Source organism: Cetorhinus maximus, chromosome 13 (assembly GCF_964194155.1).
Source record: "Cetorhinus maximus chromosome 13, sCetMax3.hap1.1, whole genome shotgun sequence".
Taxonomy (NCBI): domain Eukaryota; kingdom Metazoa; phylum Chordata; class Chondrichthyes; order Lamniformes; family Cetorhinidae; genus Cetorhinus; species Cetorhinus maximus.
In genome coordinates this window covers 113,016,533-113,088,621 of record NC_135891.1, presented here as the reverse complement: position 1 = coordinate 113,088,621, position 72,089 = coordinate 113,016,533, and the positions used below count along the sequence as shown (strand labels likewise).

General features: G+C 44.5%; 2 protein-coding genes across 4 annotated transcripts; one reads left to right on the top strand and one right to left on the bottom strand.

The window, feature by feature from the left end:
• Positions 1 to 29,232: 29,232 nt before the first annotated feature.
• On the bottom strand, positions 29,233 to 50,158 carry hsd11b1la (hydroxysteroid (11-beta) dehydrogenase 1-like a). Its single transcript, XM_078554753.1, is given in 9 exon segments — positions 29,233 to 29,437; positions 30,753 to 30,918; positions 34,221 to 34,283; positions 37,055 to 37,074; positions 37,173 to 37,275; positions 38,239 to 38,295; positions 42,983 to 43,132; positions 45,805 to 45,922; positions 50,024 to 50,158. Coding segments are annotated over 9 exon segments (1,017 nt in total).
• A 955-nt stretch (positions 50,159 to 51,113) lies between these two features.
• LOC144688963 (MICOS complex subunit MIC13-like) lies at positions 51,114 to 59,051 on the top strand. 3 transcript variants are annotated; one of them, XM_078556036.1, is made up of 5 exons: positions 51,114 to 51,380; positions 55,896 to 56,052; positions 56,955 to 57,006; positions 57,191 to 57,271; positions 58,846 to 59,051. In XM_078556036.1, exons 1-4 carry the CDS (start codon positions 51,355 to 51,357, stop codon positions 57,241 to 57,243), a joined length of 288 nt encoding a protein of 95 aa, XP_078412162.1. In that variant the 5' UTR covers positions 51,114 to 51,354; the 3' UTR covers positions 57,244 to 57,271; positions 58,846 to 59,051. The 3 variants fall into 3 exon arrangements, with proteins under 3 accessions (XP_078412162.1, XP_078412160.1, XP_078412161.1); XM_078556034.1 differs by lacking the exon at positions 57,191 to 57,271; XM_078556035.1 differs by having other exon boundaries at positions 57,191 to 59,051.
• Positions 59,052 to 72,089: the final 13,038 nt, after the last annotated feature.

The window sequence follows — 72,089 nt, the reverse complement described above, 5'->3', positions numbered from 1 at the left end:
TCTGGAATAGCCCTGGCAGATTGAAGGGTGGAAAATGTAATCCCACTATTTAAAAAAGGAGGGAGGGAGAAAACAGGGAATTACAGACTGCTTAGTCTAATATCAGCAGTAGGGAAAATGCTGGAGTCCATTATAAAGGATGTGATAACAGGACATTTAGAAAATATCAACAGGATTAGACAAAGTAAACATGGATTTATGAAAGGGAAATCATGTTTGACAAACCTACTGGAGTTTTTTAAGGATGTAACTAGCAGAATAAATAAGGGAGAACCAGTGGATGTGGTTTAATTGGATTTTCAGACAGCTTTTGATAAAGCCCCTTTAAAGTCACTAACAGGTGAGTGAGTAAAATTAAAGTACGTGGGATTGGGGGTAATATATTGGCATGGATTGAGAATTGGTTAGCAGATAAGAAATAGAATAGGAATAAATAGGTCTTTTTCGGAATGGCAGGCAGTGACTAGTGGGGTACTGCAGGGATCAATTCTTGGGCCCCAGCTATTCACAATATACATCAATGATTTGGATAAGGGAACCAAATGTAATATTTCCAAGTTTGCTGATGATACGAAACTTTGTGGGAATGTAAGAGATGAGGAGGCTTCAAGGTGATTTAGACAGGTTGAGTAAGTGGGAAAATGCATGGCAAATGTGTATAATGTGGATAAGTGTGAAGTTATCCATCTTGGTAGGAAAAAAACAGAGTAGAATGACAGAGTATTGTTTAAATGGTGATAGATTGGGAAATGTTGGTGTACAGAGGGACCTGGGTGTCCTTGTACACCAATCACTTAAAGCAAGCATGCAGGTGCAGCAAGCAGTTAAGAAGGCAAATGGTATGTTGGCCTTCATTGCTAGAGGACTTGAGTACAGGAGCAAAGGTGTCTTACTGCAGCTGTACAGGGCCTTGGTAAGACCACAGCTGGAGTATTGTGTGCAGTTTTGGTCTCCTTACCTAAGAAATAATATACTTGCCATAGTGAAAGTTCACCAGACTGATTCCTGGAATGGCAGGATTGTCGTATGAAGAGAGATTGGGCTGACTAGGCCTGGATTCACTGGAGTTTCGAAGAATGAGAGGGGATCTCACTGAAACGTATAAAACTCTGTGACAAGGCTGGGCAGACTGGATGCAGGGATTATGTTCCCTCTGGCTGGAGGGTCTAGAACAAGGGGTCATAGTCTCAGGATACAGGATTGGCCATTGAGGACTAAGATGAGGAGAAACTTCTTCACTCAGAGGGTGGTGAACCTATGGAATTCTCTACACAGAGGGCTGTGGAGGCCAAGTCATTGAATATATTTAAGAAGGAAATAGATAAATTCTAGACTCTAAAGGCGTCAAGGAGTATGGGGAGAGTGCGGGAGCATGGCGTTGAGATAGAGGTTCAGCCATGATCATATTGAATGACGGAGCAGGCTTGAAGGGCTGAATGACCTACTCTTGCTCCTATTTTCTATGTTTCTATGTTAACTTGCATCAAATCCCGTTTACAAATGAACACTGATCTGTCACTTATCTACATTGACTCCTGGTCTGTCAATGCTTCGATATTAAAATACTCACCCTTGTTTTCAAATCCTTCCCCTCCCTCCAGTCTCTGTAACCCCCTCAAGTCCTGCAACTCTACAAGACCCCTGATGTCCCCCAATTCTGGCCGCTTGAGCATTCCCGATTTTCATCGCTCCACCATTGGGGGCCTTCTTCTAGGCCCTAAGCTCTGGAATTTCCTCCACCTAGCTTTTGATCATCTGTTTAATATCTCCTTAAGTGGCGGAGTGTCAACATTCATTTTATAATGTTCCTGTGAAGTGCCTTGGGACATTTCAAAGGTGCTACATCAATGCAATTTGTTCTTGGTGTTGATGGTACCTTTGGAACATCACCCAGTACGAGTTCAGCAACTTCAAGAGAGGGGTGCAAGAAAGGGAATTGATGGTTGAAAAATAAACAAAATGACACAATTACTCTTTCCAAGGCTGTTTTGAGACTCTTTCGCAGAATCTCCCTCCTGTTGCCAGGTTCAGTGAAGCGTTGGTATTTGACAAGGGGTTACTCCAGACTTATAGCCAACTGTTGAATGTCGAGTTTGAGTGATAATATTGACAACCAGGTTATCTGAGAACCCTAAACGTGTGACGATCAGTTGAGAGGGAGGAGGGAGCGGGATGGGAGGAGTACGTCCTTAGCTGTCTGAGCATCGTGTTATGCATTTCTGCTGGGGTTGAGCGAGGACCACATGTAGTAGCCAATGCCTCGTGTATTTGACCCTGGTAAAGTCGTCAGTCTGCTTTAGTTGCTAGAGCTGAGATATGCTCTTGGGACAGGTCTATAGTTTCACAAGCTTACCTGTTAAATGTAACACTGAAGGTTCAAAATCAGCTCCAGTGTACTGATAGCATCTCTTGATTCAATAACGTACATTAACTGGCAAAACCTTCCTCAATAAATGAGAAAACAACTGTTTGGATTAATTCTAAAAGTTTAAATAAGGGCCAACAAAAAAAACATGAACTCATAAATTATGTCCTTTAGCCTCAAAAACGACACAAACTACAAGACCAGGAAATGATGACGATAACAGAGACAAGACCTACACGTACTTGGACTGCAGTATTCATCTACTACTTTAGTAAAGTAGTAGGAGAAAAGTAACCAAAAGAAAAGTTTGCATTTCACAACTACTTGATGTCCCACATTGCTTTACATTCAATGAACTCCAGCCACTCCTGCCTGGTCTCCCATATGCAACCCTCCAGGGGGGAGGACAGAATTTGGAGGGGGGAAGGAGCAAGGGTGGAGGAAGGAGTAAGAGGGGAGGACTAGGTAAGTCAGAGGAGAAAGGAGTGGGAGGGGGGGGTTGGATGTCCAGGTGAACATACAAGGTAGGGGCCTGTGGAGTCGATGAGTGCCTCCTGGGGAGTGAAATGAGTGTGGGAGTGGTAGGAGGGAATGGTGAGAGTGACGGAGGGCAGAGTGAGTCGGTATGGTGGGACGGTGAAGGTGCGATGGTTGCAGTAAAAGGGGCGGCGATGGTGGTTGGTGGGGAAGAGTCATACGGACTCGAAACGTTAACTCTGTTTCTCTCTCCACGGATGCTGCCAGATCTGCTGAATTTTTCCTGTTTTTATTTCAGATTTCCAGCGGCCCGCAGTATTTTGTTTTTAGCCTGCGTTTGCTGATCTACATTGGCTCAAGCAACGTCTTGATCTGACCTCATCCTTGCTCTCAAATCCCTCCATGGCTTTGCCCCTCCCTATCTCTGTAATCTCCTCCAGCCTCTTAACCCTCCAAGATATCTGCTCTCCTTCTGGCCTCTTGGCCAGCCCCCACTTTAATCACTCAGTCATTGGAGACTAAGCCTCCAGCTCCCTTGACCCCGAGCTATGGAATTCTACTCCCTAAACCTCTCCATCTCTTTGCCTCTCTTTCCTCCTTTGTATTGCTCCTTACTTTAGAGACCAAGCTTACTTTATTTTATAATGCTCCTGTGAAGCACCTTGGGACATTTTATTACATTAAAGGTGCTATATAAATATAGGTCGTTGTTTTTGCAGTGAAGTACTTTTTGAAGTGCAGTCACTGTGTAATGTAAGAAATGCGGCAGCCAGTTTGCGCACAGCGAGCTCCCACAAACAGCAATGTGATAATGACCAGATGATCTGTTTTAGTGACGTACGCTGAGGGATAACTGTTGGGCAGGTCATGGGGGAGAATTCTAATGCTCTCCTTCCAAACAGTGACATGGATATTCTACCATGAGAGGGAAGACAGTTTAACCTCACATATGAGAGATGGCACCTCCGACATTGCAGCACTCCCTCAGTACCGCACTGGAGTGTTAGCCTAGATTTTGTCCCTACAGTAGGGCTCAAAACCACAACCTTCTGACTCCAAAGTGAGAGTGCTACTCACTGTTAACCCATTCAAAGTAGCGCCACAGTTAAAATAACAGGAAGAAGAATGTGGTGTGGGCACATTGAGCGCTATTTATCATTAGTCACCATTTCTGACATGCTGGCATGAGGTGGGGAGGTGGGGATGATATGGGGTTTAGGTTTCATGCTGCTGCATGGAGACAAATGTTTGCCAACACAGGGGAAGATGGACTAGAATGTTCCGCACATTCCTATTTCCAAATTTTAAAATCTGGTTAAACACACATTCAATTTATGTGTGGCCCCAGGTTATTTTTTTCAAAACGTGGTGGGAATGGTGAATGGGAATAAAATGGTGCTGATGCAACATGCACAAACCATTCATCTGGATGCTGAGACCAAGTCACACGGCCAGGTGTCAGAATAAACATGTCTGACAGCCCTGGTAGTTTACACAAGAATTACATACAATGTATAGCGCAAAAACAGGCTATTCGGCCCAACTGGTCCATGTTGGTGCTTATGACCTATGCAAGCCTCTTCCCACTCCTCTTCACCTATCTAACCCGATCAGCATGACCTTCCCTTTTTCCCTCCTGTACTTATCGAGCTTCACCTTAAATGCAACTATGCTATTCACCTCAATCGCCCCTTGTGACAGCAAGCTCCACATTTGGACTAAATGTCCTCCTCCTCTGCGATGATGAATCTGTGACTCCTTAACGTAGTGTCTCCAGAATTCCTTCTTGGATTTATGAGTGACTATCTTATACTTAAGCACTCGTACGAAATAAGAACAGGAGTAGGCTATGCGGCCCCTCGAGTCTGTTCCACTATCCAGTAGCATCACGGCTGCTCTGTTACCTCAACTCCACTTTCCCGGTCTAGTCCCATAACCACTGGTTTTGGATTTGCCCACAAGTGGAAGCATCATGGATAACATCACTACTCTGTGGGGCAGAGGGGCACAGGGTTCATGGAAATTGTCAGCTGGGTTTGACCCTCTCCGCTGGGTTAGCTGATCTCCATCGGGTCAGTGACTCAGGGCACCATGACTAGTCACTGCAGGCCTGGCCTGTGGAGTCGATAATCCCCTGATTCCCATTCCCTGATCACAATCCGGCCAAACCTGGGTATCAGCAGGACAGGATCAGACACCATAACATTGACAACAACTTGTATTTATATAGCGCCTTCACTATAGAAAAATAGATTAAGGTGCTCTACCAGAGTGTAATCAAACACCAACATCGACACTGAGCCACATCAGGAGATGTTGGGACAAAAATCTTGGTCAAAGAGGTAGTTTGTGTGGAGCAGTTTAACGGAGGAGGAGAGAGGGGAATTTCAGAGCCAAGGGGGCTTAGGAATCCAAAAGCACAGCCGAGAATGTTGGGACGAAGAAAAGCAAGAAAGCACAAGAGGTCAGAATTGAAGGAGTGTAGAGATATCAGAGGGCTGGAAGAGGTTACAGCGAGGGCTGAGAGAAATGGAGGCCACTGCGATATCCTTAGTGGTTTAGTAGTCTGTTGAGATTCGCTGTGGGTAATTGAGCTCCCCTGACTTCTGCACCCACTTTCCAATAGCAATTGGGAACCATAACAGGAATCAAGCACATTACTTGACATTAGTGCAACGCTGCAGAACTATTGCATCGTTAGAATTCATCACCTGGCTGGCAGATGAGATATTATTGACAGTGGACATCTTGTCTGCCTACCTAGGTAAATATGAAAGATTTCACACCAGTTGAGGAGGGGGGTTTTCTCAGCGTCTCGGTCAACAGTTCTCTCTTCGACCAACAGGACCAAAACAGGTTCCCTCATCATTTACCTTGTGCACTGTTTCTGGGATCTTGCTGTGCACAAATTGGCTGCTTTGATTGTCTACGAAACAGCCACTGCCATAACTCATTGGCCGTGAAGTGCTTTGGGACGCCCTGAGGGCGGGTTAAGGTGCTACACAAATGAAAGTTCTTTCGCAGCTACACTGGAGTGAAAGCCATTGAAAAGCCCACTGAACTGAGAACTCTTCACTCCGCTGGTCTCCCCAGATATTCTATAAAATGTGTCCATTGTTCCAATGTCAACTGTTACCCAATGAGAGGGGGAGGTGGATCAAGGCGTTACATTAAATTGGCCATTTATGAATAGCTTGTCACGGAGTTGGGTGCTGTTAACTGTGTGGAATCGCTGCTTATTCAGAAGGATCTGTGCTCACTGATCAAGACTGGCGACCAGTTTGACACCATTTAAAAATTCTTATCCTTGTTTTCAAAGCCCTCCATGGCCCACCACCCACTGCAACCCCACCCCACCCCACCGCCCCCACACCATCTCTGTAACCTCCCCCCCTCCCAGTCCCACAGCTCCAAGATTTCTGAACTACTCCAACTCTGGCCTCGTGCACATTCCTGATTTTTATTGCCCCACCACTGGTGGCTGTGCCTTCAGCTGCCTGGGCCCTAAGCTCTGGAATTCCCTTGGTAAACTGCACTGTCTTCCTACTTCTCTCTCCTCCTCGAACACTCCTCAAAACCTAACTCCTTGACCAAGCTTGGGACCGTCTGTCCCAATTTCTCTTTATCTGACTCAGTGACAATTTTATTTTTTTTTGCTTAATCGTTCCTGTCAAGCAACTTTGGGTGTTTTATTATGCTAAAGGTGCTACATAAATGCAAGTTGTTATTGTTGTTGGGCATGCCCAAGGACATGTTCCCACGAAATTCTCAATACTAGCCATATTTGCTTTCAATGATGGTGGTAAACAGGGTCTAAAGGATATCAGTCATAGTGGAACCTTGTTAAGGCTAAGTAATGGAGGCCGACTGGGAATTCACAGCCAGCCAGTTTCCTGATGTCACAGGAGGGCAGTTGAACTGCGAGGGTGCGAGTGCCTAGCGGCAGGCCGGAGGGCCGGTCCTCTTGGCGGGTCTTGAGGCCCGCTCAGCCTGAATGGGCGGGAGTGCAGCCAAACAATTCCCTGCAGTGGGATTTCCCCCCCCACCCCCAGCACCCTCTCAGTTACTTACCTCTCAATGTAGTCAGGTGTTCCTCTGAAGCTAGAAGGCCTCTGATTGGCCCTCCAGTTTCACGAGTCCGCCCGCCGCCCTTAATGGGACGGGGAACCTGTCTCGATGCCAATTAAGGGGGTGCCCTGGGCAGGTGGGGGGTGGGGTGGGGTGGTGGTTTGAGGTTGAGGACCCCGAAACGCACCTGGCTCCTTGTTTCCCTGAACCTGAAATGAAAATTCCACCCCTGGGGCCTGCTCCCAAAACAGAAATGCCAGAACAATAACAACAACCTTTGTCTACGTAGCACCTTTAAATGTGATTAAAAAAAAACACCCCAGAGCACGTTCCGGGAGCATCGCTACATAAAATCCGTGAGACACGTGAAGCAATATTAGGGCCGGTGACGGAAAGCTTGGTCAAAGGGTTAGGCTTGAAGGAGCGTAAGAGAGGCAGAGAGGTTTAGGATGGGAATTCTATGGAGCTTAGGGCCCAATAAGCTTGCTGAAGGCAATGGTAAGGAGGAGAAAAAAACCCAAGAAAAAAACTGTTGACAAAACTTAATTTCTTGTCAAAGTGTCAAACTGGTTGCGAGAGAGTTTGTGCAGCATGAGGTGGGGTGGTTGAGGTGGGGGGTGGGTGTGGGGTGGGGTGATGGTGGCTGGGGGCAGGGCTAACACTTTTACATTTTAAAAGCAAAAGAAAAACCTGGGAAAATAAGGGAAAGACGGACAATTTAAGTGTGTATGAAGGGCGGCTTTTCATATGGGTTCTGTCGTGAAGCTTTCCCCTTGTGCGTGGTACACTGCACCCCTCGGCAACCTTTGTCCGCCACATTATCAAAGCACTAAAGCACGCTGGCCCCCTTGTTCCACAGTCCCTGCAGCTTTTTTTCTTTTACATTTCAATGTCAGGCACCAAACCTCCTCAGAAAAGAGCGGATAGGGGAAAACAAAAGGCAAAGAGGGCCACCAGTTCACGGGAGGATGAAGAGTCACTGAAGGGAGGGGAAGGGGAGGGGTGGGGGGGGTGGGGGGGTAGAGGCGAGGATTGTGGAGAGGCCCCTTTATCAGACCCACATTAGCACCACTAATCTATTGCAGGTGTTTAAACCCAGATTCACAGGAAAGAAAGCCTCTTTTCTTTTTTTTTGATGTACAGGGGAGGGGAGGCGTGAAGTGAAAAAGAAGGGGGGGGTCTTCAGCTGCACACATCACAGGCCCACGATATGAAAACAAAGGCTTACGACCAGCAAAGGTCACTCCCCCCACCCACCAATCGCCGTGCCGACAAAGGCGCAGGGTTCCCAGCAGAGTCTTACACCAACCCCAGCCCTCTCCGAGCGTACTGATCCCCGCAGTTTACACAGTTTGGTGTGAATCCAGCACCGGATGATTCACGCCCAAGCTGTTAACTCTAGCCTTATTAAAGAGATTGCGCGTCGCAGTAAAAAGAGCCCAGGCCTATCACTTTTCTTGTAGATGCTTGTCATTAGGACTCCATTATCTGTGGGGCCCACCTTTGTGGGCTTTATTTGTTTCCCCTGCTGATTCTTCTTCCCTCACCCTTTGCCTCTTCACTCGTGAGGCTCTGCTTCCATGAGGGCCCACGCCTGCACCCAGGTACCCCATCCAAGTGGCCGCTCTTCAAGCCTACACTGTGGGCTATTTGACTGCACGGGGCATCACTCGACATCCAAAAGAATCCCACTTCCTGGCAGGGGTCCCCTGGTTAGCAATCAGGAGCAGGAATCCTGCTGTCTCTCTTTTTCAACTGTCCATCCACACATCCCACCCACCCTACTCTCTGATCCCTATCCTGAGGAAACAGGTCAATTGTGGAAAAGAGAGGTGGCAAGCCCTCCAACTCAATATTTCTGATGGGTCCAAGCAGGAAGAGAGAGACCTGAGTGTTCACACATGCACAAATCTTTGAATGTGGTAGAATTTACAATATAGCTGGTGGGGTATAGTGAGGGAGATACCTTAATATTAACAGTGCCCAGTCCACATTAGAAAGACCATCTACACGTCAAGTGAACATTTACTATTAGAACCTAAAATGTTAAGGATCTCAGTTCTACTTGTGCCTAAATTTCTTCCTTGCTGCAGTTTATCTTTTTGCAATTCATTGACCTGGAATTTAAAAATGGCTTCTTCCTGCAACAAGACACAAAGACCTGTGTCTGTTAGCTCCTGCAGTGGGAGACATACAGTAAGAAAGAACTCGCATTTCACATAGTCCCAAAATGTCTTACAGACTTCAACAGTGAAGAGACTGATGTCCAGTAGGGAACACAGCAGCACATTCTCCCACAGCAAACTCCAACAAGCAGTAACCTGGTAACGATCAGGTTATTTTTTTCGTGTGAGGTTTATTGAGGGATAAGTTTTGACTCGGACACCAGGGAGAACTCCCCTGCTCTTTGAAATAGTGCCATTGGATTTTTTATATCCCCTTGGGAGGGCAGATAGGGCCTCAGTTTAATACCACATCCAAATGATGGCAACTCCAGCAGTGCTGCACCCCCTCAGTACTGCAGTGAGTGGGTCAACCTGAGTTAATGTAACAAGCCTCTGGAGTGGGATTTGAACCAACAGACTTCTGATTCAGAGGTGACAGTGCTACCTGTTGCATTCTTCTATTTAGCAAACATACCTATCATACAATAAGGATTGGCCGAACAATAATAAACATAAGAACTAGGAGCAGGAGTAGGCAATTCAGCCCCTCGAGCCTGCCCCACCATTCATTATGATCATGGCTGATCTCATTTCAGCCTTAACTCCGATTTCCCGCCCTCTCCCCATAACCTTTCAACCCATTACTAATTAAAAATCTGTCTATCTCCTCCTTAAATTTATTCAGCGTCCCGGCATCCACTGCACTCTGAGGTAGTGAATTCCACAGATTCATGATCCTTTGAGAAAAATAATTCCTCCTTATCTCTGATTTAAATCTACCACCCCTTAGCCTAAAACTATGGCCTCTCGTTCTAGAATGGCCCACAAGGGGAAACATCCGCTCCACGTCTACTTTGTCCATCCCCTTTAGCATCTTATGTACCTCAATTAGATCTCCTCTCATCCTTCTAAACTTTAGCGAGTATAGGCCTAAACTGCTCAATCTCTCCTCATAAGACAAGCCCCACATCTCTGGAATCAATCTAGTGAATCTCCTCTAAACTGCCTCCAATGCAGCTACATCCTTCCTCAAGTAAGGGGACCAAAACTGTGCACAGTAAAAACAGAAAGAAACAGAGAGAAACAAAGTTAACATCTCGAGTCCAGTCTGACCTTTCTTCAGGTATTCAGATGTTAACTCTGTTTCTATCTCCACAGATGCTGTCAGACCCGCTGACCTTTTCCAGCACTTGCTGTATTTCTTTCAGATCTCCAGCATCCACAATATTTTGTCTTTATATTGGTAGAACAGTAATGTGGGTTCTTTATTTATAGATAAGATTATATACGTGCAGTAGTAACTGGGGGGCTGTGTAGAACATGTCTGATCTGTAGGACTGCTACCCTGTTCTGTCTACAGAGTACATGGGATAATACATCACATCTTGTCTTGTGGTGGATACCACTTAAAGAAATGCCCCTTAAAGGTACATCACAACACTGGTAATTTGGATTGAACCTGTATGGCACTGACCTTTCTTTCTGCCCTGGCTAGTCAGGTGGGACACAGCTGACGTCCACAGTGGGCACAAGTGCTCTACTCCATTCCATCTGAAAACATAGGACTTAGGAGCAGGAGTTCCTAAGTCTCAGTTCCATTCAGCCCTCCTCTGCCATTCAATAAGATCGTGGCTGATCTGGTTGTGCTCTCAACTGCACTTCCCTGTCTGCCCCCTATTATCCTTGACTCCCTTGTCTATCAAAAATCTGTCTAACTCAGCCTTGAATAAATTCAGTGACCCACCCTCCACTGCTCTCTGGAGAAGAGAATTCCACAGACTAACGACCCTCTGGGAGAAAAAATTTCTCCTTACCTCAGTCTTAAAAGGGAGACTTCTTATTCATAAACGGTGTGCCCTAGTCCGAGTCCTAGTCCCCTCGGTATCCACACTGTCAAGTCTCCTCGGGATCTTATATGTTTCAATAAGATCATCTTTCATTCTTCTAAACTCCAGTGAGTATAGGCCCAACCTGTTCAACCTTTCTTCATAAAAAGCGCACTTCATCCCAGGGATAAGTTGAGTGGAAAACCTCAGGAAGCAGGAAGGAGAGAGGTGGCAAAAGTTTGTGTTCAGTGGGTATCTTTCTCACCAACATGTGTGAAAATCGTCAGTTCAAGCCCCCACTCCAAAGACTTGAGTATAAAATCCAGTTTGGCAAGTCCAGTGCAGTATTGAGGGAATGCTGCATGGTCAGAGGTGCTGTCTTTCAGATGAGACATTAAACTGAGGTCCCAACTGCCCTCTCAGGTGGACAGAAAAGAAGCTATTTGGAGAAAAGCAGGGGTGTTTCTCCCAACGCCCAGTATTTATGCTCAAGCAACATCACAAAAACAGATAATCTGGCCATTATCATGTTGCTGTTTGTGGGAGCTTGCTGTGCACGAACTGGCTGCCGCATTTCCCACATTACAGCAGTGACTACACTTTAAAAATACTTCATTGGCCGTAAAGGGGGAAGTCCTGAATTTGTGAAAGGTACTATATAAATGCAATCTTTTCTTTCTTTCTTGAGAATGTTGGTTTCCCATTAAAGCCAGCCCTTCTCGTTGGTAAAGTCCTGTGGGATAAAAGAAGATTGTCTTTATATAATACTGACAGTATGCAGGCTGCATAATTTTAAGATGTTCTTTGCACTTTTAAATTTGCCCCATAGATAGGCAGGGGCTCTTAATCCAGATTCTCACTGACAATGTGTTTTCTCTGCTTGAAGCGGCAATGTCTTCTTACAGGTACCTGTGCGGTTACACTGACAAATGTGTCATTAATCAGCAAAGTTGGACTTCAAAGTCTGGTGTAAGGTTTCAAAGCAGCTGGCGAGCATCCCTTAGGATTTGCTGAGGTGAGAGATATTATTTGGGAGAGAGCAGTGTTGCACTGTTAATGTAAACAATGCTTCCTCCCAGCCTCCAACACCCCCTCCAATCCCCACCCCCACCAGCTTTAAATGCAAGGAGAGGCCCTTAATTCAAGCAAATTATCAGATTTCAAATTACAATTGGGGTTAAATACTTCATCTTTGCTTTTTAATAAAAACAGTTCCTGCCTTTGGCACAGTTCCCCCACCACACCCCCCCACCCTACAACGAACAATTAACATTAGGTTATTCTCTGGAGTTTAAAAGAATGAGAAGGGATCTCATTGAAACATATTCTGAAGGGGTTTGAGAGGTTGTTTCTACTGCTTGGGGAACCTAAAACACGGGGGGTGGGGGGTGGTGGGGGGCACAGTCTCAGGATGAGGGGCCGATCATTTAGGACTGAGATGCAGCGAGATTTCTTCACTCAGAGGGTTGTGAATCTTTGGAATTCTCTACCTCAGAGGGTTGTGGATGCTCCATCATTGGATGCATTTAAGGCTGGGATAGACGGATTTTTGGTCTCTCAGTTAATTAAAGGATATGCGGAGCGGGCAGGAAAATGGAGTTGAAGCCCAAGATCAGACATGAGCCTATTGAACGGCGGAGCAGGTTTGATGGTCGTACGGTCTACTCCTGCTTCTATTGCTTGGGTTCTTGTTCCTGGACTGTGCTGAGTCAGTTGAATTTCAGCCCAAGTCGAATCAATCGCATGTTAAGTTTTAAGGTGTAATGTAATGAAAGGCCAGCAGAGGGAGTGCTGATTCACTGTAACAACAGAGGAAGGTCCAGCCGTCCAGGATCACAGAATCTTTACATTGCAGAAGGAGGCCATTCGGCCCATCGAGTCTGCACTGGCTCTCTGAAAGAGCATTCTACCTAATCCCACTTCCCTGCCTTATCTCTGTAACCTTGACAATTTTTCTTTTCTTTTCAGGTAGCAATCCAACTCCCTTTTGAATACCTCGATCAAACCTCCCTCCACCACCCTTTCAGGAAGTTCATTCACCCTTTGGGTGAAAGACATTTTCCTCACATCACCTCTACTCCCTTTGCCCATTATTTTGATTCTGTGCCCCCTAGTTCTTGATGTTCTCTTGAGTGGGAACAGTTTCTCACTATTTACCCTGTCCATACCCCTCAGGATCTTGAATATCTCTATCAAGTCTCCTCTCAGCGTTCTCTTCTCCAAGCAAAACAGGCCCAACCTCTCCAATCTATCCTCATAGGTACAGTCCTTTCATTCTTGTGAATCTCCACTGCGCTCTCTCCAATGCCTTCACATCCTTCCTCAAGTATGGTGCCCAGAACTGGACACAGTACTCCAGATGAAGCCTAACTAGTGTCTTAGTTTAACATGACCTCCTTACTCTTGTACTCAATGCCCCTGTTAATAAAACCTCGGATACCATATGCTTTATTGACTGCTCTCTCAACATGCCCGGCCACCTTCAATGGCTTATGTACATATACACCAAGTTCCCTTTGTTCCTGTACCTCCTTTAGAATTTCTCCCTTTATTTTGTACTGTCTCTCCACATTCTTCCTGTCCAGTTTAAGACAAGGTTGTGCAACAGGATCTTTATAAACTGGGTTACCATAATTGGACGCAGCACCTCCGAGTTAGGGAAGCGAGAATGATCAGCCAGAGATCCTACTACGGATTGTCACCCAAAAGCTTCTACGAGAATGTGTGTCTGTGCGTGTGTGTCCATGTGTATGTGTCTGTGTGTGTCTGTGTCCATGTGTGTGTATGTGTGTGTGTGTGTGTCTGTGCATGTGTGTCCATGTGTATGTGTCTGTGTGTGTCTGTGTCCATGTGTGTGTATGTGTCCGTGTGTGTGTGTGTGTGTCTGTGTGTGTGTGTGTGTGGTGGGGATAAAACCAAAGAATCTAAATTATAATCACAGGTAATATATATACAAGTGTCAACAGCCCCAAAATGGCTGTGGTTTGTGTTGATTTCTACAAGCCTGTAAAGTGCTACATTTACTATCAATTACTTATTACAGTCTGCAATTGAGGGGCTAAGTCCAACTGGCCTGTGTTTATACATAGCTAATAAAAACAGAGGCACTTCAATAAGTGTACAGGCAAGGCAGCTGTAGGCAGCTCACGGCACCCAGCCAGTAACTGTGGCACAGACTAACGGAATTATTACTGAGGAACCACTCAGGTAATCGTCTTTGCTTTGCTCTGTGTGCCCAGACCTGCTCTTGGAATCATGTTGTGGCCCCAGTACTAAATCAGCACTGCAGGCAAATGAAAATACCACCTCAAGATATATTCGCAATTTGACAGTGATTTAGTGTTATAGTAATCAGAGATTACTTAAACTGCTACTATGCAAGGTTCATGTGCACAGCCAAACCTTATTCTTCCAGAACCTTATATTATTCCCCTCTTCCCCCCTTTAAATCCCTTGACACAAATCACTGGTCTAGAGTTTCTAAACTTGAGGAAAACTTTGTGGTGAATGATAACCAAGTGGTGAAGACACGAGATGCCAAATTTCCTGGGATTCAGGGGCACTGCTTTGGCTTCCCAGAAGCTTTGGGCTATTACAAGCCCTTCATTTACTTCATGTGGTGACTCTGTTGTTAAGAATCTTGCATAGAATGTACGCTCCCTGTGCACAAAATGCTGTCACAATTTTTGGTCACGTACATCAGACAACAGGTACTATTATAAATTTCTATGTCAACATTTTCCGCTCAAATTGGCCTCTTCGTTTGTCACGGTCGAGGTACAGTGCCTGGCCAGTAAGCGATGCTGTGGAGCAAGCTTTTGAAATCTTGCCCAAAGACAACTACTTTTTATGTGCGTGTGTGTGTTTATAATGTCATGAAAAACAGATTACAACCAAAGAAACTAAATTATAATCACAGGTAATATATATACAAGTGTCAACAGCCCCAAACTGGCTGTGGTTTGTGTTGATTTTTACAGGTCTGTAAAGTGCTACATTTACTATCAATTACTTTTTGTGTGTGTGCGTGTGTGTTAATAACTTACTGGCATATTGAACTTTTTAAGCAAGACTTGTGTGTTTTTAAAGAAATACAAGGAAAGACACTGAGCAAAAAGTGGCCGATGATGTAAAGTGGCCACTTTCTGGAAAACTCCTATGTGGATTGTACTGACAGACCTGTCCTGAGAGAGTGTGGAATGTCACACCTGATAAGGCGTCATGGCCTTCTTCAGGTACAGACACTTGAAAGGGAGATAGGAAAGATGCAAAAGACTGAACTTAAATCTCCTGTGGCTGCACATCTCAGCATGTCTCATTGCGTGTCTCAGCAGTCACCCAAAAATCCATCTTCTACTGATTTATATTTCAGAATGTGTAAATGGTTCCGATATGAATGCAAGATGACTATTTCCTCTCCTGGAATGGGTTAAAAAGTTAGCTGCAGGGCAGTGCATTGTGTGTGCTGGTGTGCTGTGCGAGTGACAGCACAAGAAGACCAACTAGTCACCCCTGCAGTTGCAGGCAAAGTCTCCCTCTCTCTCTCTGTTGCTGGCGGCAAGGCTTAGCAGGAGCCATAATCAAATAGGAAATAGGACAGCCTCTTCAGCTACCCTAAAGAAACAAGTGTCCCCAAACTAACTGCCAATGTCAGCTCTACCAGAATCACCCAACTTAATGGTTGCAATTTACAGCCATCTATGCCTCATGGACAAGCCAAAGACTGATTTGTATATTTTTCAAAGCTTTTATTTGGACTCTTACCTTCTCATTTCTGATCTGTGTGTATATGAGTTGCGTTTTTATTATTTTTTTCACGGGTTTTAGTAACTAATAAACTTACTCTTTTTTTGGCCCAGGAAAGCCTGGTTAAATTGGATCCTTCTAAAAGTAAATACATTTGGACTGGGAAAAGGTATCCATGGGGGAAAGGGATCCCTTCTAAATTAATCTTGTTGCGACCAGTCAAGGGGGTTGAATGAAGAAGGGGAGCCAGCTCATTCCTCCCCACCTGGGAGCATAACAAAATTGGGGTCCCGTTCGGGGAGTTAACAAATTGGGGGTCCTCGCCCAAGAACCGGTCATAACAATAATTAATGTCATCATCGGACCATGAGTAATTTATTAGTAAGGCCTATCCAGGAAACTAAGTAATGAGATGAAAGTATTTTTATTTAAACCGTGCATGGCATTGTTCAGGAACGAGGGGATATCGGATGGCCTTCCCTTTTCCTGGATGAGAGGATAAACCCTGAATGTCACCCAAGGTCTCTGCTGTTGTCGTGAAGCTCACAATTTGGACTTCCAGCTGTCTCTGAGAGATAGAGAGCGTTGCAACCAGATCTCCTCTCCCAAACCCTTTGGGCTTGTTCCCTGCAAGGATCTGATCAATAATGACCCAAACTAAAACCTCTAGGATCCAAGGCCGGAGTTTTCCAGCTCCTCACGCAGGTGGGATCTTCCGGTCCCGCCGATGTGAACGGAGGTTTCAATGGCTCGCCGGTCGCGCTGCGGGGAAACCCACCGCAGTTGCGGGGGGAACCGGAAAATTTTGGCCTAAATCTTCTGAAGGGCAAACAAACCTTGGGATGAGCAATTTATTTCTGCATTGCTGGTATAAAGAAATACTCGAATTCGTAAAGCGACCACAGAATGTCACGAAGCACTCTACCACGAGTGAGGTTTTTTTTGAAGTGTAGTCATTGCTGCAATGTAGAAAAGGAGGCAGCCAAAAATGTGCACAGCAAGCTCCCACGAACAGCAATGTGATAATGACCAGATTTTTATGATATTGGTTAAGAGGCAAATATTGAGCAGGCCACCAGGAATTACTCCCTTGCTCGTAGAACCATAGAACACTACAGCACAGAAAACAGGCCATTCGGCCCTTCTAGTCTGTGCCGAAATATTATTCCGCTAGTCCCTATTCGTCTTCCAGATAATACCATGGGATCTTTTACATTCACCTGTGAGCACAGACAGGCCGTCAGTTTAACAGCTCACCTGAAAGACGGTACCTTGACAATGCAGTGTTCTCTCGGGACTGCACTAGAATGCCAGGTCAAGTTTTGTGGTCAAAGTCTCTGGAATGGGAGTTGGGCCTGCAACCATGTGACTTGGAGGCCAGGGTGCTTCCCACTGACACACAAAGGGGGCACACCGGGAGATCAATACTTGTACATTGGCTGCCGTGTTTCCTGCTTTACAACAGTGACAATGCTTCAAAAGGACTTCCTTGGTTGTAAAGCACTTTGGAACATCCTGAGGTTATGGTAGGTGCTATGTGAATGCAAATCAGTCCTTTTTTTTCCCTTTCTTGACATATAAACCTTATTTCTCTGGAGTGGAAAAGCAACCATCTGATGGGCCATAAATTTTAGGCTAAACTACAGAATCTTTTTCATTACAAGATGTAAATTTATATAGAAACAAAATGAATCAGCAGGATTTGGGTGGTGCAGTGGGTAACTTTCAACGATAATTGAGTTTTCAGAAACAAAAATGACAAAGTGTTTTGGAGTTTCTCAGAGCCCTTTATTCACTGAACTAAAACAGGATCCTTATTGACGTAACATGGGTGCTTCTGTTCACCAAAGCTAACTGAGAGTATGGTGGAAAGCTGCAGTAATTAGACCTAGTCCAGGCAGCTTTTCAGAATTCAAGAACAAAGGAGCTAAAGGACAAAGGAGACCAGTCACAATAAGGAAAATCCAAAGCTTTTCTCCACAGCCCAGTAATCATTATTACATTTTTTTTGTCAGTCCAGGTGTTTGGGGAAATAGAAATTAACTCCCTCAGTTGTTGAGTGAGATGCTTGAATGGTTACTTGCAGATCCACATCCTCTAGACCTGATCTAATAACAATTTGGTGGTGTGTAACAGTTCATTCAGGGAGTCCAAGCCACTGCGGCAACATGCCCTTTCACACGTACGCTGTAGTCTGCATAGTGATGGGAGAGGCTCCAATGTTCTTTCCATCACATGACTGACCAGGAATCTCTCTCACTCTTCCCGTCTGCCATTGGCATCTGTTGAAAGGATTTGCAAGTTGATAAGTAACCTGTTTGGCCGCATTATGAACACGTCTTCCTTGGCCATCAAGTCCTGGAATGGGACTCGAACCTGGAGCTTCTGGCTCAGAGGCAGGGACACTACCAACTGCACCACAAGACCTCCTGATGACTATTAATATCCCAATTATTGCCGCCAAACTTGCTTTCAAATCACTGTTTGCGTGTTTATGTTAAACCTTGAAAGACACTGGTTGGACCTCTGCTGGAATATTGTGTTCAATTCTAAACACTGCACTTTAGGGAAGAGGCTTTGGACGAAATGCAGAAGAGATTCACTAGAATGGAACCAGGGATGAGGAACTTCAGGCGTATGGAGAGACTGGAGAAGCTGGGGTTCTGTTGTATTAGGGTGTTCGGGACTGTAGGGGTTAATGTGGGACTGGGAAAAAAGTACCGCCCACATTATGGTGTTAAGAGTCACATGGGAGTAGAAGAGTGCAGTGGTGAGTCTGGTAGAAGTTGGCATGAAGATGGTACCTGGTCAGGACTGTATCCTGTATATAGTTATGTATTATTAATAAACAGTTATTGTTCAACTATTGTTACTTGCTGACAAGTGGCAAATAACAATCGCGACACACAAGTGCCAGGCAATAGCCATTTCCAACAAGAGAGAATCTAATCATCACCCCTTGACATTCAGTGGCATTGCCATTGCTGAATCCCCCAGTATCAACATCCTGGGGGTTACCATTGACCAGAAACTGAACTGGACTCGCCATATACATATTGTGGCTACAAGAGCAGGTCAGAGGCTAGGAATCCTGCGACGAGTAACTCACCTCCTGACTCCCTAAAGCCTGTTCACCATCTACAAGGCACAAGTCAGGAGTGTGATGGGATACTCCTCACTTTCCTGGATGAGTGCTGCTCCCGCAACACTCAAGAAGCTTGACACCATTTTTTAAACTCAGTTTTTAAGCATTTTTTTTACTCAGTGAATTGCTGTGATCTGGAATATACTGCCTGAAAGGACCATGGAAGCAGGTTCAATATTAACTTTCAAAAGAGAATTGGATAAATCCTTGAAGAGATTTTTTTTTTACAGAACTAGAACAATGAGAAAAAAATCAAGCAGGAGAGTGGTATTAACTGGATAGCTGTACCAAAGAGCTAATATAGGCATGATGGGCTGAATGGCCTCCTTCTGTTCTGTATCATTCCATGATTCTGTACTCTTGAATCTATGTGAAGAAAAACAGCATGTGACTGAACACCCCCTAACAGATCATCTCCCATTATGATTGAAATAGGATGCAATGTTGGGCCTTCATCTTAAGGAGGCTGGAATACAAAGGGCTGGGGGAGGGGGGCTGGGGGGTTATGCTTCAGTTGTATAGGTTAGAATCTTGGTCATACCCTATCTGAAGTCGTGTTCAGTTCTGGGCACTGAATCTTAGGACGGATACCTTGGCCTTGGAGAGGGTGCAGTGGAGATTCACCAGAACGAAACCAGGGATTAAAGGTTTAAATTCTGAGGATAGGACCTGTAGACCCTTGATATAGGAGATTGAGGGGTGATCTGGAGGTGTTCAAAATGATATGAGGATTCAATAGGGTAGATAAAGAGAATCTACTTCCTCTGTGGGGGAATCCGGGACAATAAGGCATAATCACACAATTAGAGCAAGGCTCTTCAGGAGGGCAATCAGGAAATATTTTATCTCACAAAGGAAGCATCTCCCTCAAAGGGCTGTGGATGTTGGGGTATAATTTAAAGACTGAGATTGGTCGATTTTTGTTAAGGTTTTCAAAAGGAATGGATCAAAGCTGGTGAAATGGCGACTGAGGTTCAGATCAGCCATGATCTCATTGGATGGCACAACAGTCTCAGAAGGGCAAAATGGCCACCTCCATGTTCCCATGTTCCCAGGGTGACGTGAGCTCCCCTGGTGGAGTGGTGAGCAAATGCAGCCTGTGTACCAGGTCCTGTGGACCAGGAACTGTTGAATGCCACAGCTTGCACAGGGCAGGCTGACCTCAGCTAGACCGCTCATTTGGGCTGCCATAGGATTGGTGATGTCGGGAGTTGGTTGGGGGGGGTAGGGAGAAAACAGAGAGGGCTCCCCTAGTTGGGAGGGTATGTGGAGATCAGGGGAAAAACATGGGGCTAAACTGCACTGCCATGGTCAAATAGCTTTCTGATACTCATGGTATAGACTCAGGAATGAGGACTATTCACTGGAGGGAAGCAACTGTTTGGATGTGTCAACTTAAACGTATGAAAAGGAAGTACCTCAAATTATCCTCGAGATGTACCTCTTTCTAGCAATACCATAAGACCATAAGATGTCAGAGCAGAAGTAGGCCATTCAGCCCATCGAGCCTGCTCCTCCATTCAATGAGATCTTGGCAGTGAGAACATACACATACTGGAATAAGGCAAAATTACACACAGCCGCCCCTTAGCAGCAACAACAGCAACAACTTGCATTTTTATAGCAATTTTAACAGTGTAAGACATCCCAAGATGCTTCACAGGAATGTTATTGGACACAATTAGGAGAAGAATATAATGTTACATCTTGCATGGTGCAATGCTCCAATCTTTATGTAGTAATGCAGCCTCTTACTCTGAGCAATGGACAGCTGCCAGTATACTGTTGAAGATAATGAAAGGGGCCTCTGTCTTCTGACTGGGTGAACGAGAGCCTCTTTGTCATGTTGCTGCTCTCAAATACATGGGAGAGGGAAGGGAATTGAGAGAAGCTAGATGTGGGTGAAACAGCCTACAGTAGGTTTTTTTTTATTTGTTCATGGGATATGGGTGTCACTGGCATTTATGGCCCATCTCTAATTACCCTTGTTCAGTGGGCATTTTTAAAGTCAACCACATTATTGTAGGTCTGGAGTCACATGTAGGCCAGACCAGGTAAGGATGGCAGATTTCCTTCCCTAATGGACGTGAGTGAACCAGGTGGCTTTTTACAACAATCGGCAAAGATTTCATCATCAGACTTTTAATTCTAGATTTTTATTGAATTCAAATTTCACCATCTGCTGTGGTGGGATTTGAACCCAGGTCTCAGAATCCAGAGCATTACTCTGGGTCTCTGGAATACTAGTCCAGTGACAATCCAACCATGTCACCATCCCCCACCCACCTCTATCTGTGTGGGAAGGTTGACCAACTCAAGGTTGTAGATGGTGACTTATATATTCTACTTAAGATTTGCCTGAGACAAAATTACTATCTGGCTGTTGCACTGACTGACAATTTATTTCATCCTGAACATCTTTGGTGAACTTTGGAAAATGGTGCTGCGAAACATGTCTGATGCAACCCACATGATTTGCCTCACTTCACATAAATAACTTTCACACCAAATTCGCTGATTTAAAGAACAACTAGGCTATCCTGGAAGGTCCCTGTGTGGGGTGGTTCACTGGGTTCAAGCACCACTTGAGAATGTAACTTGGGCTCATACTCCAGTGCGGTACTGAGGGAGTATTGGAAGTGCTGTCTTTTGGATGAGATGTTAAACTGAGGCCCTGTCTACCTTCTCAAGGTGGTGGAAAGGATCCCATGGCATTATTTTGAAGAAAAACAGAGGAGTTCTCCCTGGTGTTCTATAAACCAACATCACAAAAACAGATTATCTGGTCATTATCACATTGCTGTCAATGGAAGCTTGCTGTGCGTAAGTTGACTGCTGTTTCCCACCTTAAAACCATGACTCCTCCTTCAGGTACCACACCCTAAGAGGGCATAGGCAACCATGGACTTCCATTGGGTTGGTCAATGATTATGCTTGGCAAAGTACTGCAGTGGTTTGCTGTTGCCTTCTGCAGTATGGCTGACCAGGAAACTCTCCTGCTCTTACCACCTGCCATCAGACATATTGGGAGGATTTACAGGCTGATAATCAACCTGTCTTTTATTCATTAATGGGACGTGGGTGTCACTGGCTAGGCCAGCATTTATTGCCCATCCCTAATTGCCCTTGTTCAGAGGGCATTTTTTTTAAGAGTCAACCACATTGCTGTGGGCCCTGTTGGCCAGACCAGGTAAGGACAGCAGATTTCCTTCCCTAAAGGCCATTAGTGAAGCAGGTGGGCTTTTGTTTTGTGGTCATCATCAGGCTTTTACTGAATTCAAATTGCACCATCTGCCGTGATGGGATTCTAACCCAGGTCCCCAGGACTATTACCCTGGGTCTCTGGAATACTAGTCCAATGACAATACCATTATGCCACCACTTTACCCCCTAAAGAATGTACCTTCTGTGGCCATCAAGCCCTGTGGGACTTAAACCCAGAGCTACTGACCCAGAGGTAGGGGCAGGGGCATTACCTGCTGTGCCACAGGAGCTCCTACAACAGTGACTACACTTCAAAAAGAACTCATTGGTTACAAAGCACCTTGCAACATCTTGTGGTCATTAAAGGTGCTATAGAGATGCAAGTCTTTTCTTTCAATGTCAAGGATGTAATGTTGCAATTTACTTGCAGGCAAGGTGGTCGCTGGGAAGGTTTGATTGGTCACAGAGCAAACACTGAAGGATGTGTGAAGTTCAGGCAAGCAGGAAAGTGAGATTAGATTAAGCGAATCCTAGAGAAAGCACATGATTGATGAGCTGGATTTTACGTTTTATTAGCAGGGTGAGGGAGGCAGAACAGAAACTGGTCCCCTCACTCCTGGCCCCGCCAGTTAGTGGTTGCCTGATGGTAAGCAGGCCAATTAGAGGTGCAGTGGGGGGGGCTCCTCGCCCAATCAGGACAGGAGGCCAGGAGGCCAGGAGGCAATGCGGCAAAGGGGTACTCCTGCGAAGAGGATGTCGGTCATGGTTACAAGTTCAAGGGCCCCATGCTTTCAGAATCTCTCTTTATTTTTTACTGAAGGCTCAAAAAAATAAAAAATAAAGCAATAGAGGCGCTGCCACATTCCCCAGCTGAATCTGCTGCTACATTCAGCCACGATCCTGGTGGTACACCTTTTCTTCTGCCCTTGTGCTTCTGGCCATCGCTGCCGTAAGGCACTCCCAAACTTCCGTGCGACCGACGCCCGAGCGACCCGGCAGTCAACAAAATATTTCAGGCAATCGGATCACTAACGAGTTCAATAGCTCGTCAATTAGTCATTTCAAAATGGCGGCCGGGGTTTCTGCGCCCGCTCGCCTTCTGTAATTCAGGAACCTGGTGTGATGAAGTAGTATTGCCGACCTGACGTCATCACGCCCTGTTCTACGCCCGTGCGTGGGTGGCGTGGGTAAGGGGCCCGATTTGTGAATGTGGAAGTCCAGCCCTGTGACTGTGCGGGAACTTTCTGCCGTTCTATAATGCTGCCTTTGCAACTGAACATTTAGCTGGGGCCAGCATTGAATATGTTCTTTCGAAGTTTAGTTGCCACGGTCGTGTATGAAATGTGGCAGCCAATCTGCGCACAGCAAGCTCCCAGAAACAACGGTGGGACCAGTGACCCAGATCGTTTGTTTTAGGTGTTGCTTGAGGGAAGTAGATCAGCAGGGCATAGGGGCCAATTCCACTGGGCAGCACCTTCACGGCTGAGTCATGAGGAGCGCTCCTTTTGATTATATTTGGGCAGGAAAGTTCCTTTTTGAAGCATTTGTGTGATTTTGAGCGCTTTCCAGGATTGGCACGCATCACTTCCACTGGGTGGCTCTGCAGGGTTATTTCCACACAGTCAAACCAATGATTCATATGGAACAGCATCGCCCCTTGTTGGCAAACACATGCAACTACATTAAAATGGTGGCCAAAAACAAACTTGTCTCCACATCTGTTGCACACATGGAATGTGAAAACTCAACAACTATTATCTGCAACAAAGAAACTCTGTTGATCAGTTTAGAGACAAGTTCCCATGATTTGTTGACACTCTGAGAACACAAGCAGATGTTCCGTGTTCTGATTCCCTGCTTCCAATTAGCTCCTCTCATATCCTCAAGGCACCAATTTATGCTGAGATAGGCAACCTTCCTCCTTCCAAACCACCTCCTTGGCCAAGTTTTTGGTCACCACTTCTATTACCTCCTTTGGCCCTGCCTTCATTTACTGGTTCCAGCTGCAACTCAGTGAGTAGCACTCTTTGCTCTGGGTTCGAACTCCACTCTTGAGACTAGACCACCTAATCTGGACTGGCACTTCAGTGCAGTACTGAGGGAATGCCACACTGCAGAGAACCAGTGCTGAGGGAACTTATGACTTAGGAGCAGGAGTAGGTGATTCAGCCCTTCAAGCCTGCTCTGCCATTCAATAAGACCATGGCTAATCTGATTGTGGGTTTACCTGTACTTTGCTGTCCCCACCCACCCCCCCCTCCACCCCCCAAAATAACTCTGGACTCCATTGTCTAGCAAAAATCTGTGTAACTCTGCCATGAATATATTCACTGACCCAGCCTCCACTGCTTTCTGGGGAAGAGAATTCCACATATTAGTGACCCTTTGAGAAACAACATTTCTCCTCATCTCGGTCTTAAACAGTAGACCTCTTATTCTTAAACTGTGTCCCCTGGTCCTAGTCTCTCCCACAAGTAAAAACATCTTCCTGGTATCTCCCCTGTCAAATCCCCTCAGAACCTTAACTGTTCCAATAAGATCACCTCCCATTCTTCTAAACTGCAATGGGTGTAGGCCCATCCTGTTCAACCTTTCTTCATAAGTCACAGGAATGAGTCGGATGAATCTTCTCTGGACTGCTTCCATTGCAATTATATCTTTTTTCAAATAAGGAGACCAAACTGTACACAGTACTCCAGATGTGGTCTCACCAAGGCCCTGTACAGCTGCAGTAAGACTTCCCCACTTTTATATTCCATTCCCCTTGCAATAAACACCGACATTCCATTTGCCTTCCTAATAACTTGCTGTACCTGCATAGTAACTTTTTGTGATTCATATAGCAGGAGTGCTGCACCTGCTGTCAGAGGGTCAGTACTGAGGAAGTGCTGCACCATCAGAGAGTCAGTACTAGGGAGTGCTGCACTGTCAGAGAGCCAGCACTAGTGGTGGGCCAGTACTGAGCGAGCTGCATTGTCGGACGGACATTACCGAAGGAGCACTGCACAGCAAAAGGGCAGTATTAAGGGAGTGGTGCACTTTTGGAGGGTCTGTTTAAGGCATTGTCAAAGGTGTCACCTTTCAGCTGAGATACTAAATCGAGGCTCTGTCTGCCCTCTCTAATCAATGTAAAAGATCCCATGGCGCTATTTCAAAGAAGAGCAGGAAGTTCTCCCTGGTGTCCTGGCCAAGATTTATCCTCCTAACAACATCTAAAATAAATAATAAAAACAGAACATGCTGGAAACACTCAGCAGGTCAGGCAGCATCTGTGGAGAGAGGATCAGAGTTGACGCTTCAGATCAACCACCTAAAATAGATGTCATTTATTTAATTGCTCTTTGTGGGAGCTTACAGTGCACAATTTGGTTAACAGCTTTCGTACATTACAACAATGACTATTTCAAAAAGTACTTCCTTAGCTGTACAGCACATTAGGCCGTCCTGAGATCATGGAAGAAAAACTTGCATTTATATAGTGCCTTTCACAACCTCAGGGCAACCCAAAGTGTTTCACAGTCAATTAAGTGCTTCAGAAGTCTAGAGACTGTATATGCTGTAAAAAGGCAAATCTTCCATTTTTATTATGCGCAGTGCCTGCATCATTTTATTATTCATGCCTTCAGACGATGAAATAGGGTTAAAATTTTGCCTCACGTTTTTCTGGTGTGATCGTTGCACCCTCGTATGGATCAATTGACTCATTACAGTGACCAGCATCCATATAAACTGCAGGGCTCTCTGAACAAAGGTTCTATATGATAATGACCATCTATTTTCATTTCCTGTCACTACAGCAGCCCAGGGACACATCTCATTTCCAACCTTCATCCCTATCAAACTCCACTTGCCTCATTTTTCTCTCTCTCACTTGGCCAATCTCTGCTTTGTGCTTTGTGTGCTCGCCCGGCCTGCGATTTCTCCATCCAGCTTCTGCAAATTCAGAAGTTGTTGTACAATTTACAACAGATACAGCAACAATTTATATTCACATAGAGTCTTCAACATGATAAAACGTCCCCAGGCGTTTCACAGGAGCATTATAAAACAGAGCATGCCACCGAGCCACAATAAGGAGGTATTAGGTCGGATGACCAAAAGCTTGTTCAAAGAAGTAAGTTTTAAGGACTGTCTTAAAGGAGGAGAGTGAGATGGAGAGGTGGAGAGGTGAGGGAGGGGATTCCCGAGCTTAGGGCTTAGGCAGCTGAAAACACAGCCACCAAAGGTAGAGAGGTTGTAATCGGGGATGCACAAGAGGCCAGAATTAGAGGAGCACAGAGATCCCAGAAGCTTGTGGAGCTGGAGGGGATTACGGGGATTACACACTGCTCTGCATATATTGGGGTCATTCATCTGAAAAGAAAGAAAGGCTTGCATTTATATAGCCCCTTTAACAATCCCAGAACATCCCAAAGTGATTTACAGGCAATGAAGTACTTTTTGAAGTGTAGTCACTGCTGTAATGTAGGAAACACAGCAGCCAATTTGCACACAGCAAACTCCCACAAACAGCAATGACCAGAAAATGTGTTCTAATGATGTTGGTTAAGGAATAATTATTGGTCAGGACACTGGGGAGCATTTCCCTGCTCTTTGAAATAGTGCCACAAGACATTTTCTGTCTACTTGGGAGAAGAGATGAGGACCTTGGTTTAACTGACCCGAAAGATGGCACCTAGCCTAGGTATTGTGCTTAGATTCCTGACGTGGGACTTGAACCCATAACCTTCTGACTCAGACTGAACCACAGCTGATATAGATCAGTGTTAACCAACTCTGCTACTCAGACCACACAATCAGTAGAACTTAAATTTTCTCCCAATGCAATCATCTATAGAGTTCTTTGCATTTCCCCCTCTCCCCCTTTACTTTCTCCCTCTTCTCTTGGGTAGATGGGTGAGTGATGGGTTCCAGGAGAATGATTCCCCAATGGTACACAGCGCGATGGTCAATTTTCATGTGCATCATTAGCAAATATCATCAGGTTATTCAAGCACTGGGGGAAGAATGTGTTCCTGTTCTCAACCAACAGGCATGTTCACTGACCCAATCCAGAAGGCACTAAGGTCAGTGCAAGCACTCCCTTAAATTCTTCACTGTACTTTCATGCTGACCTCTCTGTCCTCGGCCTGCTGCAGTGTTGCAACAAAACTCAACATAAACTCAAGACACAGCACCTCATCTTTCAAATGAGAACATAACAGCTGTCCGACTCAACATTGAGTTCAACAATTTCAGATTGTAATCTCTCCACCCACCCCTCTCCCCCCACCACCCCCACCCCAACCACCACCCCATTTTGTCTTGATTTTCCTTGCAGGTTCTGGTCTTAACTAATTTTTCTCTTGTCTTTGCTTTCAGATGACAGCTGTTCATCAGTCTGCCATTCACACCTCCTCTGGACGTATCTTCCAGACAGGTCAGCATCACTATGAAGAGGCAAGGAGAAGTGTGAAGAAGGTCAGCATTGCTGTGAAGAGACGTGTGGTGTACCTATACCACATGGACTGCAGCAGTTGAAGAAGGCAGCTCACCATCATTTTCTCAAGGACAATTAGGGATGGGCAATAAATGCTGGCCTAGCCAGCAACGCGCACATCCCATGAATGAATAAAAAAAAGATCGGGAGAAGTGCGAAGCAGGTCAGCATTGTTGTGAAGCAGACTGGGAGGAGCGTGAAACAGGTCAGCATCACTGTGAAGCAGACTGGGAGGAGTGCAAGCATGTGTGCATTGCTGTGAAGCAGACCAATAGGAGTGTGAAGCAGGTCAGCATTGCTGTGAAGCAGACTGGGAGGAGCGTGAAGCAGGTCAGCATCACTGAGGTGAAAGAGAGAAAAAAAAGTCAAACTGTAACATCACTGGAAAACCATGATTTGATTGACTGGTGAGTATTGCTGCTGCTTTTCCTTTCTGGAAACTTAAGACTTGGTGAACGGCAGGAAACAGCATGAACAGAGTGGAGTGGGGCTTAAAACAGCATGGAGAGGGCGAGACTACGCTTGCTGAGCAGCAGGAAACAGTGAGAGCAGAGCAGGGTTATCTGCCACCACCAGGAGCCAGGCTGTGTTCAGAGCCTGTGTTTGGAAAGAAAAATTGAGGTGTGACATCACAGGGAAGCAGAAAGGTGGTTGGTTGGTGAGTATTTCATATTTAAAATTCCTTAACAAAGGAATAAACTGGTGAGTCTTATCTTTCTTTTCAAAGTAAGGTTTACTGCTACTAGTAAGGTGTATTAAATATTATTAGGATTTATTAGTATCAGTAAGGTTTATTAGTATTGGTAAGGTTCATTAATAGGAGCAAGGTTTATTAGAGTTGATGGTAAATGATAATTCACAATAGTAAGGTTTATTAGCAGTAGGAAGATTAGCTAACAGATAGGGGAATGGCAGGGCTGCTCCAAACTCTGGAGTACACATCCTGTGTTATGTGGGAACTCCAGGACATGGGAAGTGTCCTGAATGACCATGTGTGGAGCTGCCTCAGGGAGCTGACTCTGCCACATCAGCAGGGACATGTTAAATACGAGTGTTAAAAGTTTTTAATTTAAAAAAATCACTGGTCGAAACCTCATCCCACCCGTGGATGAGGTTTCGCCAAAAATGCAAAGGCCACTTGGCCTTTTCGCCTGCCCGCCAACCGAACGGTTGGACAGGCAGTGAAAATTTCGAGTCAATTAATAGATAAAGGGCATTAATAGGCTGCTTAATTCTCAGCGGGCGCACTGCCGACTCCCACGCGTGCCCGCCGACCGAAATATCGCGAGAGTGCACTTTGACGTCGGGACTCTCGCCCAACATCATCGCGCGTCATTTTATGCTCGTTTGGGTCACCCAACGAGCGAAAAGTTCTGCCCCTGAGAACAATTGACCCACTTAGTCCCATATCCCTCAGATCTGTGCCCTCTTAAAGTGTACGACTTTTACAGATATTTTCCCATTTCTCCTTTAAGGGCTAATTTGGAATTCTGTTTCAGTTTCTGACAGGGAATTCCTGGTCCTAACAACAAGTCTGCATTTAAAAAAAAAAATTTGGTAATTGTGTCCTTTGGTGATTCAAACAATCGGAAAACTCATTCAAACTATTGGAAAGATGATTGGAACTACTTGCTTGCATGGAGAGTAAATGCCAACATGGACTGGTTGGGTGAAATAGCCTCTTTCTGTGTCGTGACTTCTATCTAATTCCATGCAGTAGCTTTTGCACCTGCCCAGGAACAGACAACGGCTGCAGGTTAGACTCTGTTTTCTGTGCTGTTTTCCGGGAAAGAACTGCGAATCACCTTGTCTCCCATTTCAGGAAACCAGTCTCGGATGTTGACAATGAGAGCTGCCCACCATGGGTAATAGATTTCTCGTGCTCTCACAGCCCCTCCTTTGATGATGGCCTTTGCAGATTCAGAGGCTGGGTAAGTGGCCATTACTCCAAGATCCATGTTTCTAAATGCACGTGTAGAAGCAAATCGCCAAGATGAACAACGTTAAAGTTATCAGGCAAGTAACTATTGAGCAACATTAAGGCAGTTGGTACCAGGTTCTCATGCGCATTATTAACTTATGCAAAATCGCCTTTTAAATAATGGAGGGACTAGATTGTTTTCTTATTGGCAAATTATTTGCATTTGATAGCCTGGAAGGTCCAGGGTCATGTTTCTACATTATTTAAGGGTTGAACTAAGTTAAATAAAATCAGAAAATGCTGGAAACACTCAACAGGTTAGACAGCATCTGTGGAGAAACAGAGTTAATGATTCAGGTCGATGACATACGAACATACGAATTATGAGCAGGAGTAGGCCACTCGGCCCTTCGAGCCTGCTCTGCCCTTCAATGAGACCTTGACTGATCTGATTTTAACCTCAACTCCACATTCCTGTCTACCTCCAATAACTGGCAAATACTGCAAGAATAAAGATTCTGGGGAGGCAGGAGTATGAAAACAAAGAAATAAATAAAATGGCTCATATCTTAAGCAAGTACTGCAAATTCATTGTGGTATAATACCTGATAGCAAGATATTTCAGGGAGAATAAAAATAAAAATTACTTATGTCTTCAGCAAGTTATGTTTGGTGGCTGGGAAGTATTTATACAAATATTACTGTTAATTCTGCAAGTTAATGTCTTTGGAGTGAAACGTTGTCGAAGGTCAGGGTGGGTTGGGTGACAGTATTGTGTTAACATTCTCTATGACCTGCACTCCCAGCAGCAATCTTCAACTTTAGAGGTCTATCTTTGCCTGATTTATCCCATTGTATCTGTGAGGGCCAGTCTGATGAGGGGTCATCACGACCTGAAATGTTAACTCTGTTTCTCTCCACAGGTGCTGTCTGACCTGCTGAGCATTTCCAGCATTTTCTGTTTTTAGTTTTGTTAGGGTAGACATAGAGAATGTGTTTTCACTTGCAGGTTAGACCAGAACTAGAGGCCAAAAAATTTTAAGGCAGTCACTTATGATCCCACTAGTGAGAAACTCAGAGAGTGCTTAGAGTGTGGAAATCACTGCCACAGGGAGTAATTGAGGCGAATAGTCTAGATGTATTAAGAGGAAGCTAGATAAACACATGAGGGAGACAGGATGTGTTAATGGGGTTAGATGGGGTGGGGGGAAGCTCATGTGGAGCATAAGCACCAGCATGGACCAGGTGGGCCAAATGGCCTGGCTCTGTGCTGTAAATACTTTGTAACTTGTAATGCTTTCTGTACCGATTTGAACAACCATTCTTCGTGCGCCTGTTCACGCCTCACAAACCTACTTGATTTTCTCCTTGGTTGAATCGGTGTCAATCATTCCAAGAATGCACAGTGTGGCTGATACATCCCTTCCCTGCAAGGCGAGCTCATGAGGCAGAGAGGTAAAGAATCCATCCAGAACAAACTTTGAAGCTGAATACGAAGCTGCATAACGAATGGCAATCTTGCCTGTTGGGAAGAAATAAAACAGTAAGTTGGTTACACATTCCGGTTTTCAATTTCCCTTTGGCATTATGGCTCTGGCTGCCCCCTGTGCTCTAGCCAAGTTGTCATTTACGTGTAAACCTAGATTACACAGGGTGTATGGCCCAACCAGTCATTGCTGGTGTTTATGCTCCGCTTGAGCCTCCTCCCATCTTTCCTCATCCAAATTTACCATCAGAACCCTCTGGTTCTGTTCTTCCTCATATGCTGGACTAGCTTCCCCTTAAATATATCTGTACTATTCACTTCAATCACTCCCTGTGGTGGCGAGTTCCACATTCTCACCACTCTCTGGGTCAAGAGGTTTCTCCTGAATTTCATAGAACCATAGAAAAGTTACCACGCTTAAAGAGGCCATTCAGCCCATTATGTCCGTGCTGGCCAGAAAAAGGTGAAAAAGAAACCAGCCGCTCATTTTAATCCCACTTTCCATCACCTGGCCTGTAGTCTTGCAGGTGGCAGCGCTTCAGATGCAGGTCCAGGTATCTTTTAAATGAATTGAGTGTTTCAGCCTCAACCACCAATTTAGGCAGTGGATTCCAGACACCCACCACCCTCTGGGTAAAAAAATGTTTCCGCATGTCCCCTCTAATCCTTCTACCAATCGCCTTAAATCTATACCACCTGGCAATTGATCCCTCAGCTAGGGGAAACAAGTCTTTACTGTCTACCCTATCTAGGCCCCTCATAATTTTGTAGACCTCAATTAGGTCACCCCTCAGCCTCCTCTGTTCTAAGGAAAACAATCCCAGCCTATCCAGTCTTTCCTCATAGCTGCAAATTTCAAGTCCTGGCAGAATTCTTGTAAATCTCCTCTGTACTTTCTCCAGAATGATGTCCTTCCTGTAATGTGGTGACCAGAACTGTTCACAAAATTCCAGCTGTGGCCTAACCAGCATTCTATACAATTATAAAAACAAAAAAACTACTGCGGATGCTGGAAATCCAAAACAAAAACAGAATTACCTGGAAAAACTCAGCAGGTCTGGCAGCATCGGCGGAGAAGAAAAGAGTTGACGTTTCGAGTCCTCATGACCCTTCAACAGAACTGAGTAGAATTAGGAGAGGGGTGCCTGTCGGAGAGCAGAGCAGTACTTCTTCAAGGTAGGCATTTCTTGAAGAGGAGTGGCAGTCAATTAAACACAGAGATAAAAAAAAAACTACTGCGGATGCCAGACCTGCTGAGTCTTTCCAGGTAATTCTGTTTTTGTTCTATACAATTACATCATTACATCCCTGCTTTTGTAGTCAATACCTCATTCAATAAAGGAAAGCATTCCATATGCTTTCTTTACCACCTTGTCCACCTGTCTTGCCACCTTCACTTCCTCAACCTCTCTCAATATCCTCCCGTTTATTGAGTATTCCCCTGCTATTTTTGCCCTCCACAAATGCATTACCTCAACTTTTCTGGATTGAATTACATTTGCCACTTTTCTGCCCACTCGGCCAAACCATTGATATCATTCTGGAGACAACAGCTATCCTCTTCACTATCAACTACACGGCCAATTTTTGTGTCATCTGCAAATTTCCCAATCATACCTCCCACTTTTATGTCCAATGTATATACAACAAATAGCAAGGGTCCCAACACTGAACCCTGTGGAACACCACTGGAAACCGTTTTCCATTCGCAAAAACATCCATCGACCATTACCCTTTGTTTCCTGTCACTGAGCCAATTTTAGATCCAACCTGCCACCTTCCCCTGTATCCCATGGGATCTCACTTTTCTGACCAGTCCACCATGTAGGGACCTTGTCAAGTGCCTTAATAAAGTCCATGTAGACAACATCTACTACACTACCCTCACCAAGCCTCCTTGTTACTTCTTCAAAGAGTTCTATTAATTTAGTAAGACACGATCTTCTCTTATCAAAACCATGCTGACTATTCCTGATTAATCCGTGCCTTTCTAACTGACAGTTTATCCCGTCTCTCAGAATCAATTCCAATAATACCACCTCCCACCTTCCCTATTGGATTTCTTGGTGACTACCTGATATTGATGGGCTGTAGCAACACTCTTCCCCGCAAGAGGAAACATTGTCTCTGTATCCACTTTATCAAAACCTTTCATAATTTTAAAGGCCTCTATTCCTCCAAGACTTCTTTTTTCAAGAGGAAAGTAACCCAGCCTGTATTAGATTATTACATCAGATGACTAGTTATTTGGCCTTGGGATATGGGTGGGACAGGAATGGATTTCAAAATGAGCTTGATTCTTTCTGTATATCCACTCACATGCACTTTCCAGCAATAACCCTTAACAAGAGTTGTTGAGGTGCCAGGGGTCTTGCCTGTTGGCTGGAGACCATGTGAGAGACCCGAGCTGCCTCTTATCGGGAAGGCCCGCCAACCAACATGTCAATCAGGCAGTGGCGAGGCCAGCAGTGGGGGCCTTCCCCTGAAATCAAGACTCCAATGGTGGAAGTCTCACCTCTCGACAGCTGCCGTCCAATTAGAACCAGAGTTCCAGGATCTCAGAGCGACCCAGGCCACAGGTAAGTAATGAGTGGGAGGGGGCAGGGGTCAGCAGCAAGATTAGGGGGGCGGTGCCTCTCAGCAGGCCACACCCCCTTCCTGACATTGAGTCCCTCGATCAGGAACTGAGTGCCTTTGATCAAGGGGCATCTCCCGCTCCCGGAGGTGACAAGCTGGCTGCACAGTTTTACCTGTTGTGCATGTTGCATGGCAACAGGCTCACCTGCAGCTGGGTTAATACCAGCAGCGATAGGATGAGGCCCTGAAGTGGTCATTAATTGGCAGTGGGGCGGGAAGATAACTTAACTTACTATAACTTACTTCTGGCAGAGTTGAGAAGGTGATAGGGTTCAGGTACACCTCCGTCCCGCCTAATTATATACCCTTCCCACGTCCGAGCTCGCCACCAGAGAGAGCAGAAAATTCTGCTCCAAGAGTGGGAACCTTTGTTAAGGGTTTTTACTCCTCCCTAGTACAAAGGCAGTGAGTTTTATAGTAGCCCTCCACCTTGCTTCAGATTAGCTAATCCAGCACACAGCTTTCTGATCTCATCAAACTCCTAACTAGGAACTGTTTTCTTACTTGTTCATGAGGTGTGAGCATCGCAGGCAAGGCCAGCATGTGTAGCCCATCCCTAATTGCCCTTAAGCCGCCTTTTTGAATGTCTATCTTGTGTAGGCCAGTAAAAGCAAGAGAGCTTCAGATAAAGAGAGAACCAGCCCCGGAAGGTGCGAGAAAAGCAGGCAGCATTGGGAAGAGCATCCCAGCCAAACACCTACCACACAGAGAGGAGACAACAACGATGGAGCCATTACTTTTGATTAAAGCGGGAAGAGCAGCAGCTGTCAGCCATTAACCAATTTATTGTATTCTGGTGACTCAGAGCTCTTTAAAAATTAAAATGCGCCTGATTTTTATTATGAAACCCATAGAGCAGTACAATGATAATGGTGTCAGCTCTAGCTCAGTGTCTGCCGCTCTTGCCTTTTTACACCAGAAGGCTATGAGTTCAGATGCCATTCCAGGGACTTGAACACATAATTCAGGCTGACACTCCAGTGTGCAGTACTGAGGGAGTGCTGCACTGTTGGAGGCCCTGTCTTTTGGATGAGACATTAAACGGAGACCCTAACTGCCTTCTCAGGCGGACATAAAAAAATCGCATAGCAATATTCAAAGAAGAGAAGGGACATTCTCCCCAGTGTTCTGGCCAATATTTGTCCTTCAGCCAAACACCTAGTAAACAGATTATGTGGTCATTATCATATTGCTGTTTGTGGAATCTTTCTTTGCGCCCCACATCCGCCCTGTGCTCAATTCAAAACTCATCACTTCATCATTCACCAAACTGGTTGCCACGTTTCCTAGGCTATAATAGTGACTACACAGCAAAAGTACTTCATTAGCTGTAAAGCACTTTGGAACATTCTAAGGTCATGGACGGAATTTTACAGCCCCATCGTGGTGGGGGCGGGGGCAGAGCCAAAAAAGGCAAGCCGTTCAAAAGCCCATTGACTTCAGTGGGACTGTAAAATCCCACCAGCGTAAAATTCCACCCCATGAATGATGTCATATGAACTCAAGTCCCTTCTCTAGCTCACAAGCAACATGGCCCCCAAAACAAAAACAGAATTACCTGGAAAAACTCAGCAGGTCTGGCAGCATCGGCGGAGAAGAAAAAAGTTGATGTTTCGAGTCCTCATGACCCTTCAGCAGAACTGAGTAAAGTTAGGAGAGGGGTGAAATATAAGCTGGTTTAAGGTTGGGGGTGGGGTGGGGTGGGGGGAGAGAAGTTGTGGGGGGGTGGTTGTATGGACAAGCAAGCAGTGATAGGAGCAGATAATCAAAAGAAGTCACAGACAAAAGGAACAAAGAGGTGTTAAAGGTGGTGATATTATCTAAGAAAATGTGCTAATTAAGAATGGATGGCAGGAAACTCAAGGTACAGCTCTAGTGGGCGTGGGGTGGAAAGACTGACGACAGGGTATTACAGTTATAGATTTAAAAATAATGGAAATAGGTGGGAAAAGAAAAATCTATATAAATTATTGGAAAAAACAAAAGGGAGGGGGAAGAAACGGGAAGGGGGTGGGGATGGGGGAGGGAATTTAAGATCTAAAGTTGAGGTGCTGTTCCTCCAGTTTGCGTTGGGCTTCACTGGAACAATGCAGCAAGCCAAGGACAGACATGTGGGCAAGAGAGCAGGGTGGCGTGTTAAAATGACAAGCGACAGGGAGGTTTGGGTCTTTCTTGCGGACAGACCGCAGGTGTTCTGCAAAGCGGTCGCCCAGTTTGCGTTTGGTCTCTCCAATGTAGAGGAGACCGCATTGGGAGCAACGAATGCAGTAGACTAAGTTAGGGGAAATGCAAGTGAAATGCTGCTTCACTTGAAAGGAGTGTTTGCGCCCTTGGACGGTGAGGAGAGAGGAAGTGAAGGGGCAGGTGTTGCATCTTCTGCGTGGGCATGGGGAGGTGCCATAGGTGGGGGTTGAGGAGTAGGGGGTGATGGAGGAGTGGACCAATTTACTTTCAAAGCTCCCTAAAGGTCATAAGGGAGTGTTTGTCAATCAATACCAGATACCAATAATACAGGTACCCCATATCCGGGAAGCCCAGGACCGGATGTGTGCCAGGTTTGGGGATTTTATGGATTTTGGGTCCCAGGCCGAACATGTACATATAACACATAAAGTAAAGTATGAAAAGTAAAAAATAAAATGTTTTATTCAAATTGACACCCAGGGCCCACTTCGAATGAGCTGGTTTTTGGGTCCTTCTGGATTTTGGAATGACAGGTAAGGGGTCCGGTACCTGTATTGCTCTGAGGAGACTTGAGGCCCACTTTCTTTTAACCAATGACCCTAGAAAAACCGCTGCACTATGTATCTTCAAGCTTCCGTTCATGAACTACCCAACCTTAGGATGCTGTCAGATTTGGACTGCAGCATAATTTCATCTCCCTTTCTGGCTGCTCAATGACAGGAGACAAGGCAAGGCTGTTAAAAACTTGGGCCACTTCAGAATCCATAGGACAAAGATTGGATGAAAGGAAGAGGAACACGTCCCATCAAGGTGCGGGCTTCTGCACTTGTCCGGAAAATGGTGCTCAAGAAAGGCACTGCTTGGGATTGCGGTCCTTGAGAGAGAGGTGAGTGAAGAATACTGATCTATCAGATACGAACATATGAAATAGGAGCAGAAGTAGGCCCCTCGAGCCTGCTCTGCCATTCAATAAGATCATGGCTGATCTGTTTGTGTTTTGATTTCCACATTCCCATCAGCCGCCAATAACCTTTGATTCCTTTGCCTAACAAAAATCTATCTACCTTCGCCTTAAAATATTCAGTGACCCAACTTCCACTGCCTTCTGAGGCAGAGAGTTCCAATCCTCTGAGAAAAAAAATTTCCCCTGATCTCTGTCCTATTAGGGTGACCCCTAATTTTAAAACAGTGCCCCCTAGTTCTGGACTCATCCATAAAAGGAAACATCCTTTTCACGTCCACCTTGTCAAGACCATTCAGGATCTTATATAGTTCAATCAAGTCACCCCTCACTCTTCTAAACTCCAGTGGAAACAAGCCCAGCCTGTCCAACCTTTCCTCATAAGCCAACCCGCTCAATCCAGGTATGATCTGCCTTTGCCCCACTCGAATGAGCACAATGTTGCCTTTTAGCACTTCAGCCAAAACACATTTACAGAAATTAAAATAAAAGCTTTTTACAACTGAACCTAAAGCTTACTTGCATCAACCAATTGGCATCCTCAGCATTTCTACTCCACATCTGGAAAGGAACATATCCAATGTGATTCAAAACTAAATAATCCAAAGAGCCTGGGAGAAACACAAAGCAAGTAAAATAATACAGTCCATTTTAAAGTGGTCATTGTCCCATTGAACTATCTCCTCTTAGATCCCAAACAGAGACACACAGGTTTCCTCACCCCTTGTTGAATTCAAGTCTCATCGCAACTTCCAAACCCACAATCGCTATCAACTAGAAGGACAAGGGCAGCAGACACTTGGGAACACCACTACCTGGAAGTTCCCCTCCAAGCCACTCACCATCCTGACTTGGAAATATATTGCTGTTCCTTCACTGTCGCTGGGTCAAAATCCTGGAACTCCCTCCCTAACAGCACTGTGGGTGTACCTAAACCACAGGGACTGCAGTCGTTCAAGAAGGCAGCTCACCACCACCTTCTCAAGGGCAGTTAGGGATGGGCAATAAATGCTGGTCTAGCTAGCGATGCCCACATCCCTTGAATGAATGAAAAAAAATCTCCCACTGTAAGTCTAATGATAATAATTTTATCCTCAAATATTAACTGTAGCCTTGGGTGCAATTTCACAGTTTGTACACACATTACACTTTACTGGAAATCCTAGTCACAATACTAGACATTTATTTTAAAATATCCAATGCTATCAATAAATGTTTTACTGTCAGTGTAAGGAAATTAGACACCTTAGCGCGATACAGCACAGAAAGAGGCCATTTGGCCCATCATGCCGGTACTCTGAAAGAGCTCTCTCATTGGTCTCCTCCCTGCTCTTTCCCCATGACCGTGCAATATTCTTTTCTCCCTGCTTTCAAATATTTATCCAATTTCCTTTTTGAAAGTTACTATTGAATTTGCTTCCACCACCCTTTCTGGCAATGAATTCCAGATTGTAACAGCTTGTTGTGCAAAAAATGTCTCCTCATCTGCCCCTCCCACCCACTACTGCTGCCTCCCCCACACCCCCCACCCCACCTCCCGACCCTAGATTTGACGTGAAGGGTAAAACATTTACCCAGCTTCTCCAGGACAAACTGTAAACATCTCTGGATTCCTTGGAACTGCATTTCCCCTCAACCTTTCAAAATGAAAGCACAACATGGTTTAGCATTTAGAACAATGAAAAATTGGTAAGCATGTGTCCAAGAATTGGAACTGAGCCAAAAAACAAACCATGAAAGCCCCAGCTTTGGTTCTCAGACTGTACTGAGTTACCTGACTCCCAACCACAACCACAGTCAGGGGGCCACTATTGACCTCAGGACACTCGGGCGAGGGAAGGGGAGGAGTGGGTGTGGGGGAAATCAACTATAGTTCCTACTCCTAATCACTGTCAGGAGAATAGCACTAGAAGACAAGAGGATATGGGTTTCTAATAGAGACAGGATCAGGCTTTATTGTCATAGCCCATGTGGTTTAATTATCCCCTACTTATAGTCCAGGATTGGACAATGAACTTGCATGAAATAGCAGGGGGATTTCAACCAGTCCCTAGGAAATTTCGAGAACAAGTCAGGGCCTTCACAAAAGATTGCATTAAATAATTGGAGGGGAAGAAGTGATAAACAGTACAGGATAGCATTCTATATAGTGTGAGATCATGTTCAACTCTAAGGACTAGATTTTGACTGTGAGATCATGTAGAATCAGCGGTAGTGAATCAGAAGTCAGTGTTACATTTCTCCTTAATTCTATTTTCTTTGACTTCAATGGAAATAAAATTGGGGAGAGATGTAAAACTTTTTTTTGGGTAAGGCATTAAAGGTTACTGAACCAAGACAAGTAAATAGGGTTAAGGTGCAGATCAACCATGAGCTAATTGAGTAACAGAACAAACGCACAAGAATACAAAAATTAGGAACATGAGTAGGCCATTCGTCCCCTCGAGCCTGCTCCACTGTTCAATAAGATCATGGCTGCTCTGATCGTGGTCTCAACTCCACTTTCCTGTCTGTTCCCCATAACCCTTGACTCCCTTGTTGATCAAAAATCGGTCTAACTCAGCCTGAACATATTCAATGACCCAGTCTGCACTACTGTCCGGGGAAGAAAATTCCACAGACTAACGTCCCTCTGAGAGAAAAATGTCTCCTTATCTCAGTCTTAATTGGGAGACCCTAATTTTTAAACAGCATCCCCTAACTCTGGACTCCCACATAAGGGGAAACATGCTTTCTGTATCCAAGGGGCTCGAGGGGCTGGATGGCCTATTCCTGCTCCTATGTTCTGAGATGTGTTATTGAAAAGTGATAATGGATTGAACTTCGCTATGCTGCTTACTGCTGCCTTTCAAGGTTCAAAAGCCCAATATCTGCCCCCATCTTTACTCATAGCTCATTTCTCTGACACCAGTTGTCCAGTAAGAGATCGCAAGGCAATGTTGTCAGGAGGAGAGACTATTCCAGTGTTCCGGAGAACAATTTTAAGGGATCCGTCCAAACAAAGGGACCCATAGGTTTAATGCAACAACCAGCCCAATGTTCCACCATTGTTGTCCTTCCTTCAAGCTGTGGGCAATCTCACTTGACACATTGGTGGGAATTCAGTGGAGCCCACACAAGAGGGAAACGTGGTGACTTAATTAGGCGGGTTGTGAAATTTCGATTTCCCAACAGTGGGTTGAGATGCAGAGATAAAGTCAGTGGCATGTTTGCAGCACGTTGAAAATTACGCTGGCCTGTGTTGTTGGTTCTTACTTGCAATACATTTGCATGCCTTGAATAGTCATTAACCTGAAACAGTTTTCAATAAAGCTCTATCCTCAGGATAAAGCTAATGGCACACGAGAATCTCACAGCACCGGGTTTGTGATCGTTTAAAGGTGGTGTGCAACAGTCAGCTTTGTGCAGTGGTGTGTAAGGTTCCTTGTTTAACTCTACGGCACAAGGGAGGGGAGCAGGAGGTTGGTACCAGGCATGGAAGTGCAGGACTGGGAAGGATGAGTCAGTGGTGAGGGGGATTGTGAAGTGGGGTCAGGGGCATACGGGATTGGAAGAGGGATCCAGAATGAACTGAGGCTGGTGTCGGGGGCAAGGAGGCGTGAAGTGGGAAGGGCCTGGCGTCCTGGGTGTGGTGGAGGCGGTGGTGAGGACAGTCAGTAAAGGGCGGTATCAGTACTGTCCAAATGTGAGTCCATCTCAGGGTGTTGGCTGGCAGAGTCCTTTGAGTTCAACTGCAACATTTCAATTACCCCCGCTGAGAGTGATCTCGGACAACATCCTTTACAGTGCATAGAAGGGAGGTCCAGCTGAACCTGCAAGTTTAACTATGTCCCACAGAATGATGAATACAGCACTGGACGCTGAACATTCAATAAAGAGTGAATGCAAAAACATCACATTGTTCATTCCACAATAAAGAAAAAGTCCCTAACTCCCTTGGAACCATTGATGAGTGCCAATTTGAGGTGTGTCCGTACTTTTAGCTCCCTGGCTAAGCTAGTCTCAACAACTAATGAAGATGCAAATTTGAATAAAGTGAAAACAATGTAATGTGCAATATTTACCGCTGAAATTTAATTTGGAAAAACACTCGTGCCACCTTTGTGCTCTCAGTAAATCTCATGTTAGTGGCAATGGAGTTGGGCAGGGAAGTTGTGGCCATGATGCAGAGCCTCCCTGTTTAACCGGGAGACTATTTAATGGGCCACCCGTAGATGCAGCACTGTCAGCTAATGGTGGGTTTCACCAACGAAAAGCTTCCCCAGGCTGCGAACTTGAATGCGTTTTGCAAGCACGCCATTGGCACTTAGAATTTTAATTATAATCGCACGGGAAAGGGCAGAAAGGGAGAAAAAGGAAGCGGCCCCGAGTTCCGTTACAATGTCGGGAATAACATACCGTTGACAAATCCCCAACCGTTGTGTGGGAGATTATGAGCATAGATGCAATTTCCAGCACTTTGCTGTCGGAACATTCTTGAGGTTTGTCCTTTGAACTGCTCAAGATTGCAGGCCTTGACAAATAGGAAACTAAAGCACCCATATATCCAATTGACATTTGCTACAATCTGATGGTTCCAGGTCCAACAATATATAGAATTTAAAATTCGCATCCTTGATTTCAAATTCCTCCAAGGCCTTGCCTCCTCCCTATCTTTGTAGCCTCCTTCAGCACTATAACGCACTGTGATCTCCACACTCTTCCAATTATGGTGTCTTGTTTCTCTCAAATTTTAATTGTTCCACCATTGGCGGCCTTCACCTGCCTGTGGCTAATATTCTGGAATTTCCTGCCTAAGCCTCTTCTCCTTTACCTCCTTAAAGCTTAGCTCTTTGACCAAGTTTTTAGCTACCTCTCCTGATATCTCATTAAGTGGCCCAATGTCAAACTAAGTTTGATAGTGCTCCTGTGAAGCACCGAGAGATTTTATAACATTAAATAAGCTATATAAATTCAAGTTTTTGTTGTTATTTTCTGGGTTTAAGAATATATCTTTTATTTAATTGCTGTTTGTGGGATCTTACTGTGCCCAAATTGGCTGCTGTGCAATATTTCCCCGCCTTATAAACGTGACATTTTTCTTTATTCCTTCATGGGATGTGGGCGTCACTGGCAAGGCCAGCATTTATTGCCCATCCCTAATTGCCCTTGAACTGAATGGCTTGTCACTTTAGGCCATTTCGGGGGGTGGTTAAGAGTCAACCACAATGCTGTGGGTCTGGAATCACATGTAGGTCAGAACAGATAAGGATGGCAGATTTCCTTCCCTAAATGACATTAGTGAACCAGATCAGTTTTTATGACAATCAATGATAGTTTTGTGGTCACCATTACTGAGACTAGCTTTCAATTCCAGATTTTATTAATTGAATTCAAATTCCATCAGCTCCCATGTGAGATTTGTACCCATGCCCTATAACTATAATAGTTGTGAAGCACTTGGAGACGTCTGGAGGTTTTTTTTTATTATTCGTTAATGGAAAGGGGCGTTGCTGGCTGGGCCAGTGTTTATTGCCTAATCCCTAATTATGCCTTGAGAACTGAGTAGCTTGCTAGGCCATTTCACAGTCAACCACATTGCTGTGAGTCTGGAGTCATATGAAGGCCAGATCAGGTAAGGATGGCAGATTTACTTCCCTAAAGGGCATAATTGAACCAGACAGGTTTTGGCATTTGTTTCAAGATCATCATTAGACTTTATCAAATTCAAATATCACCATACAGGGATTTGAACCCCAGGTCCCCAAAGCATTACCCTGGGTCTCTGAATTACTAACACAGTGACAATACCACTACACCACCGCTATAGAAATGAAAGTCTTAGTCTCCTTTCCGAAGGAAGAGCCTTATACACTTCCCTCAGAGGGGATGCAACAGGTTCCTAGAATGAGGAGAGATTGAGCAGACTGGGTCTATTTACCCTTGAGTTTAGAAGAATGAGAAGTGATCTCTTTGAAACGTATAAAATTCTTAGAGGTTTGACGGGGTACATACTGTTTCCATGGGCTGGAGCATCTAGAACCAGGAGTCTTAGTCTCGAGATAAGGGGTCAGCCATTTAAGGCTAAGATGAAGAAACATTTCTTTACACAAAGGGTTGTGAATCTTTGGAATTAGCTACCTGAGAGAGCAGTGGATGCTCAGTCATTAAGTATATTCAAGACTGAGATTGATAGATTTTTTTTTGGACAAGGAATATGGAGATAAGGCAGGAAAGTGGAGTTGAGATAGAGATTAGCTATGATCTTATTGAATGGCAGGGCAGGCAAGAGGGGCCAAATGGCCAACTCCAGCTTCTATTTCTTATGTTCTTATTTACGTCCTTCTTTCTTTCTTACTTGTTTCAGACGAGCTTCATTCCGCACAGTTATTACAAGTTCAGTACCGAGCCGGGCACGGTGATATGCCAGCTGTTCACCTATTCCTTTACTAGCACCAGTCAGTAGGACATGGGAACCAGACAGTAACTCTGTTCAAAAATAAATAAAATAATTAGAATGTCACAAAGCACGCAGGCTATTTTTACTAAAGACTTTAGTCGAGGAGAGGACAAGGCCACATGTTCTGCTCTCACTGTTTTGGGTTATGGTACAAGGTCAGCAATACAGGTGTGTGCACAATTGCACCAAAGTTGTAATCTAATTGCAGAGATTAGTGAACTTATTAAGAGTTGGTCTGAACTATAGCCCCAAATGCCCCTTGTGCATTTACATGTGTGCACAGGCAATAGACATTCTCTGCGTATAAACTCCACTAACAAGTGACTGTTTCCTTCCCTCCTGCCTATTTTCACTCCCCTGCTGTTATACAGAATTACTTAAAATATACAGCACAGAGGCAGGCCATTCAGCCCAACTAGTTCATGCCAGCATTTGTGCTCCACTCAAGCCTCTCCCATCCTTCCTCATCAAACCCTATGAGTGTATTCCCTTCTCCCTCATATGCTTCTCTAACCTCTGCTTAAATGCATCTATACTATTTACCTCAATCACTCCTTCTGGTAGCAATTCTACTTTCTCACCTCTCTTTGGGTAAATAAGTTTTTCTACTGGTTGTGGGATTGTGCTGTGCACCAACTGACCGCCATACTTCCTTCATTACACCAATAGGTTGCATTAATATAGCACTTTTAATATGGCAAAACATCCCAAAGCACTTCACAGGAGCATAATGAAACAAAATTTGACAATGAGCTGCTTAAGAAGATATTGGGATATATGACCAAAAGCTTGCCAGAGAGGTAGGCTTCATAGCTGTTTGGGGCACCATGAAGTTATGCATGGTGCTACTTAAATGCAGGTCTCTCCTGAATAAGCTGCTTAGAGACATGTTGAAATGAAAGTCACCATAGTCTGCTCTCTTATCAGAAAGAGACAACTGGTGACAAGCTTAACCTGAGCATCACCACACCTCAGGCAAGGAGGCAAGGCAGGGCCTTCATGGGTGACCTCAGGCAGTACAGGAATTGAATGCACAGTACTGGCATCACTCACCAGCCATCCAGCAGACTGAGTTAACCAACCACAATGGCTGAAGTATAACGCTGATTCCAGTAGGGAAAAATTTCTTTTTATGCAGGTAAGTCATAAGGTCAATGCCAAAGAATCCAGAGTCAAAGAAAAGCTGGTGGCTGTTGGATTCACATTATGAAAAAGCAATTAAGTCTGACAGGAAAGGAATGTGAGATAAGGTTAACAAAAAGGGAGGTACTTCCGTACTTTTAACTCAACGAGAAAGGAGCTCTTTATACAAGATTCCCTGTTTAAAGGAATCCTTAAACAATTTGTTAACTAAGTTATTAATAAGGTATCGGTTTCTTATTAGTTGCTTTTTATACGGAGTTGTTTGTAACTCGCTGGTACAATGTAATTTAGAGTCATGCTATTGGGTTAAATTATGAGGACAGTTTATGTAGACTAGCGTAGAAGATTAAGAAGTTTAAGGTGTCCAAAGGGATTCGATAAGGTAGATGGAGAAGAACCATTTCCTCTGGTAGGGGGAGTCTGGAAAAGAGTCTTAACCTTAAAATTAGAGCGAGGCCACTCAGGCCTATGTTAGGAAGCATTTCTTCAATGGAAAGGGTAGTGGAAATCTGGAACTCTCTCTCGAAATGTAATTGAGGCTGAGGGTCAATTGAAAAATTTCAAAACGGAGTTTGATATATTGTGTTAGGCAAGAGTATTTAAGACTAAGGTGGGTAAATGGGAGTTAAGGTAGCACCTCAAAGTCTTTTGTGTCCACCTGAATAAGCAAATGGGTGGCGTGAAATTCGTCTACACCACCAGCATGAAACAGGCTGGTCGCGGGTCGGCCGCTGATTTTTCACTGCGCCTGATCTTCTTCCCACTGAAACTCACAGGACAATAGTTCAAACTCTCTTTGGAGACTCGTTTCCTACTGTCGCTTTGTCTTGCTTTGAAATCAAAAATCCAGGCAATATTTTCAAAGTCAATAGTAAATAAAAACTGATGCAGTGGTAGCCAATTCACTACCACTCTGTTTTGTGCTTCTGGAAAAGACCAGTTTCATCCCCGCAGTGCCTCTGTTTAACATCTTGTCCAAAAAGACAAAAGAGTAGCAACAAGCTTCATAAAATATATAAACCTTTGATGTATGTAAATCTATATATGTATATCTATTTGTACAAAAGTTTCAAGTAAAGCAAATGTACGTTTTTGGGAATAAGTTGAACTTAATCTGTTCTACCAACTGAGCCAGACTGATACTCAGACCTTTGGCACAGAAACATCTAGAACAGCAACAACAAATTGTATCTATACAGCACCTTTAGCGTAATAAAACATTCCAAGGTGCTTCATGGGAGCAGTATAAAACAAAATTTGACACCAAGCCACATAAGGAGATATTAGGTCAGGTGACCAAAAGCTTGGTCAAGGAGGTAAGTTTTAAATTTTACCTTAAAGAAGGAAAGCAAGGTAGAGGTCGGGTGGCGAGGTATAGAGAGGGAATTCCAGAGTTTAGGGCCTCGGCAGCTGGAGCAGCAATGTTGGAGCCATTAAAATCTGAAAATCTCAAAGCAACCTGATAGAAGTAAATCTCATTGCCCGCTTCAAAATGGTTTTCCTTATGAGAGCCTCAAATTGAAGGTTAAGTTGTATAAAGAATCTTAAAAGTCCTTACCAGAATCAAAAGTATCTCTCCAGATTACTGCCAAAAATACAGTGGAAACAGTTAAAATAAGAATGAAAAGCTTTTTAAGCCCTATCATTTCTGAGCCTCCAAATTCTACTGAAAAAGTCTGACAAACAAGGGGCTTGTATATATTCATTCATGCGATGTGGGCGTTGCTGACAATGAAGGCCAATATTTATTGATCAACCTTAAATGTACATGAGAAGGCTGTAAAGATTAACTGCTCACTTGAAGAAATTGCAGCAGTCCAAGATTAAAGATATATGTGCCTGTGGGTTGTGTTTGCGAGAACAAGAGGTCCAAAAGTTGTTCAGGGGACTTGGGGTCAGGGCTTATATAGCCACCGCTCTCTTCTGCATTCCCTTTAACTTCCCTAACTCCCCCAAAGCTGCATGAGTCAAGTAACAGCTTTAGATAGGGAGGCAAAGCAGTTTGATTCTTCTTTGGCTCCTCAGGCACTTGTTCTCACACAACATTTCACCCCATCTTCCAGTAATGTGGAGAGTGGCAGACGCATGTTCAGTCGGACAAGGCAAGAGCTTGACAGTGAGTCTTCCATTTGTTATAGAGGTTCTGAAGGTAACGCTGCCCTTGGTGGTTTTGGGGATGTCTAGCATGACAGAGGAGGGATAATGTTACAGAACATGACAGGAAGAAAAGAGATTGTGCAGGAGAACACAGACATGCAAGTGTTGCAAAAGAACTCCGTATAACAGCCAAGGTTGTTCACTTGAGGTGAAGGAGAGAGCTTCAAAAAAGAGGAAGAAGTTAAAAAGCCCGCAGTAAAAGTTAAAATTGTTGTGGGGACAAAATAGGCAGCTTGCTCTATTTTTATTTCAAAGAGGCAGCTGGATTTTGTTTGCAGTCTCTGGGAGAAACGTGGAAACACAGAAAATAGTGTGTGCGAAAGTGGCAAGATCAATGACCCAATGAAAAACTGTCTATAAATAGTGTGTATCATGTCTGGTTTTGGTGTGAGCATCATTCACTGTTCTATTCATGGAGTGGAAATTAATTTCATCCTTTGTAGCTGCTGTTTCCAGCTTTCTAATTGCTTGCTCTATGTGGATAAACAAGCATTTTTGTTCGAGAAACTTGAGTCATGTTTTTGGTTCTGAATTGCGTGAAATGGAGATATCACGTAAAACTTGACAGTTTGAGTTTGTAACCCATTACAGGGATCAATATTTCTAAGTTGCATGGAAGTATGAAAGTCTGCATATGACCATTGAATGTGCGAGTTCCAATTTAAGAATGTGCGCCCAGGGGTTGGGGAAAACTTTGGACTACATTTTAATTAGAGAGTCTGGTTTGGATGTTGGGGAACTCACAAATTGTGGAAAGTTTCATCTTCTTTAATTTCTTGTGCAAGACTATTGAAGGTTTTATTTCACTGTGAAAGCTAATCTTTCCTTAAGTTACATTTATATTTTACAGTAATTTGTAAAACAACCTGAAGAAAGAGAAAGAGAAAAGATGATGGAGTTTATTTTTTTCATAAGCATGTCAGAATGTTACTGTGCCGCGGGTTGTGGTTTCATTCTCTTTCACATTATGTACTTTGTTTGGCTAATAAACATTTTGCTGGCATCATGTTGTTATTCTGATATTACTTTTATGTATCTTTGATGTACAATGATTATGTGGTAGTATGCATGGAATCTGGAGATCAAAGGTAGAATTAGTAGGAGAATTGTGGTTGAACCATGTTTGTATGATGTATTCATGCTGGATTGTGGAGTGTGACATATCAGTATTTGTTCTGGAATCCATGCACAGCACCAACACTTCCCCAAGATCAGACGACACACAGCACCAGTTTCCCCGGAGTTCAAACAATTCAATGTTTACCACTGCCCGGAGTTCAGGCAGCCCTTAGTGCCAATACTCCCCAGAGTCACCATGATCGTTCTCCTCGCATCAAAAGTCAGCACTGAAAATTGACCCGATTTTAGATGCAGCAGTATGTGTCAGCCAATCAGCCATTTTGCAGGGATCCAGACATGCTGGTGTGAGAAGGCCAAGTGTGGGCAAGGCTTTGATTATGCCACTCTTCAGTATCATAGTGTTGCTCTGCACCTCACCGAGAGCTGGCTGCTGCCATAGTAAAGGCTTGACAGTGATTCTCACAGGGTTTCATAACTCGCCCATCCAGAACATAAGATACTCATTTAAGTGCCAAGCAATTATTGAGAAACCAAAACTGATACCGAACTTAAGATGAAGGCACAAACTGGTTCTGTCTGCATGTGAAGGACCAGCACAGCAACAACTGCCCTGGTTTATCACTGACTAAATGGGCAAGCAACAGAATGAAATAGCTGTGAGCACTAGTCAGTTTATCACACTAGGCCTCACTCCGCTGAAGACAGCATCGATATGTGGCAGCCGTTGGGAATGAGAAGGCGCACTATTATCAAGACCTCTAAACACTTCCAAGAAACAATTCACCTAGTGCCACTCCCCTGCCTTCTTCTTAGCCCTGCAAATTTTTTTTCTCTTCAGAAATTGTCTAATTCTCTCTTGAAAGCCACGATTGAATCTGCCTCCACCACTCTCAGGAAGTGAATTTCATATTGTAACCACTCACTCTGTATAAATGTTTTTTCTCATGTCGCCATTACTTCTTTTGCCAATCACCTTAAACTGGTGTTTTCTGGCTCTAAACTCTTCTGTCAATCACTATCGACTCTGACCAGTGATTTTCGAACACCTCTATCAAATCTCCTCTCAACCTTCTCTCCTCTGCAAGGAGAACAGTCCCAGCTTCTCCAATCTATCCACGTAACCAAAGTTCCCCATTCCTAGAACTATTCTTGTAAGTTGTAATGACTTGACGGACCGGACACTGTAGGAGACACAGTATTTGTGCAGGATGTCGAAAGTGGACGTTGCTAGGTTCCTGGAACCATTGCCTCAGAGACTGGTCTCTAATTCTACAAGGTGGAAGTGAAAGGCAGAATTGTTTGAAAACATGTGGATCATATTCGTGATAGAGAGACATTCCAACAGCCAACTATTCCGCCTGTGATTAATGTTGAACCATTAATCCCTGAGGTGACAGATTGACCTAGAATAGACATGCCTGATGTCTCTGGAGTTGTCTTAACCCTGAACCGCCATTTTCTAATGATTGCTGCAGTTCCTGATCTTGTCGATCCTGTGGAAGAACCTCAAGTGGTAAAGCTACGCCACTCTAACCGAATAAGGAAAGCCCTCAGAGACTTAATCTTTAATCACCTGAAGTTGTGTATTTGTTGTTAGATATTCAAATGTTCCCTGTATATAGAAACTGTAAAAAACTAAAAGGGGAGGAAATGTGGTAACTGAAGGTATAACCTTGACAATGGTCCTGATCAAGCATGTACATCTGAAAAGCTCTCTGTAATAAAGTTTATCTGTTTCTTGTTGAAACCTATCCAATATGTCAAGTCATTACATTTGGCAGCGAGGGTAAAATAGTTCCGACGCTGCACCTCACCTTGTTACAGTGAGTACATCGAATCTTAAGAGAAAAGAGAAGAATACTTACCAGACATGCCACTCTTCGGCAAAATCGATCCTTACAATGCAACTATGGAAGACTGGAACCAGTATGTAGAGCGCTTTGGTTTTTATTTCGTAGCGAATAAAGCAACCTTTTTGAGTGTATGTGGTAGCAAGACATACAATTTCTTCCGCAGCTTTACGGCCCTGAACACGCCCAATTCTAAGTCCTTTAATGAATTAGTGGACCTCAGGAAAACGCATTTCCAGCCGAAGCCATCCGTAATAATGCAGCGGTTTAAGTTAGGACCCTGGGAGAGTCAATCGCAACCTATGTAGCAAAGCTGAAGCAGTTGACAGAACACTGCGACTTTGGGGACACACTAAATGATATGCTGCGGGACCGATTAGTTTGTGTAATTCACGACGATGCTGGGCAGCACCATTTACTTGCTGAGGCCAACGTCGATTTGAAGCGTGCCCTGCAAATATCACTCACCGTGGAAAGTGCTGTGAGACACTCACAGGCTTTGCACCACGTACAACATGGCGCTGTTCTTCACGTGGGGCAGGAACCTACCGCTGGGCGCTGCATTATTATGGATGACTTCGGCTGGAAATGCATTTTCCTGAGGTCCACTAATTCATTAAAGGACTTAGAATTGGTCGTGTTCGGGGCTGTCAGGCTGCGAATGAGATTGTATGTCTTGCTATCATGTACCCTCAAAAGGATGGCTTTCTGCTTTTCCTCCGTGGTAACTTCGTTTGCTACGAAATTAAACCTGAGGTGCTCTACATACTGGCTCCAATCTTCCATCGTCACATCGTAAGGATCGATTCCGTCGAAGAGTGGCATGACTGGCAAGTATTCTTTTCTTTTCTCTTAAGATTTGATGTACTCACAGTAACAAGGCGAGGTGCAGCGTCGGAACTATTTTACCCTCGTTGACAAACGTAATGACGACGTACTGGACAGCTTCCAACAAGAAACAGATAAACTTTATTAGAGAGTTTTTCTGATGCTACATGCTTGGTCAGGACCATCGTCAGGAAGCCCCGTCCCCTGCATTATCCATGCTTAGGGCTCATTGATCGTAGCCTCCAAGAACATCACGTGGCTCCTCATAGACAGCAGGAGAAGCGATATCTTCAGTTACTACATAAATCATTTTTGGACCCTTTCTAATTCCTTCCTAAAGTGTGGTGCCCAGGACTGCACGCAATACTCCGGTTGAGGCTGAACTCGTATTTTACACAAATTTTTCATAATTTCCTTGCTTTTGTACTTTTATGTCCCTGTTTATAAAGTCTAGGATCCCGTATGCTTTATTAACCATCTACCACCTTCACAGAAGCTGACAGAACACTGCAACTTCGGGGACACACTAAATGATATGCTGTGGGACCATTGTGATTTGTGCACATGAGCCCTCTAGCTCTTGCAACCCCTTTTGAACTGCACCCTTTAGTTTTGCTTCTCCCCTTTCTTGCTACCAAACTGTATCACTTCACGCTCCTCTGTGTTAAATTTCATTTGCCAGTTGTCTCCCATTCCACCAGCCTGTCTGAGTCTTAAAGTTTGACACTATCCCCCAGCTCACAGTTCACAATATTTCCAAGTTTTGTATCATCTGAAACATTTGAAACTGAGACCAGGAAGGCGCAACTGGGGGCTCAAATTTTTACCGTACTTATTAATAATTTGGCTGAAGCATGGGAATTAGGCCCTGTGTTTATATAGCACCCAACACAACCACTTTCCCTCCTGTTGGTCAAAGGAAATAGAAAGAGAGACTGGCACAAATTGGTTGCCAGTATCAAAGATGGCGGCGCCCGTGCCAAATTGAAGGACGGAGAATTCGACCTCGGTCGCGGTTTTACTTGAAGCAGTCTGACGTTATGGGCGTTATTAAGCGCGGCCGTCACCGTCGAAATGAACTGGGTCGAAGTAAACACGCTTTTAGTGTTTAAGGAGAAATACGACGGTGGCGCTTCTCAGTGACGTGGGGGAAGCAAGGAAGGTGAAAGGTCACGGGTGCTGCAGCCTCGCTCATGGCGTCCGTCTTCAGGACCGTGAGGTGAGGTGAAGGTTCCTCAGAGCCGGGGGGAGGGGGAGTTTGTCCTTCAAGGGGGGGGGGTTCAGTGCTAACCCGGGCTGCAGACAGGCCCTCAGCCTCTGCCCGCCTCCTCCCCTACTCCCACCCCGTCGGGCCTCTGCCTTCCCCCGCCCCGGGCCTCTGCTCATACCCACCCCCCGGGCCTCTGCTCACCCCCCCCCCCCCCCGGCCTCTACCCCCCTCCCTCCCCGGGCCTCTACCCCCCTCCCCCCCCCCCCCCCCCCCGGGCCTCTACCCTCCCCCCCCCCCCCCGCCCCGGGCCTCTGCTCATACCCACCCCCTGGGCCTCTGCTCACTCCCCCCGGGCCTTTACCCACCCCCCATCCCGGCCTCTACCCCCCCCCCACCCCGGCCTCTACCCCCCCGGGCCTCTAACCCCCCCCCCCCCCCCCCCCCAAACCAGGCCTCTGCCTCCTGGGTTAAAACAGCATCAAAACCGTCGGTGGCAAGGGGGGTTGGACTTTAACAACAATCTGCTTCTTATTCGCATCTCTTGACTCTCAAGGTTTTGGGTCCAAGTCCCGCTCCAAACACTTTTGATTTCAAAAACCCAAAGCAGACACAGTCCCAGTGCAGCACTGAGGGAACGCCGCGCTGCCAGGGGGTCCGGCGCCAAGGGAGCGCTGTACTGTGGGAGGCAAGGTGACCAACTCGCGGGGGAAAGAAATTAAGGGACTTTGGTGGATGTTGGTAAACTTCTGAGAGAGGAGGGACTTCTCGCAAACGTATGAAAGTGGCCGGGGTAGGAGAACGTTCCTGCAATCCTGTGACGACAAGGGTGGCAGACCTTACAAGCGGGCACTGCTGCTGTCGCACGACCTGCCCTGATCTGGGTAGAAACCCCCCTCGGAAAGCCGCCGAGAAGCCCCAAGCACAAATCACTGCACTTCTGGGTTGCCACATGAGTATACACAAAGAATGGGTGACAGATGAATTCCTGGACCAAATGGGTACTGGGAAGGCATGACCCAGGACACTGGACAAAAGGTCAAATTATGGGATAGTCTTGGAAAATCCAGGATGGTCGGTCATCCTGGCTGACACATTCCCAGTGTGGGAGTGCTGCACACTGAGGTGCTGTCTTTTTGGCTGAGACAATAAACCTAGGCCCTGTCTGTCGGCTTGGGTGGATGTAAATGGCACTGTTAAAAGATCAGGGTAGTTCTCTCTGGTACATTTGAACATCACAAAAACATGTTACCTGGTTGTCATGACATTGCTGATTGTGGGAGCTTGTTGAATGCAAATTGGCTGCTACGTTTCCTACATTATAATGTCTCAAAAACTACTTGAGGCTGTGAAGTGCTTTAGGATGGTCTGCAGTTGTGAAAGGTGCTGCATAAATGCAAGTGTACTCTCTCTTTCCATATATGATATTGATTATTCAAACACATTTAGTTTGCATGTATACTGCGCCCTGTGAAGTTCTGTGTATCCATTATACCTGTTTTCACTGACCTTCATTAGCTCGTCCCACAGTGTTAGCCTCAGCCTTGATTCTTTTCTAGAGCTTTAGTGCTCTAGACAAGACATTAACTCCGACCTTGCGTATGTCCTACCCACCCAGTCAGCATCTCAGAAAAATAGCTCAACGTTTTGGATAGAGACTTGAATCTGCTGAAGGGTTAAAAAGGCCTCCGGAGGAAACTAAGCTTGATTTGGCTGGCAGTGTGAACTCAGAAGACTGTGGGTTCAAATCCCACTCTGTAACCTGAGCTTTTGATCTGAGCGCTTCATTCTGTGCAGCGTCAAGGGTGTTCTGCATTGTCGGAGATGCTGTTCCACAGAGGAAGCATTAAACCGAGACACTCTATGTGATATGGTGAATATAAAATATAACAATGGCAGTAGTCAAGTAAGAGCAGGCGTTCTCCCAGTAGCCTAGCCAAGCAGCACCAAGATAAAAAGACGTTAATTGGTTAATTTATCGCCACCTTGCTCCTCACGCTCTCATTTTTGTCCTCAGCCTGTTAGTGTTCCAGTGAAGCCAAATGCAAGCTGGAGGAACAGCATCTCTTCTTCCGATTAGGCACTTTTATAGCCTTCTGGACTTAACATTGAGTTCAACAATTTTACACCATGAACCCTGTCCTCTATTTTGATTTCTTTTTTTGCCAAGTGCCAGTCTGTATCTTGTTTACATGTTTTTGTTTTCAGATAGAGCTCTCCATTTTTCTTATTCATTCACAGGATGTGACTGTTGCTGGCTAGGCCTGTATTTGTTGCCCTTAAGGTGGTGTTAGGCCGCCACCTTGAACCACTGCAGTCCATGTGGTGTTGGTACACTCACAGTGTTGCCTGCATCTTTTGCGGCCTTGTGGAGTCCATGGACCATGTATATATAGGGTGTTGTAGGCTGCACTCCCTTTAAGTTATTTGAAAAACTTTTTACTGTTGTTTTGTTTGCACTTCGGTCCCACGCTCCTGATCTATGGGCATCCGGTGCGGGGTGTGGGGAGGGGGAAGGCTTCCTCGTGAACCTGGGCCTGGCCAAGTTGGCCATTAACAGGTCCAGGCAGCGGGCGATCGAGTGAGTTGTCCGGCCCGACTGTCTGCCCCTCTTCCGTGGCTACGTTTGCGTCTGGGTGTTCCTGGAGAGGGAGCACACAGTGTCTGCCAGCACTGTCGAGGCCTTCCGTGCTTAGTGGGCACCGTGGGGACTGGGGTGCTTTATTGACCCCTTTGATGACATTTTGGTTTGATGTTTGTGAGTTTCCTTTGAATTTTGTCTTTTTTTTTCAGTTTCCCATTAAGGGGCTGCCTTTTACTTTGTCCCTGATTTTGTTAATTTAGTTTAATTGGTTTTGAATCAAAAGAGTTACACCCACCGTGTTGTTAGGAAGGGAGTTACAAGATTTTGACCCAGCGAGGGAAGGGTGATGTAGTTCCAAGTCAGGGTGGTGTGTGCCATTATTCTGCCATTAACACTCACTCTGGACCAATGTTTTGTTTCTTTATTACAACCCCTTTCCTTTTGTTTCATAACATCTTTATTATTTAATCTCTCCTGTTCTCTAACCTATCCCAGAGCTACCCTTTTGTTCTACCTTACCCCGCACCCCCTCCTTTTTCAACAGCATAAAACACATCACATTTCTCTCTCCCTTCAGTTCTGAAGAAGAGTCATATTGAACATGAAATGTAAACTGTTTCTCCATAGACGCTGCCAGACCAGCACTTCATGTTTTTATCTCAGATTTCTGGCAGCTGCAGTATTTTGCTTTTATTTTGGTTAATTTAACTCTTTGAAGGACTTTGTATTCATCTTGGCTGCCACACCTGCCTATTGCGCTTCGAAAGTAATTGAGTTAAGGTTGACACCAGAACACGGTTCACAGCATCACACTGCTTATTAATGTGTGGCAAGTCTACAAACGTGACTAAGCATAATACAAGTAAGCTATCTGTCACTGTGCAGCAAGTGCTGATAAGCGCATTCCATTCATGTAAGCTGTGGCTCAGTGGTTTGTGCTCTTGCCTCGTAGTCACAAAGTTTTGGTACAAGTCCCACTCCAGAGACCTGAGCACAAAAATCCAGACTGACACTCCAGTGCAGTACTTACTGAGGGAGTGCTGCACTGTCACTGGTGTCTTCTTTTGGATGACATGCTAAGTTGAGGCCTGACTGCCCCCTTGAAAAGGTTTCGAAGTAAAGCTGCGGAGTTCTTCCCAGCATCCTGTCCAATGTTTACTCCTCAACCGCAATGCAAGTTCTTTAAGATAAACTGAGTATAGGTCACACCCAGGGCCTCACGACCTTTTAAACCAGTTTCTCCAAGGTTAGAGAGCTAGCAGATGGCAGCCCTTTGCACTTGGATTTATGCCATGTTGGCCACCTTTCAACATTCTTGCCAAGTTCCCTTCAGTACATTTCTAGCTTGGATCTTCTTGTGATTTGGGCGCTGTGATTTTTTGAGGTCTTGACAGATTCAGATTTGTGAGGGACAAAAGAGGTTCTGAAGTGAATTGCCCCTTTATCATGTGCTTAAGAATGTAAGGTGGTGTACAGGTTGTTATTTCAGATACCTCACATCAGCATCAATGTTACCCAGGAAATTCCTGTTAAGGGAAAGGAAAGCTTGCATTTACATGACATTTTATTGAGTCTTTCAGAAACATCCCAGGGCACGTCACATAGAATGAATTATTGCGCAGTCATTTATGTGGCTGCCATCTTGTACACAACAAGATCGCATCAGCAATGCTGAGATGACTGACTGGTTAGTTGCTTTTTAGACATGGATGTTGCCTCAAGCTCTGAAGAAGGGTCATACGGACTTGAAACATTAACTCTGTTTCTATCTCCACAGATGCTGTCAGACCTGAGTTTTTCCAGCATTCTCTGTTTTTATTTCAGATTTCCAGCATCTGCAGTATTTTGTTTTTATCTTTGCATTTTGTGATAATTTGACTGTTTCTTGATGAAATGGGACAAAAATATTTTGTTTTTTTTTCCCTAATGGTTTTGTTTTCAAGGTTCTTTACAAAGGTTGGGATAATTGGAGGGACTGTGTACGTCGTTTATGACCAAGAATTATTGGGAAATGGGGAACAAAGTTGTGAGATATTGAAGAAGGGGTCGACCGTCATACCGGTTGCTGTGGATCAGTGGGCAAAGTATTTCGGAGTGGAGGTACAGTACAAAATCTGAGCAAATTTCTTCCTTTTAATTCACTCCCATCTCCTCCTTTCCTCTCCTGTCTGGGATGGGCTTCAGTTGACAGCAGCAGCCCTTTCCATTGCCAAAGAAGCTTTTCTTCTGCTGTAAGCTCAGAATGAATGTAGTGGCAGCTGTGGAGGGTATTTCAGCCAAGTGGGAAGCTGAAACTCTCCTTGCCTGACCCCCATAAACGTTAACACTTTTCCTGTAAGGGTCGCTGGATGGTGGCTTGGGTGTGGAGGGAGATTTCAGAATGGCTTTTTTTTCCCTCTGCCATCTCTTCCTAGTATTTTGTTTGTTGGTGGGGTGAAGGTGGTGGTTGTGGTTGAATAGAGGGGTCATGGTGCCAAATCCAACTTTTGTATCCTGACAGCCGTCCTGGCTGAGTTCAGATTATTTTGTGTGAACCTGGTTTTGAATTTGGGACTTTCTGTTGTGCATGAATCTGTGCTACCCTGGGTGCAGGGAACGAGGGAGGGAGCATTGATGGAGTGCCATATGTGGGTGTGTGTGTAAATTCATATGATCAGCCTATGCCCAGTATTTCCTGAGCATCAGTATTAACTAGAGAACAAGTTATTCTAAACAAATCTCCTCAATCTAAAACCACTGTTCATTTGAGGTCTTGGTTCTGAGAGAGGGAAGGGAACCTGTCATTCTTACCCAGTTTGAGATGTGATTCCAGTCCTATGTCAATACGCCATCTGAAATGGCCTAGCATGCCAGCCAGTTGTCTCACTGCCTTGAGAACAATGAGGGATGGACAATAATAAATGCTGGCTTCGCCAGTGAAGCCCTCATTCCTAAGAGAGGATTTTCTGAAAGAACAGCTGTAGACTGACAGTGGTGACTAACAGTTTACCTTCTCTTCACAGCTACCAGATGTTCCCAAGCTGAATGTGCCTGTAGCTGAGTACTGGAATACAGGTAAATAAGTGAAATGTCTATAAAGAAACTTTAGTAAAAGTTTGTACAGCTTCACTTGTGCCAGCCTTTGTTTATAGTACCTTATTGAACTAGGTGTGAGCCTAGACTTTGAGTGACAGAAGGCAGTTAGATTGTGGAGAGGCAGTGGGCCTGTACTGACCCCTGATCCTTCATCTACTCACAGGAGCTGCTGGATATTCAGCAGTGGCAGGAATCCCAGTTCTTCTTCCTCCTTAATTGTCAACACTGCAATTTGTGAAGGGAGGTAAATGCTGGTCTCCTGGTGCTTTCTAACGACTAGGCTCAGAACAGGAATCTTAAATATTGTGCATCATAGGCAGTGCTTCACAATCTGCCACTTGACATGCCATTGCACTGACTCTAAATGCACTGAGATATAGAGCAGCATTCAATTTTAATCTTGCAGTTAAAGCTATGGCAATGGGAAGATTTTGATACAAAATTGATGGCTTGGTCACTGTTTAAAAATTACATTACTGTGCAACACAACTTAAATATTTATATACAAATTTATTTTTAAGACTTTTTTGCATGGTCACTGTGCAACATAACGTAAATATTTATGTACAAATGTATTTTTAAGACTTTTTTGCTTGGTCACTGTGCAACATAACGTAAATATTTACATACAAATTTATTTTTAAGACTTTTTGCTTGGTCATAAAACTATCCGAAGACAGGTCAGCTGGTAACCAAACTGTGTAGAGTGAAGTTAAGAATCAAAGTTGAGTTTGTGCCACACAAAACTCCTCCAGCTCTACTTCATTTTGTTCTATTCCTTTTTCCTTTGTGTGTTTATCTAGTTTCCCATTAAATGCATCTATGCTATTTGCCACAACAACTTACATTTATATAGTACCTTCAACACAGTAAAACATCCCAAGGTGATTCACAGGAGCACACCAGTTAAGTTTTGACACGGGCACCAGGACAGGTGACCAAAAAGTCTGGCCAAAGAGGCAGGCCTTATGAAACATCCCAAAGAAGTACAGAGGCGTAAGGGCCCAGGGAGGCATCACCAGGGTCCAGACAGCCAAAGGCACAGCAGCCAACGGTGGAGCAATTTTAATAATAAGGGCTGCGCAAGAGGCCAGAATTGGAGGAACGCAGAGATCTTGGAGGCCCACAGGAAGTGCCTATTGATGCAGAGACTACGGCACCGTTTAAAGCAGAATTGGATAGTTGATTGAAAAAGGAAGAGTATAACGAGATACAGGGAGAGACCAGCTTTGTGTAATTAGAGTAGGTGGCTTCAGCTGAAGAGCTAGCACAGGCAAAATGGGCTGAATAGCCTCTTGTGCTGTAAGTTCTATGATTTGGTATGACTGGAGAGCAAGTCACATAGTTTGAAATAGAATTCATACAAATTCTTAATTCTGCCATATTACCTTAGTGAGCCATTAAGTCACTGAGAGGTTAAAGATCTCACAGTGAGTGGGGAAGAGAGAGTTCTGAAGAGTTGCATCATGCTTGGAAAACTTGTAAAAAAAAAATGGATAAATAAAAGATGCTAGAAATGCATCGCAAGTTTGTTGATATCTGAAAGAGGAAGGACTACACTTCATTGGAACTCCTGACACTCTTGCCCAAGACAGCACATGAAGGTTCCTGTGGCCAGTTGGGTTAGCTGATGGAGTAGTACTGGCCTGTACCATGCAAAGAGGAAGGCCATGTGAATATGAGTGTAATGCTGTTCCTGCCTCTTAGGTTTTCTGTACCTGTACATGTTGGTAACTTGAACAGAAGTGAGTAGACTGAGCACTTCACTGAGAATATCCAAAAGGACTTGAACCAGCTTTGGCTTACATTGTTTTGCAGGAGTTGAAGCAACGGCATACTTCTTGTCGGCTGCACCTACAAAATGTAATGAATACAGTGAGAAAGGCTGGCAGTACGTCAAGAATATGACCAACAGAGCACAGTGAAGAGCTCCATCATTGTCATAAGACTTTTTGTTCACGACCACAGACTGTAACAAAATGTAAATACTTATATGATGGTAATAAAATTTATTTGAACATGCACGTGACTGATCCTTGGTTTTGTGTTGAGCATCACACAGTCGGGGAAAGGATTTGATGTTTAATACTCAGAGAAGCTAGCAAAAGTTATTTAATGTGTATTTATAAATTCTGGTCAGCATAATTTCTGCAGTCCACTTATAGGCTGATGATTTTGTAGTAAAATAAAGGGCCCTAGTCTATCAGGGTAGGATCATGGATCTCCCCACTGCCATTTCTTGACTTTCAAAGGCCAAACCTCCCACCTGTAGGAACCAAGAGGAGCATAAGAGGTATGGCTGGAGCCTGGATACATGGCCTCCATGGATAGAATGGAAGGGTTGGGTAGGATAAAGTCACATTTTACAGAACATAAGTTTTCAATTAAGAGGAAGTGACCAGAGTCTCTTCGGTGGTGGTTTCTCTGTTCCAACGCACCTATTAATACTTTGAAATGTGTACAATAACTTAGTGGGTAAATGGTCTGGTACTGATGATGCCAACCATACAACAAAAACATAATGAAATATCCCAATGTACTGCAAAGGAGCATTAACAAACTAAGTATGACATCGAGCCATTAGGTCAAATGAATTAACTTTGCCAAAGAGGTAGGTTTCACAGTATATCATGAAGGAGGAAAGTGAGGGAGAGAGGTGTAGGGAGGGATTTCCAGAGCTTGGGGCCCAGGCAACCCAAGGCATGCCCAACAATGTTGGTGCTATTAAAATTAGGGGTGCACAAGAGGCCAGATTTGAAGAGAGAAGTGAGGGATTTGAAAGCAAATATGAGAATTTTAAAATCCAAGACATTGCTTGATTGGGAGGCCATATAGGTAAGTCAGCACAGAGGTGATGGGGAACAGGACTCGGTGCAAGTTAAGACCTGGGTAGCAGAGTTTTGGATAACCTCAAGTTGTTGGAGGGTAGCCAGGAGCACATTGGAATAGTTAATAAAGACCTTGGAAAGGGTACAGAGGAAATGTTCTAGAACTGGACAGAAAGGACCTGGTCCATGCTCAGCTGTTACTGGTAGCTGTTTCAGTTGGCCACACTGCCTCTGGAATTCTAATCCTTTGGTTGGGTGGTATTTGAGAGTTGCTAACAGAAGTATAGAAGGCACTAGTTAGACCACACCTAGAATACTGTGAACAGTTTTGGTCCCCTTATCTAAGGAAAGATATACTGGCATTGGAGGCGGTCCAGAGAAGATTCACCAGGTTGATCCTGGGGATGGAGGGATTTTCTTATGAGAGGTTGGGTAGGTTGGGCCTGTACTCATTGGAGTTTAGAAGGATGAGAGGTGACATTGAAACGTAAGATTCTAAGGGGGCTTGATAGGATACAGGCTGAGAGGTTGTTTCACCTTGTGAGAGAGTTTAGGACCAGAGGGCATAATCTCAGAGTAAAGTGGCGACCATTTAAGACAGAGATGAGGAGGAATTTCTTCTCTCAGAGGGTAGTCAATCTGTGGAATTCTTTACCGCAGAGGGCTGTAGAGACCAGGTTTTAAAGTATATTCAAGGCTAAGATAGATTTTTAATCAGTAAGGGAATCAAGGGTAATGGGGAAAAGGCAGGAAAGAGGAACTGAGGATTATCAGATCAGCCATGATCTCATTGAAAGGCGAAGCAGACTCAATGGGCTGAATGGCCTACTTCTGCTCCGACATCTTATTGTGTTATGTGTTTTTTTATTCATTCATGGGATGTGGGTGTTGATGGCCAGGCCAGCATTTATTGCCCATCCCTACTTGCCCTTGAGAAGGTGGTGGTGAGCTGCTGCCTTGAACTGCTGCAGTCCATGTGGTATAGGTACACCCACAGTGCTGTTGGGAGGGAGTTCCAGGATTTTGACCTAGTGACTTTGAAGGAACAGCGATATATTTCCAAGTCAGGATGGTGAGTGGCTTGGAGGGGAACTTGCAGGTGGCGGTGTTCCCACATGTCTGCTGCCCTTGCCCTTAATCTAGATGGTAGTGGTCATGGGTTGGAAGGTCCTGTCTAAGGAGGCTTGGTGAGTTCCTGCAGTGCATCTTGTAGATGGTATATACCGCTACCACTGAGTGTCAGTGGTGGAGGGAGTGAATGTTTGTGGATGGGGTGCCAATCAAGTTGGCTGCTTTGTCCTGGATGGTGTTGAACTTGAGTGTTGTTGCAACTGCACTCATCCAGGCAAGTGGAGAGTATTCACACTCCTGACCTGTGCCTAGGAGATGGTGGACAGGCTTTGGGGAGTTGGGAGGTGAGTTACTCGCTGCAGGATCCCTAGCCTCTGACCTGCTCTTGTAGCCACAGTACTTACATGGCTGGTCCAGTTCAACCTCTGGTCAATGGTAACCCCCCAGGATGTTGATCATGGGGGATTCAGCGATGTGAATGTTACTTGCCATGTGTTGGCCTAAGCTTGAATGTTATCCAGGTCTTGCTATATATGGACACAAACTGCTTCAGTATCTGATTAGTCACAAATGGTTCTGAACATTGTTCAATCATCGGTGAACATCCCCACTTCTGACCTTTATGATAGAGGGAGGTTCATTGATGAAGCAGCTGAAAGTGGTCGGGCCTAGGACACTAACCAGAGGAACTCCTTCAGTGATGTCCTGGGACTGGGAGGACTGACCTCCAACAATCACCATCTTCCTTTGCGCTAGGAATGGTTCCAACCAATGGCGAGTTTTCCCCAATTCCCACCAGTTTTGCTAGGGCTTCTTGATGCCACACTTGGTCAAATGCTGCCCTGTTGTCAAGGGCAGTCACTCTCACCTCACCTGTGTGAATATGAGCTGCAGGATTAAGGATGGCTGAGGCCTTCCTTTCCCAGTGGTTGAATGACCTAACATTTTCCATTCAGACTTACTGTAGTAACTACATGGGTATGAGGGACCAGGGGGGGCTACCCTGTAGAACTGTACTCCACCACAGAGTGAATGCCTTCAGGAGAAGGAGAAAGAAAAAGAGTGAGCATGATTTTGGGGGGCGCAATGCCATGGTAAGTATGCCTGCACTTTTAGTTTTTGCTTTTAGCATCAAAAAATACCAGGATAAAATTGGAAGAGGAGTCAAAAAAGTCAGGGTAAATTGGTGGAAATCTGCTTTTATTTTGAACATCACTGAACACCAATAAAACAAGGCAGAGCTGAACAAGATGCAGTTAAGCTAAGTAATGACCAATTACTTAAAAATAGATCAGTCACAGCACTTTTCTGGTGCCCACAGCAGTTCCAAGTTTCGATGATGACAAGATCCTGTTGACTATTTCAGCACTCCAAAAGATTCATTTTATCTGTGCGCCCCTCCATCATCTTCACATGGTCCATCTCTGACACTTCTCTTCCCTTCCTTGACCTCTCTGTCTCAATTTCTGATGATAGACTGTCCACCAATATCCATTACAAGCCTACCGACTCCCACAGCTACCTCGACTACAGCTCCTCACACCCCGCTTCCTGTAAAGACTCCATCCCATTCTCTCAGTTCCTTCGCCTCCGTCGCATCTGTTCTGATGACGCTACCTTCAAAAACAGCTCCTCTGACATGTCCTCCTTCTTCCTTAACCGAGGTTTTCCATCCACGGTCGTTGACAGGGCCCTCAACCGTGTCCGGCCCATATCCCGCGCATCCTCCCTCACGCCTTCTCCTCCTTCCCAGAAACATGATAGGGTCCCCCTTGTCCTCACTTATCACCCCACCAGCCTCCGCATTCAAAGGATCATCCTCCGCCATTTCCGCCAACTCCAGCATGATGCCACCACCAAACACATCTTCCCTTCACCCCCCTTGACGGCATTCCGTAGGGATCGTTCCCTCCGGGACACCCTGGTCCACTCCTCCATCACCCCCTACTCCTCAACCCCCACTTATGGCACCTCCCCATGCCCACGCAGAAGATGCAACACCTGCCCCTTCACTTCCTCTCTCCTCACCGTCCAAGGGCCCAAACACTCCTTTCAAGTGAAGCAGCATTTCACTTGCATTTCCCCTAACTTAGTCTACTGCATTCGTTGCTCCCAATGCGGTCTCCTCTACATTGGAGAGACCAAACGCAAACTGGGCGACCGTTTTGCGGAACACCTGCGGTCTGTCCGCAAGAAAGACCCAAACCTCCCTGTCGCTTGCCATTTTAACACTCCACCCTGTTCTCTTGCCCACATGTCTGTCCTTGGCTTGCTGCATTGTTCCAGTGAAGCCCAACGCAAACTGGAGGAACAGCACCTCATCTTCCGACTAGGCACTTTACAGCCTTCTGGGCTGAATATTGAATTCAACAACTTTAGATCTTAAACCCCCCTCCCCCCATCCCCACCCCGTTTCTTTTCCCCCCCCACCCGCCTTTTTTTTCAATAATTTATATAGATTCTTCTTTCCCCACCTATTTCCATTATTTTTAAATCTAAAACTAAAACCTTTAGTCTTTCCACCCCACCCCCACTAGAGCTGTACTTTGAATATCCTGTCTTGCATTCTTAATTAGCACTTTTCTCAGACAAAGACCACCACCTTCAACACCTCTTTGACCCTTTTGTCTCTGACATCTTTTGATTATCTGCTCACACCACACCCTCAATGTGTCTCTTCCCCCCCACCCACCTTAAACCAATTTATATTTCTCCCTTGTTGAAACTATGCTTCAGTTCTGCTGAAGGGCCATGAGGGCTCGAAACGTTGACTGATTTCTTCTCCGCCGATGCTGCCAGACTTGCTGAGTTTTTCCAGGTAATTCTGTTTTTATTTTGTTTTGGACTGTGTTGACTGCTAACAATATTTAAAGTAGCGAATCTCTACCAAGCGTTTTTAAAGTCTTGACTGAAACAGCTGATGGCAAAATAAACATTTCCAGTGTGTGTTACATATTGAAATCACTGCGCGCAGTAATTTATTTCAGAAATAAACGGAGGCATATTTTATTGAGGTTCTTTAGTAGGTGCTTAAATGTTACAGACGCATCTCTGGACTGGAGATTTTGGATAAGAAAACATGAGAAAATTCTGTTTTACTGATTCAAGACCCTCCAAAAAAAAACTGGGAATTTATAAGTGAAAATTGTCTTCCAAAAGTGATTTTTAGGTTTTTTTTCAAATGTGTCAGCTGTGGCTCAGTGGGTAACGCTCTCACCCCTGAGTCATTAGGTTGTGGTTTCAAGTCCCATTCCAGAACGTGAGAACAAAAGTCAAGGTTGACACTCCGATGCAATAGAGGAAGTGCCATCTGGCCTCTACCCGAAACATTTTTTCCTTTTATAGATCACCCAATTTTCCATTAGTTTTTCCTGTCAAATTTGGTTCTCCTTTACCCTTGCGAGATCCTCTCCCATCCCATTGAAGTTAGTCCTCTTCCAATTTAGAAGTTCTGCTTTAGATTGTTCTGTGCTCTTCTACATACGATGCAGTGATCACTCGTACCCCAGTGTTCTCCTACAGATACTCAGCCCACCTCATTCTCCTGTAGCAGATCCAGCACTGCCCCTATTATAGCATTTACTGTTTTTATTTCAGATTTCCAATATCCACAGTATCTTGCTTTAGTCTTGATGGTGATTGTTGAGGAAGGAATATTGGTCAACAGCTACAGCTTGCATTTATATAGCGCCTTTAGTATAATATCATCCCAATGCACTGCAGAACAGCATTAATGAACAAAATTTGACCAAGACAGAGAGAACTCCCTGTTCTTCATATAGTGCAATGGAATTTGGGGATCTGAATGGGCAAACAAGACCATATTTTGTTTTATAATGCTCCGTGAAGTGCCTTGGGATGTTTTATTTTCTTATAAGTCATCATTGAACATCTCATCTGAAAGATAGCCCCTCTGACACAGTGAAGGTCTAATGCACTGTGGTGAGACTAAAAATAGGTTTTATGTATTTTTCCTATCAGGAATTGTTTCTATATATTAATAAAAAATCTCCTTTTCCTTTCTTGAAATAATTTCTGCCCCCTTATTTCAGTTGTGGTATAGTTTCAGAGGTGTTGGCAGCTCTCTGTTATCTCATGGAGGTGACCATTCTTCCCGCATGAATCTAAATGGTGAGAGTCTTTGAACTTTTAAAGCATTGACCATTTGGGGTGAGGTGGGATCACAGCCAAGCTTCTCCTAATTCCTCTTGACGTCCACATTTATCGATTTGGAGGGGCTGGGAGAGCGGTGGCATCACCAGATAGCAAGCAAGGAGCAGGAACCCGCACTGATCTCTCCCTCAGTACCTCGATATGCTGGGATTGCTAACCAATGGAAATCTGGCTCTCTTTCAGAATTGGCACTGCAGTTACCAACTACGAACTTACGTTTATGCGGTGCCTTCAATACAGTAAAATGTCCAAGGCCCTTCATAGGAGCGTAACCAGGGACCAACTGGCATCAGTCCAAAGAGGGTGACATGACGATAGGTGACCAAATATTTGGTTAACGAGGCAGGTTACGAAGAGTGTCTTAACAAAGGGAAGAGAGGTAGGTAGAAAGGCAGAAAGATTTAGTGAGGGAATTTCAGAGTTTGGGATCCAAACAATTGAAGGTCAATGGTGAGCAAAGGAAATATGAGATGAACATGTACCAGAATTGGAGGAAGGCAGAATTTCAGAGGGATGTAGGGCCTGGAGGATGTTAGAGGGATAGGGAGGAGGATTGGAACACAAGAATGAACTAAATCATTGGGAAGTCTCAAGTTGCGTCTTAATCTCAACATTTAAAACCAACCAACTTGGCTTTATCCATTCACAGCTTTCCCTGAGGACATTAAGATGATTTTCAATGGCCTCGTGTTGGCAACAGTGAAGTTGAATCACTACTAGTAACTAATCACTCCATGTCAATGGTCATTAATAAAACAAAACCTCCCATTATAAAAATGAAACCACTTCAGTGCTGGTTTTCGAGCTGGGGGAGTGATATCTGGCAGCAAAAGGCTTCCAATAATCTCAACAAGTGAAAGGCTTTTTGCTCTGAATGTTTTTCCCCCCCTTCCCCCTTGTGTAACAGATTTAGCGCTGTGGTGCTTGATCCTGGCGGAATGCTCTCTGCATTGAAAAGAGGCTGCGTGAAACTTCCCTTTACACAGAAATCCAACATCAGAGCTTAGAATTTCCTTTCCAGAAACAAGCTGAGCATTTCTCACCTCTGACACAGTTTTAACAGTAAACTTGTTTCCGTAAAATGCACAATGCTGCATCAATATGATTGTCAGATGATTCCCTGCATCATATTGACAATCTGTCAGCTGTGGCTCAGTACTCTCATCTCACAATCAGAAAATTTGTGGATTCAAGCCCCACTCCAGAATCGTAAACATTCAATGCAGTACCTAGGGAATGCTACACAGTCGGGAAGGGCCGTCTTTTAAACTTAAACTTTAAATAGAGGCCCCATCTGCTCTCTCAGGTGGATGTAAAAGATTCCCATAGAAGAGCAGGGAAATCCTGGCCAATATTTATCCCTCAGCCAACATCAGTAAAACAGATTTTCTAATCATTATTACATTGCTGTTGGTGGGACCTAGCAGTGTGCAAACTGGTTGCCACTTTCCTACGTTACAAGTGACTGCACTTAAAAGAAAAATACTTAATTGACGGTTAATTGCTTTGGGATATCGTGAGGTCATGAAAGATGCTTTAATTTTTTCCTTTTTTATCCCTGCTTTTATTTTCACCAAGTTCCAGTTATAATTCCATGTACTCAGAATACTTGTTGTTTTCCCTTTGTATCTTCCCTTCCAAAATGACCCATCTTTCATTTTTTTTAAGCATGGGAAGAACCAGTCAAAAACATAGACCTACCTGTTCTCTCCATGGATGCTAACTCAGCTCTGTTTGCTTACAGCAGTATCTGGTTTTAATTAACATTTTGTTACTAATATGCAGCTTCATGGTGCCTTATGCACCACCTCCCCGCGCCCCCCCTACTACTTTGGTATGAAGACCATCTTCCCTTATTCTCTGCTTGCAGGAACTAGACGTTACAATTAAAATTGACATCAATAGTCTGTGAAGGGAATCGAGCTATTTTGACCCTCAAATATCACAGGCAAGGCCACCACACAATCCCATGGGTGTGATGCCAAAAGGAATTGGAGCCTTTGAAACTACTTCATCCCACTTCTACACTCCAATCCTACAATTTTCCACTCGGCTTTAATAACCTTGCTCAGGGAATCCTGACCTACAGCTGCAGTGATCTTGTGCTCGTCCAAGGTCTTCCTGCCAGCATTAATTCTTGCCGGAGAAATTGCTTTGAAGGTTCCAACTGCTATTTAACCTCACACCCAAGCAGCCATATTTCACGTGCGAAGGAAAGATCAAACTTGATTTTGTGTAGTGCCTTTCATGCCCTCACAGGTAATGAAGTACTACTGAATTGCAATCAGATTTTATGTTTAAAAACATGCGCCATGTGAAAACGATGGCCGGATATAACCAGCAGCATCCCCCAGGGATCTGTACTGGGCCTCAACTTTTCACTATATTCATAAACGACTTAGACAAAAGGAATAGAGAGGAATAGATGACACCAAGTTAGGTGGCACTGTAAATAGGAGCAAAAAGTTGTAAAGGGACACTGACAAATTAAGTGAGTGAGCAAAACACTGGCAGATGGAGTTCAATGAGGAAAAAGTGTGAGGTCATCCAATTTGCACCCAAGATAGATAGATCAAAGTATTTTATAAATAGAGAGAAATTAGGAACTGCAAAAGAGCAGATTCAGGGTTCCATGTACAATTATCATTAAAAGCTAATGGACAGGTACAAAAAATGAATTAAGACCAATGGAATATTGGCTTTTATCTCCAGGTGTCTAGAATACAAAGGGGTAGAAGTTATGTTACGCTACATGAAGCACTGATTTACCCCAACTGGAGTACCACCACATTCAGGTCTGGGCACTTCACCTCAGGAAGGAAATCCTATCATGGAGGGAGTGCGGTGCAGATTTACCAGAATGATAAAAGGGTTAAATTATGAGGACAAACTTCATAGATTAAACTGGTGTTCCTTACAGTATAGAAGATCAAGGAATGATCTAATGGAAGAGTTCGAGATGATTAAAGGATCTGATGGGTTAGAGAGACAAACTATTTTATTTGGTGGGATGGGGAGGGGAAAGAGTCCAGAACAAGGGGACATAATCTTAAAATTAGAGCCAGGCCATTCAGGGATGATAGCAGGAAAAACATCTCCACAGAAAGCATGGGAATCTACAACTCTCCGTCAAAAAGCTGCTGATTTCAATGAAAATTTCAAAACCCAGATTGATAAATTTTTGCTATACAAAGGTGTTAAAGGAAAGGAAGCACAGGCAGATAATTGAAGTTAAGCTATAGATCAACTGTGATCTAATCTACAGAATAGGCTTCAAGGGTGGAATGGCCTCCCTATCATGGTGAGCTGAATCTCATATGCTCTCCACTCAACAGTCACACTCAGATTTATGCATAGTTTCCACCAAGAGCTACTGGATAGTGAGCAGGAGTGGGAACTTTCTCTCATCCCTCACCCTGAAGCACTGTTGCCTAGTGTTATGTCCCTAATGTTGCCCCAAAATCATGAAACTCAGCATAGGCTGAGTTTCAAACTTGGCATCTTCCTAGTCAGATCAGCGCTGGTTATGGGGTTTATCCACTGACATGTCAACAAAACCAACTACAAGTATTTTTGAAGCGTAATCACCGTTGTAATGTAGGAAACACGGCAGCCAATTTGTGCACAGCAAGTTCCCACAAACAGCGATATGATAATAACCAAATAATCAGTTTTTCCAGATACTGATTGAGGGATATTGGCCTGGACACTGGGGAGAACGCGCCAGCTGCACTTTGAATAGTGATGTGGAATCTTTTAAGTCTGAGAAGGCAGGTGGGCCCTCAGTTTAATGCCTCCTCTGAAAGATAACAACTCTGACAGTGCAGCACTCCCTCAGTACTGCGCCAGTGAGTGTCAGCTTTGATTTTTGTGCTCAAATCCTGGAGTGGGACTTGAACCCCTGCGACTCAAGAGACGAGAATGCTACCAACTGATACATTTAGTTTTAGACCCACTGGCAAAGCCACAGAGATTGCCAAATAAACTCCCACGCCATAGTTTTCCCAGCAGCCCTGATGGTCATGGGCTTAGAGCAGGAAGAAGTGGTACAGGTGAGGACCTAAGGAGAGGAATGGAAGATAACAGTTTGGGAAGAATGAATAAATTTCACTCCACAATCTCAATAATATGGATTTTTATTTTTTTTTGTGTTTCTCTATGGAAATGACTGCAGCACATCACAACTGGAAAAAAAAATACCAGACATTTGTTTTTTATTTAAAATGCGGCAATTTCTTTTCCCCGTTTTAAAATGCTGCTGCTTCAAAGCGGCTGTTAGTGCAGGGTTTGATGACGTAGTTGCTCTGAAAACTGTCGAGATTCCTCCTGCTGAGAAACAAATCAGCTCTAACACTGAATAGTTAAATGTTAAACATAGCAATTATTTACAGAACAGGTGTCCTGCCACAGAGGCAACACTTGCGGGCAGATAGAGGAGTGAAATGTTCTCCTGTTCCGGTGTAGTTGAAGACTTGAGTTTCCCTCGTCCTCCCAGCCTTTTTATGATCCATTTAGTTTTTTTACGAATCCTCCCTCCCTCCCCCTCCATCCCAGAATCATTGATTCTTGCCGGGGTTCGGTTCTATTGGCATCCCTAGCTAAAACGGCCATTTTTCAATTGTGCACCCAGGCAGTGCGTGACAAGCTGTTTGAGATCCAACTCAATCCTGTCCTCACCTGACATCCACATTTTCCAACCAGACGGTGAGAAGCAGTGGGAAATCCTGCACATTTTTTTTTTACCCCCCCCAGCCCCCAGCCTAGAGGGTGCTGAGGCTATCTGTGGCACCCGAGAACAGTTAACACCTGACCAGGAATTGAACCTGGAGCCTTTTACTCAGTGACACACTGGGTGACACCTCGAATGGAGTAGCCCCCTGTGGTGTTGCTCATGGCACAGTGACACAGAGGATAGTGGAACTACAAGGTCACTTAGCGGCCACAGCCTGCACGGCAGTGTCACCAAGACCTGTTTACTTAAGGAAATCACAGTGTAACCAATTAGAAAGGTAAATTCAACAGTGTTGACCAGGAGTGTGGCTAAAAAAATCATAACCGGTATGTGGCAAGGTCTTAACTTCATGAATACATCATGATTACATTGTTATTATGTGGGATTGTTACTGGTGTTTTGCAATTCCATCCACTTTCCTCAGAAACCTTATTGTAAATACAAAAATGTCACTTCAAACCAAAATGTCTTTATCTACTTCCCATAACCATAGCAAAATTATGAAAACATATTTCATATCTGGGTGGAACTTTGACAGACACTGGGGAGTAACCAACAGAACTGTGGGTTTGTTCAATGGTTCCATTAGATAGAATTAATTAAACTTCTCTGGGAGGAGTTCAAGCCTTCCACAACACTGAGGATAAGGGAACATTCCTAACAATGAGAACATATACATTGCAAATAATATTCAGAGTAATAAACCTATAACATTTACAATGCCTTTAGCAATCCGCCAACAACTATTAATCATTGCAACATTTACACTTGTTCCCAGACACTTGCCTTTAAATATATATATTTAATGATTTAACCCTTTAATTGGGAAGACACAGCCAGAAGCTGGTTAACTCCAGGCCTGCATTCCTTTTCCCCGTTCGCATGAGAAAGGAGTGGTGGCAGTTCAGTACTTTTAACAAGGACACGACTATATTGCTGATGCGGCAAACCGATTGCACAGACCATGCTTAATGCTTGCTGTGATCTCAAAGCACACTGCCATTTTAAGCTGAAGTGTGGTACAACTCTCCGACACTTATTAAGCAAGAGCTAAGCAAGGTTTTAATTTTTCTTTATTCTCAAAATTGACAAAGGTGGAAAGAAAATAGTTAAACACATAGGTTTTTTGCTGCTACAGTGTGCGGGGTGGAAAGTGAGGGGGAGGGGCTGTAAATTGACTCTGACCAGCGGTGATGGTTCTACAGCTTTAAAGAAATGTCAATCCAAAATCTAGTAATAGAAATGTCCTCAAAGTGTGGCTAAACTGAACCTTATGTCGAGTCTGAATTACTGCCTCCAGTACAGCTTACTATTAATACAGCAATGTCATGTGACTGTAGCCATGATCAATTTTGTTTGGGATCTATTTAATGTATTTTTATCTAAAGTCAAACAAAACCTCTTGCACTCAAAACTGAAAACATTTACACAATTTCTTGAAGATAGCTGCAGACATAGACTTATAACCTTCCTAATTTGGTTATTTTTCTCAGGTCCCCTGTGCCACTTGCTGCAGCTAGGAGGATGCCTCGCATGGTATTCGTCAGTAGCAGCAGGCCCAGGGCTCATATCAACTCACGTCTTCCTGCCCTTTATCCCCATTGTAGTTGAGCACAATATTCACCTTACTACCTCCCACAACAGGATATCATGAACCAACGTCTTCACACCACATTCACCACACCAGTAGGCTGTATTAATCAGGCCCAGTACATTGCTTATAAAAAAAAAAAATCCCAAACCCCCTTTCCCTGCTGACCACACTATGGAGAAGGCTGTGGAAAGTGAAATACCATCCTTTGTTTCCCTCTCTGTGCAGGTCACTTTGTAAATCCACCCATCAGATCAATGGATTCACAATAACTTTGAGTTTGCATTCTTCCAAAAAGTCTAATTTTTCCAGGTCAGCAACAGATTTTTCTGCCTTTTGTACACCTATCTCCTTTCCCTCATTCGGGAGAGAGAATGATCTACAAGTCAGCCTGAAAACAGAGCATGTTTCCTCTTGTGGGGAAGAGTAAAACTAGAGGCTATCAATATAAGACAGTCTCCAAGAAAACCAATAGGGAATTCAGAGGAGTCACCTTTACCCAGAGAGTGGTGAGAATGTGGAACTCACTACCACAGGGAGTAGTTGAGGTGAATAGTATGGATACATTTAAGGAAAGGCTAGATAAGCATCTGAGGGATAAAGGAATAAAAGGTAATGTTTATAGAGTTAGATGAGGGAAGATAGGAGGAGGTTCAAGTGGAGCATA

Coding starts and splice junctions, on each gene's coding strand:
- LOC144688963 (XM_078556034.1), top strand. CDS start 51,355: ATGGCGTCCGTCTTCAGGACCGTGAG. Junction 51,381..55,895: donor TCCGTCTTCAGGACCGTGAG/GTGAGGTGAAGG, acceptor TTTGTTTTCAAG/GTTCTTTACAAAGGTTGGGA. Junction 56,053..56,954: donor CAAAGTATTTCGGAGTGGAG/GTACAGTACAAA, acceptor TTCTCTTCACAG/CTACCAGATGTTCCCAAGCT.